This window comes from Triticum urartu, chromosome 3 (genome assembly GCF_003073215.2).
Source record: "Triticum urartu cultivar G1812 chromosome 3, Tu2.1, whole genome shotgun sequence".
Lineage (NCBI taxonomy): Eukaryota > Viridiplantae > Streptophyta > Magnoliopsida > Poales > Poaceae > Triticum > Triticum urartu.
In genome coordinates, this window is record NC_053024.1 from 302,584,349 (window position 1) to 302,656,437 (window position 72,089).

Consider the following 72,089-nt stretch of genomic DNA (forward strand, 5'->3'; position numbering starts at 1 on the left):
CGCCACCAATTGTGCTTCCGAGTCAGGAACAGCGAGATCCTCCTCCGTAGGTAATTTGACCGAAGGGTGGAGTAAAACATCCAAGAACGTGTTAGGTGGCACTGGCTTACGCTGTGACCCTAGCCGGCTTAAATTGTCAGCCGCTTCATTCTTCCTTCGGTCAATATGCTCAACTTGATAACCCTTGAAGTGACCTGCAATGGCATCAACCTCGTGTCGATAAGCCGCCATGAGCGGATCCTTAGAAACCCAAGTACCAGAAACTTGCTAAGCTACCAGATCTGAATCGCCAAAACACCTCACTCGGCTCAGATTCATATCTTTAGCCATCCGAAGACCATGAAGCAAGGCCTCATACTCAGCCGCGTTGTTAGTACAAGGGAACATCAGCCACAGAACATAAGAAAATTTATCACATCGTGGGGAAGTCAAGACAACTCCAGCCCCCGAGCACTCTAACTGTCTGGACCCATCAAAACGAATAGTCCAATATGTGTTATCCGGCTTTTCCTCAGGCGCCTGTAATTCTGTCCAATCGTTGATGAAATCCATAAGTGCTTGAGACTTGATGGTTGTACGTGGTACATACTTTAAACCGTGAGGACCAAGCTCAATGGCCCATTTAGCAACTCGGCATGTGGCTTCCCTGTTTTGGATGATATCTCCTAAAGGAGCAGAACTAACCACAGTGATGGGATGAGCCTGAAAATATTGCTTAAGCTTCCAGCTTGCCATGAAAACCCCATACACAAGCTTCTGCCAGTGTGGGTACCTCTGTTTGGACTCGATAAGCACCTCACTGATGTAATAAACCGGCCGTTGGACTGGGTACTCCTTGTCTGCCTCCTTTCTTTCCACCATGATGGCTACACTCACAGCCCGGCTATTAGCAGCCACATATAACAACAGAGGCTCTTTATCAATAGGGGCAGCAAGCACGGGCGGCTCAGCCAGCTGTTTCTTCAGATCCTCAAACACTTGATTAGCATCATCACTCCAAACAAAGCGATCTGTCTTCTTCATCATCTGATAAAGAGGAATAGCCTTCTCACCCGACCGGCTTATGAATCAGCTCAGAGCCACAATACGACCCGCCAGATGCTGAACATCATTAATACACGCCGGCTTAGCCAATGAAGTAATGGCTTTGATCTTCTCTGGGTTAGCTTCAATGCCTCTGTTAGAAACCAGGAAACCCAAGAGCTTGCCTGCTGGTACACCAAAGACACACTTAGCCGGGTTGAGCATCATCTTGTAGACCCGGAGATTGTCAGACGTTTCCTTCAAATCATCAATCAGGGTCTCCTTCTCTCTTGACTTCACCATGGTGTCATCTACATAAGCATGAACATTGCGCCCAATCTGATTGTAAAGGAAATTTTGAACACACCGCTGATAAGTCGCCTGGGCACTCTTGAGCCCAAAAGGCATAGACACATAGTAGAAGGCTCCAAATGGAGTAATGAAGGTTGTCTTCTCCTGGTCCTTAACTGCCATCTTGATCTGATGATAACCAGAGTAAGCATCCAAAAAACTCAAACGCTCACAACCCGTCGTAGCATCAATGATTTGATCAATATGAGGGAGAGCAAATGGATCAGCCGGACTGGCCTTGTTCAAGTCCGTGTAATCCACACACATTCGCCAAGTGCCATTCTTCTTGAGTACTAGCACCGGGTTAGCCAACCACTTAGGATGAAAAACTTCAACGATAAACCCGGCCGCCAAGAGCCGGGCCACTTCCTCACCGATGGCCTTCCGCCTCTCCTCATTAAATCGATAAGGAAATTGCTTGACCGGCTTAAATTTTGGGTCAATATTAAGAGTGTGCTCAGCGAGTTCCCTCGGTACACCCGGCATGTCTGAAAGCTTCCATGCAAAGATGTCCCGGTTCTCACGGATGAACTCGATGAGCGCAATTCCTATTTTGGATCCAGATTAGCACTGCTGAACTGCTTAGATGAGTCAGCAGGGACGAAGTCAACCAATTTAGTATCATCTACCGATTTAAACTTTAACGAGGGATCATGCTGTGTAGTTGGCTTTTTCAAGGACGTCATGTCTACCGGGTCAACATTGTCCTTGTAAAATTTCAGCTCCTCCGTTGCACAAACTGATTCAGCATAAGCCGCATCACCTTCCTCACATTCCAAGGCCGCCTTGCGGCTCCCATACAATGTGATGGTGCCCTTATAACCCGGCATTTTAAGATGCAAGTAAACATAACAGGGCCTTGCCATGAACTTACCATAAGTCGGCCTCCCAAACAGAGCATGATAAGGGCTTTTGATCTTGACCACTTCGAAGGTTAACGTCTCAGACCTGGAATCGTGCTCATCTCCAAAGGTAACTTCTAACGATATCTTACCCATCAGGTAGGCTGACTTACCCGACACGACACCATGGAAGACAGTGTTTGACAGCTTAAGATTCTTATCTGTCAGTCCCATGCGGCGGAAGGTCTCATAATAAAGTATGTTAATGCTGCTACCTCCATCCATGAGCACCTTAGTAAACTTATAACCCCCAACTTGAGGTGCCACTACCAGAGCCAGGTGACCCGGATTATCAACCCGGGGCGGATGATCCTCACGACTCCACACAATAGGCTACTCTGACCACCGCAAATAACGTGGCACCGCCGGCTCAATCGCATTCACGGCCCTCTTATGAAGCTTCTGGTCCCGCTTACATAAGCTAATGGTGAAGACATGATATTGCCCGCTATTCAAGTGCTTCGGGTTGGTTTGAACCAGACTGCTGCTGATGTTGACTCTCCTGATTACTTTGCTGATTGTAACCACCCTGGTTACCATGACCTTGAAACCCGGAGCTTGAGCCGCCGCCTCCATGACCCAGACCATGAGAACCGTACCCTGATCCGCCATCTGGGACATGGTGGCGCTGGATGGACTCCCGAAAGCTTCTCATTATGCTGCAATCCTTCCATGAATGGGTAGCCGGCTTCCGATCTGTCCCGTGTTTCGGACACGGCTGATTTAACGTTGCCTCAAGGTCGAACCCTGTCCTTGGAGTCGGTTGTCCCTTACGATGCTGGTTATAATTGCGCGCATCGGTGTTAGCCACAAAGTCATCAGCTTTGCGCTTACCGTTGCCACCCTGATTGGTAGAATTGTACTGTTGTCCTTTCATGCCGCTACTCTTCTTTCCCTTTCCCAATCTTTCATCCTCAGAGTAGGGGTCCTTGGTACCATCAGAGTCGGCATACTTAACAAGAGCCGCCATTAGCTCCCCCACGTCATTGCAATGACGCTTGAGCCGCCCAAGCTTCTGCTTGAGTGGAATGAACCGGCAATTTTTCTCCAACATCAGAATCGCTGAGCCGACGTTGATATTGTATGACGAATGTATGATGGTCGAGACCCGACGCACCCAGCTGGTCGTTGACTCGCCCTCGGCCTGCACACACGAAACCAGATCCACAATTGACATAGGCTGCTTGCACGTATCTTTAAAATTCTGGATAAATCGGGTCTTCAGCTCCGCCCATGACCCAATGGAATTAGCCAGCAACCCCTTCAACCAGGTACGAGCCGTCCCCTCCAACATCATGGTGAAATACTTAGCGTATGCAGCCTCGCTAACATCCAGCATCTCCATGGCCATCTCGTAACTCTCCACCCACGCCTCAGGGGGTTGACTGGCTGTATAATTAGGCACCTTACAAGGGCCTTTGAAGTCCTTGGGCAGACGCTCATTTCGTATAGCTGTCGTTAGACACGGCACACCGAAAGCCTTGTAAGTCACACCTGCCTCAATTGAAGCTGTCGGATAAACCGGCGCGTGCTGATGAGCCGCTAGTTGAGCTGCCAACTCGGCCTCCCGACGCGCTCTGTCCTGGTGCCCCGAATCTGGTGCACCGGCCCCATTGTGCGCCGGGTCATGTCCATGAGCTTGGTTATGGCGCTTCTCCGTACTCGAGACTGTTGGTGAATCAATATGCCTGTTGTAGCTCCGGCTTAGATGAGGGGTCGCATGAATGTGATCATGACTATAAGAGTAAGCCTGCTGCTGCACCAAAGCTGTTTGAAGAAGCTCCCTGGCCCTTCGAGTTTCAGCCGCCGCTGGAGTTCCACCCTCGACGGGCAGAGCCGCCAATTGTGTAGCTGCAGCAATCATGTTGTCCAGAGGGGTGGAGTAATGACCCGGTGGTGTCACCACACGCAAAGGCGGAGTGTTGTTCATATGCGGCTGGCCAGGCGGTTCAACCATCTGATTCACCACTGGCGGGTTACTGGCCCCTGCTCCAGGGGTATTGAGAAGGTCCCTCGACTCATAAACCAAGGGCAAACGACTCTGATGCTTTCTCCTCAAGACCTCGTGTGAAGCGTTCTGATCTACCTTGAGCCGATATGAATCTGCTTGAATCCGCTGTGCTTGGGCGTCCAAAACGGCCCTCTCTGCAACCATCCTGGTGTTTTCTGCCGCTAAGTCCGCCTTAGCCTACGCTATCTCATCACGCAACTTAGCTATATCTACTTTGTGCTACTCCTGGTTGTCTGGGGTTACCTTAACCTCCATCAGAGTTGCTAGAGCATCCAATAGATCTGCTAAAACTTGAGCCATCGAGCGGGCTGACCCGCCAGCACCTATAGTTGTCATTGCTGCCGCACCAGATGTTATGGCCGTGGCGGCTATCGAGCTGAGAACCGGCTAGGTGCCCGCCATGAAGATCGCCACCCTGTTTGATGGCTAGTGGGGGTCTGGAATACTGTCGCCATCGAAACAGCCCCCAAGCCGTCCATCTTGCAGTTGAGACATTGAATTGGTCTCGCCTGTGGACTCATCCTCAGAGCAGATTTCTGTCTCACCGCCAGAGACAGAACCTTCCAACTCAGCCCCATGGGTGAACCCAACGAAGACATGTCTTACAACGGATTGAGCCCGGGCGGGTCGTGCACGCTGAGCCATCTCAATGATGTCGGTGCAGATGTCCGGCTCAGGACCCGGCTCGCCAATCTTGCCGATGAAGATGTGGATTCCGCCGAAGGGGACCCGGTACCCGTACTCAATTGAGCCGGCCTCGGGGCCCCAGCCCGCATCGTCGACGTAAAGCTTGCCGCAACGACTCTTGGTCATCATGCCCACAGCGTATCCTTTGAGCCCTTCGAAGCTGCCCTTTAAGAAGTCGAAACCATCATGCGCTGGCCCCACGGTGGGTGCCAACTATCGTGGAAGTGTCACGGCAGATTTCCTCATAGGACTTAGTTGTGGAGCCATTACGACGAGGTTAGCTTAAAGGGGTTAAAATGGGACAAAGGACACGAGGAGTTTATACTGGTTCGGCCCCTTGCGGTGCAGGTAAAGGTCTACTCCGGTTTGAGGTGGTATTGCTAGGGTTTTGATTACCAGGGAGCAAACACGCTTTGCCTGGCTTTCGATTTGATGTTTCTTGCCCTAAGCCACTGTCGGGTCATCCCCTTATATACATGGGTTGACACCCTGCGGCCTACAGAGTCCCGGTCGGCTCATACAACATGTCCGGCTCAGTGACGTATCTTACATGCCTTACATTAAAAGTCTACACGTACATGGCGGTTTACACTTTATGGGCCGTAAGCCGCCCCCTGGTTAGGCCTTGTACTAAGCCTATATACGAACCATCATTGTTAATATCCTCTTGGGCTTTATCCAGATGACCCGCCATAGGGATGACCCGGCCCCTCCTGGGCGGGTCATACCCGATAGTCATATCCCCAACAGTATTGTTGATCCACCGTCGACCTCCTCTAGCCTCCACCTACGATTGTTCATCCACGGGCTCATGTTCATCCAGCCTCCACCGGCTACTGTTCAACCAGTCCTCCCTTTGCTGATAGAGTCCTGGTAGAATCGGACTGGTATCCCACGGTCCAGGAGGTGGTTACACGTTGCGATTAATTGATGTCCTTGGCCGCTAGGCTTACTTTAACTAATGTGTGGGGTTCGGCTATTCCTACCTTTGTGACGGGCCTCTTTCTTTTAGGAGAAGGGGTCCATGGGAAATTCGACAAAGTGCGCGCCATATTCTTTTGGGAGGCCGATGCAAAAAAACAGAAATATCATATGATTAGGTGGGCTGATTTGTGCCGTCCCAAGAACCAGGGTGGTCTAGATATTTGTAATACTCGGAAAATGAACCTGGCGCTCATAGCTAAATGGATTTGGATACTAGCCCAGAGAGATGTTAAAAAAACTAGCCTAGGGAGATGATGGACTCTAGTCCAGAATCCTCAAGGCTAAATATTTTCATTCCCCTTCCTTCTTTTCATCAAACATAAAGGGGTCTCAAATCTAGTCTAGGATCTATAAATGCAAGGAAATATTCCTCTTAGGGGCGAAATTTGACACTGGAAACGGATCTGACACAAAATTTTGGCCGTCGGGCTTGAATTCTTTTGGTCAAAATTTTGACCGTTCTATGCCACCTTCCCTAACTTGTACACAATTGCGACATCGCCGCACGTCCTAGTCAGTGAGGTATTTTTGTCAGGAATCGAGGTAAAAAATGTTAAAGATGGGATTGTGTTGTCACAAGGGAAATATGTGCAAGAAATACTTCAGAAAGTAGGCATGAAGGGTTGCAAGCCTTCATCTACGCCTTTGTCTACTTCTGAAAAATTGTCTCTGTATGATGGAGAGGCACTTGGCGCAGAGGATGTAACCAGGTATAGGAGCATTGTAGGAGCACTCCAGTACTTGACCTTGACTAGGCCGGATATTTCTTATCCAGTAAACAAAGTTTATCAGTTGTTACATGCCCCTAGTACTGTGCATTGGACAGCAGTTAAGAGGATACTTCAATATCTACAGGGAACCAAGAGTCATGGCCTCAGACTTGGTAAGTCAGATTCAATTCTAGTAAGTGTCTTTTCAGATGCAAACTGGGTAGACTGTCCTGATGACAGAAGATCAACAGGAGGCGTTGCAGTATTTCTTGGAGGTAACTTGATATCTTGGTGTGCTCACAAGCAACCCACTATTTCTAGGTCAAGCACAGAGGCTGAGTATAAGGCTTTAGCCAATGCCACTGCAGAAATTATTTGGGTTCAGAATCTGCTGACAAAATTGGGTGTTTATCATCCAAAGGCTGCATCACTTTGGTGTGATAATCTTGGTGCCAAATATTTGCCTGCTAATCCCATCTTTCATGCCAGGACCAAACATATTGAAATAAACTATCACTTTGTTCGCGAAAGGGTGGGAGATAAATTGTTGAATATTAGGTTTATACCTACTGGAGATCAAGTTGCAGATGGATTCACTAAGCCTCTTACTCTTAAGCAGCTTGAGGCCTTTAGACACAACCTCAACTTGGATAGTTGTGATTGAGGGGAGTGTTAAACATTGTAAACATACACGGTAGAATATAAACCGTATATGTGTTGTATTTGTCAGGGTGTGTAGGCGTGCGTGTTGTGTATTCGGTTAGGTCTCTGTGATATGATCTTATCTAGTTGTTAGCTAACTTGGAGATCAATCCGAGGCCTAACTAACTCTGTATCTATCCTGGCTTCGGCCCTTATATCAACATGCACGCGTCCCTGCATCGACTGCATACGCTTAACCCTATTCTTCAAGTTTCATATTGCTTTTTGTCCAAGAGGCTGTAATAAGGTAGCTGACTCTCTAGCTGCTCACGAAGCGAGTATGGGCCATGCATCTTCACCCTTTTTTTGCCGGATGGGGCGCCGGATTTTGTACACGCTTTGATTACAAGCGACATGGCTGGTCGTTCTGGTTAATGAAATGAAGGGCATCCAGACTCAAAAAAGAAATAAAGAAAAACACGGTGGATTGGGCCTTCCTGATGGAAGTCCTCCAAGATCTAGGATTTGGGCTCAAGTAGATTGCGTGGATGGCTGGATTGCTTGCATGCATCTTTCATCCACTAGGGTTCTTGTTAACCGAGTTTCGGGAGAGCTTATCTACAACAAGAGTGGGTCCCTTTCCCCGCTCCAGCAGCAGCATTGGGGAAGACCCCATTGGCTACCCAACCATGACTCCGAGCTTGTCAAGTGGTAGGCCAAGAAATTTGAGACACTTTGGACAGGTGTGACACCGGTGGCTTGGAAACTTTGGAAACATCGAAACAGGGTGGTGTTCAACGATGCTTCACCTTCGGCTAGTGTTGTGTGCTCAGCAGGTACAACTAGAGGGACGAAACTGGAGGACAGCGTGTTGCATTCTAGGGTACAAGGGTTGTCTGACAGCGAGTTGTCAGCGTGTGAAGACGTGGGCTCTAGGAGCCGTGGGTGTAATGTAGAACCTTTCTGGAGCCATCTAGGCGTTGCTTATCTATGATCTTCTTTTTTTGCGAGGGATTGATTATCTATGATCATCCTTGAAAAAACTCCATTCAACAACACTAACATTGTACAGGAATACCCAAGCTCTCTTCAAGTTTTGCTGCTGAGAAAGTAGTGTAGCTCAAAATAAGTCATGAACCCAACTAACCAACTTCATACAGGATGCATGTCCTCTGCTGGTCAAGCATCACATGCCATTCTGGTTCTAAGCAACTTGATCCAAAACCGATGGTGGGGATTCTGACGACAAGAAAACACCAAGACTTTCGGGCGTGTCCAGTTACACAACTGAAAGAAGAACGAGGCCACACCATGATATACTACTAGTATCTACCTTCTCTAGTAATCTGCACAAGCCACCACTTGCCCATCCTCCCTCAGCTTCTCTGCAGCAGAAAGCAGCAAATCCACCGCTGCAAAATTCCTACTTTCCAGCCTCGCATCATCATCCTTGTGATGCTGCTTCAGCATCTTCTTCTCATACCGTCTCATCCCCGCCTTTGCCCTCTCCACGCTACAATGCGAGCAATACCACTTCCCCTTGGGTATCCAAGTACGCCGAGGTGTTATGCAGTACAGATGATAAGCCTCGTCGCAGCCGTCACACAGAATGGTCAGGTCGTCATCTCTGTCAGATAGACAAACCCGACAAAGGCATGATGGACAGTACCAGCACGGTTTGTCCCGCTGCATAACGCTAGCAATCTGTTTAGACTTCAGACAGCAAATGTGGTAGTACTTGTATGGACAGTGGCTGTGACCACATACGAGGAATCTCTTGGCATCCTCTTCAGGAGTTCCACATATCTTGCATGAACCACCGGGGTCAATGTTCGACAGTTCCCGACCCTCAGTACTGGAAAGCACAGTTGCTCTTGACTTACCAACAGGTGTCTGTTCTTTGCATTCTGGGGGCCTGCACACCTCAAGTCTTTTGCATAGGACACAATTTCCATGCACGCAATTCGGTTCATAACCTCCTTGAGCTAATTCATTGCAGGTGGTACTGCTGCAGCCTTTGCAATACCAGCTTCCCGTCGACGTGGATGGTATCGGAGGATCAATGCATGACATGTGACACACTAACTTGCATACATTACATATGACGGTGCTGACACCTCTCGTCTCTTTGCCACATTGGTCACAGGCACTGCCCTTTTGAACATCAGAAACATCTGTTCGGTCTGGATAGTCCAATGGTTGGCATCCCTGTGAGTTCGAGGGTACTGATGTAGCTGATTCGACCAGTTTCTTGGGTTCAGAGCTGCCCAACACAGCTCCCTGTAATAGTGGTAGCATACTGTTGAGCAAAGCGAATAAATCCATCATGGAAACATCCAAGCTAGCAACAGAATAGTCACCTTGAGTTCCTCCTCACAACCACATGATCCTCTTTGTCTTCCAACCTAAAGAATGCAATACCAAATTCCAATGCAAAGGTGCTTATCAGTATCAAGTAAATGTATGAAAAAATATTCCTTTCTAACTGAAACATAGAGAAGTATAAAGCATTCAAAATATTAAAACTAAGAGAATATAATTAAAACCCAGCGACCAAAAACTTGCCTGATTTGTGTAGGAGGCTTCTGTGAGGCTTGAAAGATTATTTGCTAGGTCAATGATATCTTGGCCAGCCATTTTAAGATTTTCCCACAACTACACAAATATTTCAACTGTTAATTACCATTCACCACCCCAATTTTTTTTTAAATACATGCCATACAAAATAAATTTATAGTCAGTTTAGAAAGCAGTGAGTAGCAGATAACGCTTAGGGAGACCGAAAGGAACTGACGGCATAGCCTGAAGAGCTTGGATTTAGAGAAAGAACTGGGTATTGAACTCGTAAGAACCCAAAACTGGCAGGTAGTATGGTAGCTAGTCAGTTCAAGTCAGTGCGAACACCGAACTGGATAGAGCGCCGGTGGCACAGCCATTACGTTATTTCCTTTGAGGGATACACAACTTATGATTTGCAAATTTGCATTACTCTCATGATCATCTAATTGTTATAATTTTGAGTGATGACCATTGAAAACAAACATTATACAATTTGTTATTCCATGGTAGTGCACACAGAGAATACAGTGAACAATGGTAGACATGTACTCCTTCCATATATGGAGTATATATTAGATCTGTAACTATTCCATTGTATATAGTTTTCCTGCATATATACCATAATGCATACAAGTGCTATTCATAACAGGGGATCAGAACAAACTAGAATATCTCTCTAGAACCTCATAATATATGCTAACGGGATTTTACATATTTGCACATTGTCAAAGTTAGCTGTGAAACACAATACTAAAAGAAATATTGAAAGCTGAAAAGTTGCAAGATTATTACCAGTTTTAAATCATCTTTGAATATTTCAGGTGCACACCCATACTCTCCATTTTTCATTCTAGAGTCAATCACACCAAAATCGAAATACTTAGTCCTTTCCTCATCTTGATGCACAGTTTTGCGAAGAACATTGCATAACAAGGCAAAATCCTCTGATCTCAAAATGTCCACAAGAACGTTCTTGCACTCAGCAATACCCGTATTCCTTGACACTGTTCTGTCAGAATCCATTTCCACTTTGTCCCTGAGCTGATATAGTAGAGAAAAATATTGTGGGCATTTGATAAGACAATGCAATACAACTGGTCCCTAAATAAGAGTGTAATAAGTGTATAACAACAAAATACAACTGCAATTTTCTAGTAATAATTAGTCTTATCACTTACAGATTCAAATTCAGAGCAACTGTGGAGGACATCACGGATGCAACTCTGGATGCCAGCACCCTCCTGTACACCATGCAAATGCATCAGGCCATTCAAAACATATCTCCAGTGACTCCAACAGTCACTTCTTCTAGATAGCATCTCAGATTTGTTTGTGTTACTATATAATATTCCATGAGGCCTCTCCATGAGTGGCTGCATGATAAACCGTTCAAATTAGTACTTAAGAGATTAAGCCAGAGAAAATAATGATACAAGAGATAACTGTAATGTTACTCCTACAATTGAAATAAGCCTGTCAATTAAAAGATAATGACAAGTCTGTCAGTAATAAATCACTAGGTTAAGCAATCTTGACTATCGACTCTCCATTAGTATCCAAATTTCTACCCTAATGCTCTATAAGAAAATGGCCCAGCTAAAATTGATAATAAGTTCCAGGACAGTGAGTCCCTGCTGCACCCATGAAGCTGCTACAATTCGTTACTTGTGAGGAGATTGTACATTTATTCTAGCCCTAGACTTCTTGTAGAGGGGTCAAAATGCATTGCCTCCACCCAAAGACATACATGTCAGTAAAACACTGAATGTAGTCCACTAATCTATTCTCATAATTGATATCCCGATTCCAACACAGTGCAGGAAAAGAATAGAAGCAAACAAGGACTCACCTGAGAACCGGATATAGTATTTGATAACGCGTTGCGTGTATTTGATATACTGTTAGCTTCATCAAAAGCTTGGGAAGAACTACTATTCTGCACAGCTATAGTGAAATGCTCTTCATCAAATTGTGAACTCATAGAAGAGCAAAGAATGTCACCACTGTCAATACCGGCATGTGGACCTGATCTTCTCACTTTCTTCTTTTCCCTTGATATCATTTGGTCTCTAACCCTCTTAGCGGCATCTTCCGGAATTTTACAGCATCGAGGATGATTTTGCCAGCCAACAAGATGCCACTTTAATCTAGTTACACCATGATAGCCCTCTAAGCTGCACCACTTGCACTTCCAGTGTCCTTTTTCTCTGTCAAAAAACAGTGAATGTTCCCATGCATTGTCCCTTAACCTTGTCGGGTAACTGGAACGCACCTACAAATTCACACGGGGCATCTCGTAAATACAAAATAAATCATGACATGCATGTGCATAGTGAAATCATGCCATATGATATGAGAACTGCAAACAGAACACACCACTCATATAGTGCTATGATGAATGAGCTGTGCAAAAACTGACAATTCAACAGTACAACAAGATAGCACATCAACAAAGAATATAAATGAAACTGAGGAAGTTGGACACAGAACACTTAAAATAAACTAGGTTTGACTTTGGAGTGGTTCTTAGTAAAGTTAAATTTGCAAGGAATCAAGGAACAAGGACGCTTCTTTGTGGAACAGGGGTATATGTTAAAACGGATGAGCAATTGAGCATACTGCCCAAAAGGAAAAAGGATCAGAGTTAAACTGCAACTGATTACTTCAAACTTATATTTTCCAGCTCTGCGAGATACAGCAATAGAATATATTCATTCAATCCAAAAGAGGATGTGCAAGCACCAAAAGCAAATATAAAGTTTCCAACAGTATGCTCACTGAGACAGAAAGGTGTGTTCCCAATTTGAGTTGTGATATAAATACATGACAATAGCAATTAGCATCTTGGGTCTTAATTGATATTGAAGTTTACACTTTTCCCTAATGTCATGATAGATGTTTAGCAAATGGCAGGGTTGGTGAAGTCTGTTCAGTAGAACTGTGTCTATTCTGGAGAGAAGACCAGCAACCTGAGGGAGCGTCTTTAACTGTTAAAGTATCAGATGTTCAACAGTCAACACTGCAGGCCATTTCTTAACAAAATACCAGAGCAAGATCTTTTCAGTTTTGAGGTTGTACAAAAAAAGTGTGGCATAAAGAGAGATTAAGATTACATGGTTCCTGCTAAGAGAAGCCAATAAATATGCATTTTCCAAAAATCTCGCATGTCATACTTTGATTGTCCCGTGTAATGAGTCATGATTGTATTATTAGTAATTACCAATATACTTAATGGATTATATAAATAACCACAACTGGCACAAAACTGACAGAGCTAGCAGAAACTATAAATCATAGCCTGAACACTCTTCAACCCATTCCAGTTTCAACCAAACTGACATATAAAATAGCATGTCTTAAATTAATGGGCTGATTAATATAGCCACAGGGAATAATATAAATGAGAATACAGTTATAAAGTTCACCTCGCTCGACAAATCATTTATTGGCAATTGTGGAAGATTGCTAAATGCTGGATCATTGTTCTCCAGTATTACACTGGATTGTGCAAGAATTTGTGGCTCTGGAGGAGCTTGCTGCCCAGTCTTTCTCATCCCGGGCCTTCTCTTTATTAGAATATGGTGTTTTGCCTTTGCAAAAACTTCTTTAGGGACACTTGTGCACTTAGGATGACGAAAGACGCCAGCAAGATGATAATGGAGCCTAGATGTTTTGCCATGTCCATCCATACCACAGTACCTACACCTCCAATGCCTTGCAATTTCATCAATGATAACAATATGTTTCCGTAAGTTAAACCTGGTCTTCCGAGGATGTTTCAATATCTACAAATAAGTGTAGAATCAGAGAAGAAAACATTAAAAAAATAGCAACATAGAAACATATATTAAATACCGATTTTATTTAGTAGAAATTTGAAAAATAAGTAAGTGTCGAAATACAGTAGGAAAACAAAGTAGAATACCCCTTATTTTTCCTGTTAGTTTTGTTTATCATTCGCCTACCTTTTTTGGATTTTAATTTCTGGATAACTCTTACAAAACAAAGCATATGATTACACCATTGTTGCGTCTGAGAAGAGTAGGGAAGGACCCCATATCAAAGTTTAGTAAATTCCTATTACACTCAACACCTATCAGAAGAATAGAAAAAGCAAAACAAATATGGGAGTGACTATTTGTAAGAGCATCTCTAGCAGAACCCTTAAAAGCTCGTCACCCCATTAAATTCCGGCCGATATACAGGATGCGGAAAAAAAAACAGCCCGATCAGATACTGTAAAAACGGCCCGGCCCGTAAGAAATTTACGAGTAGCTTATAAAACTCTGCCGAATTCGCTATATATACCAGAAACCAGCCAGTTTAGGGTTTGCATCCAGCAAATCCCTTTTCCCCTCCGCCGTAATCTAGCACCCTCTGGTGACAAATCAAGATCCCTCCGGCCATCGTTTGCCGCGCGCACAGCCTCAAAAAACTGGCACCAATGTCTAGCGGAGGATGCAGGCGTGGTGGTCTAGGGGGCTGAGGCGCCTTGCTGCTGCAGAAGCGGGGCCGTCAAGACGACGAGGCCGGGAGCTCCGCCATCCGCCCGCCGGTGCAGGAATTGAGCTGCATGAGGGCGCAGGAGCGCGGCGCCCTCTCCCGCAGCGGCGTGAACGGACGTGAAGGAACTTGAACCGCCTGCACGAGCTCCTTTGGCCGACGACTAAGCGCCTCCAGGCGGCGGAGCGCAAGTTCTTCGAAGCGAAGGAGGCGGCCGCCGCCGGAGAAGAAGGGGCCGCCATGTGGCTCGAGGTGGTCACGGAAGAGTACGTCTCCGCGCAAGCCCTCTCCAGCTCCGTCATGGAGTATCATCTCCATGTCAAGAAGGATGATGATGAGTAGATCAGGTTTTTAATCTAGTATGTTTTCAAGTTTGTCGTATGAACTATGTTTAAATCTAGGGAAGTATGTGGCGGGAACTAGCATGTTTAAATTATTTATTTATTTTTAGAAAAGGAGGATGACCCCCGGCCTATGCATCTCGGCGATGCATACAGCCACTTTATTAATTATTATCACAAGACCTTACAAAGCCATACAACAGCAAGACTAAAGCCACCGTCTAAGCAACAACTATCGCTACACCTATCCAATTGATGAAAGGGCGCAGATAGTCTGGGCCTAATACCAAACAGACATCGCAACCAAACATAAACATCTAAGACCTGAGATCCCAACCAGGACGCCTGCCGGGTATGTGGCACCTACCAGTCTGGCGCACTCCTCAACCAGGACCCTGCCGGGTATGAGGCCGCCGCAGCCACCTGCCACCAATCCATCTTCAGAGCTGTACTGTTGCAAGTACCGTGCCAGGTCTCTCTGCCATCGACGCCACCACGACGCCCGACAACGTCGTCCTCCTGCGTGAGTCCATCCTCCCACAGCGAACTCCGAATCTGCACTGCGCCACGCCGTCAAGATCCGTCGCCATCAGTGTGTAGGATGAAACACAGCTCCACCAAAGAATCCGTCCTCTGGTCCCTCGATCACGTGTGTACCTCCAAGAATGACGCCCCCAAGGGAGGAACGACACCAGAGCGCCACCGTCATCCGATCATCCGATTTAGGGTTTCCCCTGGAGGTAGCTGAGAGTGGCCTTGAACTTCTCCACGGCGATGCCTTCAAGAAGGGAACGACGCAGATAGCGCCGCCACCGCCGGCCTTAGCAGAAGCCAAAGGCAAGTTTTCACCCAGAACAGTTCGAAGGGATCCAACTCTCGTGCACAGGCCGCCGTCATCACCAGCACCACCAGGCAGACCCTGGAGTACCGGCAAATCAGCGAGCCGCCGGCACCACCGCATCCAGATCGCCGGCCACGCCGGGCCGCCGCCATCCCCCGCGCCGTCCGGGTCAGAGACAGAGCCGCCGACCGCGCACAGGGACCGCCGCCGCCTGCACAAGCCGGAGCGTCGTCGAGAGCCCAGCGCCCGCCACCGCTTGCCGAAGCCAACCGCCGCCCGAGCACTGGCGCCACCGTGAAGCCATCAGATCGGGGAGGAAGACGTCGCGTGATGACCACCCTCGCGGACCCCGCCGCACGCCCGAGTGTCGGCGCCACCGCGGCGCCATCAGATCGGGAGGAGGAGGAGCCCGCGCCTCGCCGCCCCGCACAGACCACGCCGCCGCCATCGCCGCAGTGCCACCAAAGGGGAGCCCCGCAGATCCGCCGGCAGCCCAACCTGCCGCCGAGCCGAGCGCCGCCGCGAGGGCCGGCCGTCCCGCGCCGCCCAGGAGCCTCACGAGGAGGGAGGGAGCCCCGCCGCCGCCGACGCACGCGCGGGCTTTGCCCGGCGGCGAGGGAGAAGGAGGACGAGAAAGGAGAGCGGCGCGGCGATCTAGGGTTCTGCCCGGGCCGCTCGCAGGAGCGGCATGGGGGACGGCCTTCTTGTGGTCTTTTTTCTAGAACTGGCCAGCATGTTTAAATTATGCGGTATGTGTTGAAGGATCTGATCTTTCGTGCCGTCCGCTGTACCACAAATTCGGTTTACAGTATCCCATAAACGAAATTTGCGGTACCGCAGTTTACAGGATCTGCTAAAGATGCTCTAAGTCACCTGAAAACTAAATTTGCGTAAGTCGATTTTTTGGGCCATCGGACCGAAATCGGACGTCCTGCCTTCTTTCTTCAACCTCCCGTCTGTTCCTTCCTCTGGCCACCCGATCTAGTGCCAGCCGGGCGGCCTGCCACCGCTACCCGCGGCGCTCCCGTGCACGCCTCACCCTCCCCTGCCCCCCTCCCACCGTCGTGTTACCGCTGCCCCAGGCCATCCCTCTAAACCTCCCCGGCGTTAGATTTCTCCGGTGAGCCCGCACCTCCCCACCCAAACCAGTCAACCCTCGGACTCATCGCGGCGCCGTACTCAGCCTCGAGGCTGTGCATGTCTTCTCTCCATAATCGACTTACGCGAATTCAAAATTCAGGTGACTTGCAAATAGGTTGTGCGAAGAAATATATGGCAGATATCTTAGTAGCTAATAAAAGATATGCAAACAATTGTCGAAACAGATGACAAGCCAACCACTTGAAACTACCACATTGAGGGAAGCACCCTTTAATCTATAAGTTACAATCTAAAACAGTAGTCCTCGATCTAAATTTATTAGGAGGGACTACCTAAGTTTGAAGTCAAATATGACAAATCCAGAAGTGACCGATTCTTTCATGGATGGTGTTTCATAGCTCCATGGAGCTACGGCAGGAATGTTACATCATAATTAGTTTGCATGTAGATATGAGCATAGTTTACAATAAATTATTGATAGGCGTATGACCAGTTATCCTGGCTACACGTGAACCAAGGGTGCACGATATACTGCTGCGTTGTAAATGGCCAAAAACCCAATTACATTTTATTTGAAAATAAATGAACTTCATGCTGGACATACAACCATTTTTTAATGGGTTGTGCACGCCTCACCCTCCCCTGCCCCCCCCCCTCCCACCGTCGTGTTACCGCTGCCCCAGGCCAACCATCGTGGGTCGTCATCGACTGGAGGTGGCCGTGGATACGCATGGCAAAGTGATGGATCCGAGGAGCGTCCGTTTTATGCGCCACCGGGAAACTTCGTGGAGGGGGCTTCTAGTCCGGATTATCGGTCCCGAGGAGGCTACCGGGGCTTTCGTGGTGGTAGGGGCGGGGCTAGGCGTCCGTCCCACTACCGGCAGCATCCCCCTCCTCCACCACCGCAGGCTACGGCCGTCACGGCCGACACTGAGGCCTTTGATACGGGCAAGTCGTCGGAAACGGCGGAGATGCAGCCAGCAGATTTATCGGGAGAGGCCATGGCGGTGGTCACTGCGATGGCTTCTACCAAGGTCCCGGTACCCTTGCAGGATGGGGTCAAGGGTCGTGAGCATAGTTCTGACAAGCTTTCTGACAAGCCGGATGGTCAGAGGGCCGCTAAGTGGGGGCGCAAGAAAGAGAAGATGATTTGCTACCGTTGCGGTGAGCAAGGACATTCACGCCAAGTCCAAACTTCATGACCACAAGAGAAGACCGCGAGACAAGCACCACCAAGACGGAACTACGGCTACACCAACCACTCTGGCATCTTCGCCAAGCGACTTCAAGGCATCTTCGCCTTCGGATATATGGCATCTTCGCCAATAAGCACCTCAAGACTACGCTCAAGAGAAGCTCCCCAAGCTCAAGTCCACGACTTCCACGAGCTACTACGACCTCGACATCGACCACGTGATTCCTTTCTATGGGACTCAAGAACCCGAGGAGTATCTCGAGTGGGAGCGTTTGATGGACGACTACCTCAAGCTACATCAAGTCCCTCCCGAAGATCAAGTGAAGTGCGCCACAAAGAACTTCCACGACTACGCGTCCACATGGTGGCTTCACATACCTTCAGAGAGCTACGACATGAGTTGGCCCAAGACAAAGAGAGCTTTGCGGCGAGAGTTTGTGCCTCCAACCTACACGGAACAACTTCAACGCCAATTGGAGAACACCATCCAAGGATCCAAGTCCATCGACGAGTACTTCAAGGAGATGAAGATTGCCTTGCGACGAGCCGGCGTGGACGACCCCATTTCGATGAAGTTCCACTTCATGATGGGATTGCACAACGACATCTCCAAGACGATCTTCCTCGAGAACTACAAGTCCCTCGACGACAACTACATTGGTGCTCTCAAGGCGGAACAAGGACTCATGAAGGCCAAAGTTTCTCCACCCCAAGCTCACTTCGCGACGACTAAGCTCCCTGAGAACGAGCATGAGGCTAGTACCACCACGATGTCCAGGCCCGACGAGCTCCAAGACGATACTCCCAAGTTCGACGCCATCCCTCTTTGTGGCATTGACGATGCCGAGTCCTCCATGACTCTTTTTCAAGACGGTACGGCGACGAGTACGACTACGGAGACCCTCAAGGACCAAGCTTTGGAGGCGAGTGACAAGGTGGCGAGCAAGGATGATGCTTCCATCTTAGGAGGCGAGAGTGATGATGTGCCATCTTCGGCTTTCATACACGGTGACGACAACGAGATGGTTGAGCATGGGATTTTCCCTTCGACCACGGCGACGTATGATGACTTGAGTGACTTGTGCCACCATATTGAGAGTGAGAGTGACTTCACCACTAGCCCCATATATGTGTTGCCACAATTCCCATGTGAGGAGAGCCACAACCCCCACCACTTGAGTGAGATGAGTGACTCCACCATATGTGAGTTTGAGTGCACCTATTTTGAGGGAGTGAGTGAACCACCACATAGAGAGAGTGAGATAGTTGATAGGTCATGTGAGGCCACTTTTAACACTAACGACTTGACCACTACCTCTATTGTGTCTTCTCATTTGGTGCTAGGTCCCTTATATGATGATGCGCCGATTCTCGACGACTTCGTCCTACCTTTGGACAAGACGATGGCCATGATGGAATATGATGCACCCCCCACATGGTTCCATCACAATGATGATCTTGACCACCATTCGGTCTTTCCCACCTCACCTACACCACATGAGTGGAATGACAATGGTAACATAGGTGAAGGTGATGCTTTAGTCCCACTAGTGGACATTCTTGACATTGATTGCTTGCATGACGTTGATCCACCTATTTCCATGATTCATGCTAGTGCGACTTCCTCATGTGATGATTGGTTGCCCATTTACGATGAGTATGATGATTCTCATGTGAAGTCTATTAGTTGTGATGCCATGTTGCATAGGATTTCTTATGCTAATTCTCTCGGTCACATCATGTTTGCCAATCCGCTTGACTTGTCATATGCTATGCATGAGATCGACCACATGTCATATTTGCAATCTCTTCATAGTGACTATGCATATGCCATTAAGATTAACCCAATTTACACTTATGGCATAGATGACAAGCCTATGGTTATTGGCATTTGTTTCTCTTGTGATGATATTGACATGCTACCTTTGCATCATTTATCTCATATACCATGCCATAACCACCTAGCTTCGGATATGCATTGCTTTGGATGTTGTCCATTTTCTTCATATGATGTTTCCAATATTGCTCATGAGGAGACCCCCATAGTTTCCTCATACATTTTAGGAGATTTTGATCACTCCCATCCATTGCATGATCCTCATACTTATGTGCACAATATGCTCCCCATGAATAAACATGATATTGATGTGCCATATATTTGTATGCTCAATTTGCATCCCCATCGTGTTATACACAATAACTATTCTTTCATGATGGATGACATGTTCTTATACCATGCATCAAATTTCTTTGAGCAACGCTTATCTTGTGCTAACTTTCACGTGCACATACACATCATGATGGATGATGTGTACATTTACCACACACACAATTTCTTCCGTTTGTGTCTCTTTTGTGTAGGTACCCATGAATTCTTGTCAACCTCGCAATCTCATGAGTTGACAAAACGAGCTCTAGAGAGCAATGATGACTTGGGATCCCATGGAGTGTCTTTCCCACCGCTCTCTTCGCGCAAATACTTCGCGCATTTCTTCTACATGGCCCTCACTTGGCTATGGGTTGTTGTCCATTATATATCCTTTGCCCATCTTGCCATGTTCACTTTGCATGATATGCTCATTCATATGCTTTTGCCATGCATTTGTGACCCATGCTTTGCATTACACATGATGATTGATTCTCATACTTGTATGTGTATTTGTAAGCTTGGTGGAGATATTGCTTGTTATTGCGATGTTTGCTTTGTACCCCATGCCTATGATGATACTTTCATCTTGCTTTGTGTTTGTGCTTGCGATATGTCATGTGCATTGCCTATGCCTATTATTTGCTCTCATGACACGATTGCCATGATTTACTCTAGTATGTTGCATCTTCGCACTACTAGCTTGCACGACTTGATTACTATGCTTGACTTGATTGCCTCACACATGATGAACAATTGCTCTTTCTATTGTGTTGAGTGCCACACTATATTCACTACACCCCATGCACATTATGCTTGGATTGTCTTGCACTTGACCCATGTGTTTAGACACTTCATTTTACTTGGTGTTGTGAATGATTCATATGCCTACCATCGACCTTACATTGAGCAATTTGTGAATGCTTGCTATGAACTTGAGGTAGATGCTTCTTCTCTTGTCACACATATTTGCATCACTACCTCACATTCACATGCTTGTTTCCATGATGTCCTTCTTTGTGCTCAATTTATGTGCTTACATGCCATGTCACAATCCTTTGTCACACCATATGCTATGCTTGATGACAACACTTGTTGGGTGAATCACCTCTTGAATGCTTGGTTTTGCACTAACGCTAACCGCATTTGTTTTTCCAAGTGTTTGTTCTCCTTGCTCCTTCTGAAGGACTCACGAGACGGTGCGACATTGAAGAGTGCCCATTTCAAGCTTCAAGATGACGAGAACTTGGTGATCGACCACTACAACACGGCGATGCCATCTCTTTCCCATGGTGATTTGGATTTCGATCCGAGGTCGGATCTTTCCTAAGGGGGAGGGGATGATGCGGAGCATCCTATGGACATCACCATGTCAAGAGTTCATTCAGCAAGTGACACGTGCGACATCTACTTCACATACATAAAGGTGAATCCTCTCCTTTACACGTGCTCACTTGACCCCTTCGAGGACGGTATACTACTTGACCCTCCATCGTGCATGCATAGGTATTGTCGGAGCTTCACGGATGACGAGGAGGAGTGCAAGCGCCAAGGATCACCTACACCATCCGCGAGGGAAGCCTGGAAGAGAAGACGCAAGAAGAAGAGCTGTTGAAGAAGCTCCAGCCACCGGACGACCGGTCGGGTCCGGACGTCCGGCGCCTGAAGATCCACCGGACGACCGGTCTAGACCGGACGACCGGTGTCCCTGCACCCGAGCCAAACGAGCGGACGTCCGACGCCACCGGACGACCGGTCCAGACCGGAAATCCGCTACACCAACATCCGAGCCAGATCGAGCGGACGACCGGCCTCTACCGGACAACCGGCCGCCCACGAGCCACCGGACGTCCGGTACCTGGCTGTGTCCAGTTGCGGGCTGAGGCCCATGTACCCCTTCACTTCCCCCCATTTGCACTAAGACTATAAATAGACCTCTCCCTCCTCCTTTCTAGGGTTAGCGTTGTGATAGCTCATTTGAGAGATAGAGCTACGCTCATCCATTACAGATCTACTCCACGAGAGAGACCGCGGCCCCTCTACGGAGAAGATCCCCTTGGATTCAAGACCCCCTCTTGGGTGGCCCCATCAAGACCTCCTCACGGAGAAGAACCCGGTTACCGTTTGTATCGTCCGTTGTTGACTTTGGATCTTGTATCTCTCTTTGTGTTTCGAGGATCTAGCACATGTGTGATCTATTTCTTGTTGGTTGAGTGTTTCTCTTGTGTTTTCCCTCGTTTTCCCCCTCGTGTTCTTCGTGTTCCTCGTAGGGATCCGCTCCTTTCGTGAAAGATCGGCCATCTAGGGTTCCACCCTACATCAGGTTCTCTCGGGCCCGGCTGTGGCTGCCTGTCAAGCGTGGTGGCGGCGAGTCTCGCGGCCTCTAGGCACCGTGGAGGTGTCAGCGGCGGCGTGTGCTCGGTCTGGTGGTGCTGATGATGGCAGCGGCCCGTGCATGAGAGTTGGATTTCTTTGAACAGATCTGGGTGAAAACTTGCTTTCGGCTACTGCCAAGGCCGGCGGTGGCGGCGCTATATGTGTCGTTCCCTTCTTGAAGGCATCGCCGTGGAGAAGTTCAAGGCCACTCTCTGCTACCTCCGGGGGAAACCCTAGATTGGATGATCGGATGACGGCGGCGCTCTGGTGTCGTTCCCCCCTTGGGGGCGTCATTCTTGGAGGTACACACGGGATCGAGGGACCAGTGGACGGCTTCTTTGGTGGAGCGGTGCTTCATCTCACACATTGATGGCGCGGCGGATCTCGGCGGCATGGCGCTTTGGAGACTCGGCGTCCGATGCGCGGAGATGGACTCGCGTAGGAAGAGGGTGTTGTCTGGCGTCATGGTGGCGTCGATGGCAGAGAGGCCTGGCAAAGTCGATGCATTAGTTTCTGCTCTGAAGACGGATGGAAGATGGCGGCGACGACACAGAGAGTGCGTCGGACCAGCTTGTGCCCCAAACCTAGTATGTGGCTTGGTTGGGGCCTCTGGCTTTAGATGTTAGGCATTTGTGCGATGCCTGTTTGATATTAGGCTCGGACTATCGGCATCCCTTCATCAGGTGGATAGGAGTAGCGACAGTTGTTGCTAAGATGGTGGCTTCAGACTACCTGATGTACTACTTTGTAAGGTCTATGTGAATAATAATCAATAAAATGGCTGCATGCATCGCCCAGATGCAGAGGCCGGGGGTAATCCTCCTTTTCTAAAAAAATATATAATTATAAATACGTCACTTAGTAATGATATCTATTTAGTTAGGAAAGAGATCAGTTTAGTTAGCAAGATAAAGTATATGGTTTTTAAGGAAGGTCGAGATTCTATTCTTGGGTATCAAGTTGAGTCTTCCGTACAAAAGGGACTCCATGTACCTGTATGGACTATCTAATGAATGAGAATAAATTAGAAAAGATATAATCCCTGTCCTCAACTTCTCCCCCTTTCATCCCCGGCACCATGGACGGACAATCCTCGGAGCTGTGCCCCAAACATTGTCACATATACAAGTCTTAGGACCTGTACCAATCATAGCACTTGACAGGCTGCTGGGATTTTAGCGATAGAACCATTGCCGAAAGTAGATGCGGAGAAGATGTTCAATGACGAAGTTCTGCGATGCCTACCACTCCAGGAACCCTTGCTCGGGTGCTCCTCACAGTGTACTATATAGACATAATACAACCGGCAAGAAACCAACGAGTCTTTGATAACATCTCTGACCACCCACCACAGCCATTCTAGATACCTAGACATCAGTACCAATGGTGTCTAGACCGTCCTTCTCGTGATCCTGTGTCTATGCCTCTGCCTAGTGTAATTCGGTTGCCACAGCCTTTATATATTAGGTCCACGTTGAAGTGTTTGAATCCAAAAGCAAACTCTCCACAAATACCAAGCCCAACTGTAGCACTACAGAAATATTCGACACAAACTCCAACAAACGTTAAAACTAGTGAGGTCAAAGCTCAAAACCAACCAATAAATCAATGGCACAAACACAAGCAACTCTTTTCTCCAGGACAGACTGAACACTAAATATTATTTCTTACACCAGGTTTGGAAGGAGAATTACCTGTTTGTTTTGTGAATTCTCAGTGTTCTTGTCCACAATCTGGTGCTCATTATTTAGTACATGATGCTTTTCATGCTCCATTGGTAACTGCTCCTCGGGCCAATCACTGCATATCTTTGACTGTTCATAATTCTCAACTGGTTGTCCACAATGATGTTTACCGCATTGGTTGCTTCGAGCTGCCAACTTCTAAGAGAAAAAAAAATAGGTGGGTAAGTTCAGATGCTATAATGGCAACTTGGAAGAGCTAAGATGGGTTACTAAGACAAAAAAAGATGATGTATCTGATGTAAGTTTCTTGTCCAGGTTTAAGAAAAACCCAGGAAAAATTAATATCATGCAATAGCAGGTTTCACTGCTTTGGCACTATTTCTTTTGCAGATCATCAAGATACTTGACTATTTGAGTAAGCATGTGATAATCAGTGATCTTGGATAGCATTGATTTACACAAGAATCATGCTTAAAATCTTACCACTTAATGTTCTTTAAAGAATAAATCAATTTCTGTACCGTGTCTTTTTGTTTCCTCTTCTTTTCTTTTCATGAAACTGCACAAAGTACGAATGGCATGATACGCAAGTTTGTACTGTCTCCATCCTATTTTACATCAAGGCAGTCCCCATTCTCCAATACACAACTTTGTCCGCTAGTGTTTTCTATTATACGTTAAAAATATAAACATAATGATGGAAATAACTTTGATAACAAATCCAATGATGCAATTCCTGAGTGAGAAATCTTATCCGTGACCAAAATTTCAATAACAATGGCTTCAGACAGTAGAAATGATATTTGAAAACGAGGAAGTAAGGAGTAAAAAAAGTAAATGGATCAGCAACAATGTTTAACTTCCAAATACCATTATTTGAAAACGAGGAAGTAAGGAATAACAAAAAGTAAATGGATCAGCAACGCTGTTTAACTTCCAAATACCATTATTTGAAGGTTGCTGATCATTTTTACATGGTAAATGATATTAGGTTAACTTTGTATACCTCATCAATAGCGCACTTCTCCGATGTTTGCATATGCATACCATTATTTGAAGGTTGCTGATCATTCTTACATGGTACAGTCCCTTCCTCTTTTGATCCTAAGCAAAAAAACATTTAACACAATCAATTTTTTCGCTATTCAAAAGATGAAGTGCTGCTCTTTTCTCTTCAACGAAGTTCAATACTTTCTTTGACATTGCAATTGGAATTTTCAGGCAGCTCTTTTTTTTCGAGAAAACGCAAAAGCTTTGAGTTTCATTGTATTGAAAAGGAGTTTGGTACAATCCTCCTAGGAGGCTGGTTAGAAGGCAAGTACAGGCACATTAGTGAACATCCCAGGTTTTCAGGCAGCTCTTACCAGTAAGATGAGCCTTCAATGTAGTTACGGCACCTTGTATTGAGTTATCACACTCTAAGTTCAACTTCTGCAAGAAATTTAGAAGTCTATTAACGTCTTACTCATTATAAGAAATCTATAAGTAGTATCACCAAAAGTCTGTTAGGATTTTAGCGATTGAATCATTGCAGAAAGTATGGCGAGGTGATGTTTGATAATGGGGTTCGGTGATGCCTACACTCTGGCAGCCCTTACTCGGGTTTCTCCTCCATGTGTACTAAATCGACATAGGCTACCCGGTGCCTTTATATATTAGGCACAGGTTATAAGTGTTCGACTCCAACACAAAACCCTCCACTAATACCAGTCCAAATGTAGCCCTATACACCATTCGACACAAATTCCGACAAACTTCAAAATCCCTATTATTGTGTTGGTTTTTTGAAGGAAACTACCTCTCTGTTTTGTGGATTCCCATTGTTCTTGTCAACAATGTGGTGCTCATTATTTAGTAAATGGTGCTTGCCATTCTCGATTGGCAACTGCTCCTCTGCCCAATAACTGCCTTTCTTTGACTGTTCATAATCCTCAACTGGTTGGCCACTATGTTCTGTACCACACTGGTTGCTTCGAGCTGCCAACTTCTCAAAGAAAACAAACCAAAATAGGTCAGTAAGTTCAAAAGAACTAACATAAGTTATAAAAAAACAAAAAGATGGCGTATCTGGTGTAAACCCCCTTTTCTATTTTAAAAAGGACCCATGTGAACTTTGTATGCATGTTTTTTGAAAGTAGATTTCATTGTTTTGGCACTCCTTTTTCTGCTTGTCAATTTTACAACTTTCAGATGTAAAGTTCACACGAGTCGAAAGTTAACACTGAAAGACATAGTGAGCGGTTAGATAGTCCACATGCCAAATTTTAAATTGCAACATGCTAACTTATAGGTGCCTGACGGAGTAGAACCCAGCAGACCCCTCGATGGAGTGTTGTGACTAGCCGGAAAGAGCAGAGGGGAAACAGGAGACCGGATTACCTAGGTTCAGACCCTCACGGTGGAGGTAAAGCCCCTACTCCTGCTCATGTTAGATTGGTATACATGGGTGTACAGGGTACAATGGTGAATCAAGGGTGATGGTAGGTATGAGATTGGATACCCTATCGACTAGCCCTGCCCCGACTTATAAAAGATACCTGGGGCCTAGGGTTACAAGAATCCTAGCCGATCTAAGGAGGTGGAGGAAACCTCCTAGGACCCGGCTTCCTTGTCTTGCACTCCAAGTACTCAGGGTCCTTCCTTCTAAAGGGCCCACGGCCCGGGATGATGGCCCAAACCCGGCTCCCGGTGGCGCGAGGCACCCCTGAGCTAACACCATCAATGCCCTCAGAAGTAATTCACAGTTTCACACTCATGGATCTTGGACCTTGACTCAGGACAACCCGCACTGACTCAAGATACTTGCCTACTTGGGTAAATATGATGTGGAGCATCCTATGGACATCACCATGTCAAGAGTTCATTCGGCAAGTGACACGTGCGACATCTACTTCACATACATAAAGGTGAATCCTCTCCTTTACACGTGCTCACTTGACCCCTTCGAGGATGGTATACTACTTGACCCTCCATCGTGCATGCATAGGTATTGTCAGAGCTTCACGGATGACGAGGAGGAGTGCAAGCGTCAAGGATCACCTACACCATCCGCGAGGGAAGCGTGGAAGAGAAGGAAGAAGAAGCCTGGACAAGCTTCTGGAAAGCCCGGAACTTCCGGCCGCTGCCCGGAACTTCCGGCCACCGGAACCTCCGGCCATCCCGGAGCTTCCGGCCCTGCTGCACCGAAGCCGTCCGAGACTGTGCCAACTCTCTGGATAGCCCAGACCCTGCCCGGACCTTCGCCCGGAACCTCCGGCGCCCGGACCTTCCGGCCGTCCCCAGAACTTCCGGCCCTGCCTGCGCGCAGACACTCGGGCCGAAGCCCATGTACCCTTTCGCCCCTCACTTACCCCTTCGTGGACCTAGACTAATATATACTCCTCCACCTCCTCCTTTCTAGGGTTAGCGTTGTGATAGCTCATTTGATAGATAGAGCTACGCTCATCCATATCGGATCTCCTCCGTGCGAGAGACTGCGGCCTCTTCGGAGAAGATCCCTTTGGATTCAAGCCCCTTTCTAAGGGAAGATCCCCCTGTGGATTCAAGACCTCCTCACGGAGAAGACCGGCTACCCTTGTATCGTCCTTAGTTGTCCGTGGATCGTGTATCTTCTCTTATGTATTCGAGGATCTAGCACATGTGTGACTTATTCTTGTTGGTCTAGTGTTTCTCTTGTGTTCCCCTTGTGTTTTCCCTCTCTTTCCACCTCGTGTTCTTCGCGGGATTCCGCTCCTATTGTGAAAGATCGGGCCACTAGGGTTCTACCCTACATCATCTTGGTATCATGAGCAAGGTTGATCACGATTTCGGAGCCCCCCTCTTTGTTTTCTAGCCTTCTTTTGCTTGATTTCGTCCTAAATCCGAAAATCCCCACCAAAAATAGCCCCAAATTTTTTTTTGATTTGTTGGTTTGGATGATGTTTTGTTGATTTTGATCCATGGATTTGCTTGGTTTCAAGTGGATCTAGCATCTCCCCAAGTTTCACCACTTTCCATCCACGAAATCGTCTCAATTTTGCCCCGGGAAATCGAGTTTTTCCGCCCCCGTTCTCAGATCTGGAATTTAGGGTTCGTCCCGGAAGAAATTCCACGACCCCCGGAAATTCCGGACACCCCCGGAACTTCCGTCCCAGCCCCGAAACTTCCGGGCTAAACAGAAAGTTTACCCCAAAAATTCCCAGACTCCCAGCAGTTTTTGCACAACCCCCGGAACTTCCGGCCACCCCCCTGAACTTCCGGAGCCCGGAACTTCCGGCCCTCGGCCCGGAACTTCCGGCCTAACCAGAAACTTTCCCCGAAATTTCAGCATCACCCTCCTTCACCGTTTTCATCACAACTTTTCGCTCCGAACTCCGATTTGAGTGTTCTTTGGCTCGTTTTGAAGCTATTGACGTGGCCGAGGACCTCACCTTGGTTTCACCACCTTTTGACCCCATCAAATTTTGTGAATTTTGGCATCTTTGCCTAGGGCTTCCACCACATCATCCGCTACACCACCACCGACTTCCGCAACCTAACCAATTTTGTTCCCCATAGCATTAGCGATTGTTTGAGTTGTGACTTGAGTCTCCTAAGGTGTTTCGGCTACTTAGGGACGGTTGCTTCCTCATCAACCACCACCACCACTTCCGCATAGGCTTACCCACCATACACTTCCGCCACCCCAACCTAACCCAATTTTGTTTGTGTTGTGAGTTGTGTCTCCTAAGGTGTTTCGGCTACTTAGGGACCGTGCTTCCAACTCCGACTCACATAACCCAATAACCCTCCACTTCCGCATTGCCTACTCGCATAACCCATCATTGCATTGCCGCAATCCCATTGAGCTTCCACAACACCACCACCGCATCCCGCTACCACCATTTTGACATTTGAGATTTTGAGTTCGCGGTTTTTCCGTTTCCTAAGGTGTTTCGGCTACTTAGGGACGAGTCTCCATCATCTTGGTATCTCCATCAAGATCACCGCCACTCATCATCGCCAAGGACGGTAACCTCCATATCATCTTGGTATCGTGGTATCCCCCCATTGTATATTCCCTTGCCATTGCATTGATAACCCCTAGCCAATTTTGTGTCACTTGCCTATCGAGACTAGCCATTTGAGTATTGCCGGCAACGTTACTTGTGCACATTAGTGATCTACACCATACATACCATACCATATTGGTATCATATCATCTCGTGTGCCTCAAGTTTGTTCCCGCATATACACAATAGCTATCTTGGTTTGTGCATTTCGCAAAATGGCCATACAAAGAAGAAAAAAAAGAATAAGCTTTTAAGCAAAAGAGAAAGAGCAAAGAAGCTTGTAAGCAATAGCCATAGCATCATACCACATTGCATATAAGATCATCTTGGATCACCTTGTGAGAAACACCGGGAACCATACATACATAGCATACTTGGGATAGAAAGTTATCCATTTTGCATCTTATAGGTTGTGCACAAGTGTCGTATCCGCCTATTGAGCAATCGTGCTAGCGTCTCTCTTGAGTTGTGCAACACGAGCGTTTTCCGTGGATTCCACATTTTGTGCTCATCCTTGGTTGCACGACCCCATTTATCTATCCGTGTGTGTGTTTCCGTGTGCCACATATTGCTATTGGTCTACTTGTTTCACTTGCGAATTTATGAATCTCTTTCAACATTATTGACTCTTGCTAACATTTTGCACCAAATTTTTGTGCCACTATCCTCACAGAGCTCCACCATAAGCCTTATTTGTGTAGGTGTGAGAAACCGACAAGAATTGGTACCAATTGTGCTATTTCCTTGTCCACATTGGAGTGATCATTGATCCACTTTCAACTTCGGTCAAGGTACATTTGGTATTCGTTCTTCTCTTTCTACCACTCACATTTTTCTCTTGGAGTGATGGATAGACAAGGCATTTCATCTTCGGTCTACAACAACAACGACGAGTTCGATGCCACGAACAACTCCATCGACGCCAAGATGCAAGCTCAAATGGAGGAGATCAAGGCCCTCATCAAGTCCTACAAGCGGTCTTCCTCATCTTCGAGAAGACGCTCAAGAGCACATGCCTCCGAGCTACCATCTCCGGCAAGATCACATCGGCATCGACACCATCACCAACAAGGACGTGAAGGTCAAGAGCTCAACGACTTCACCATCCCCCTTGGCATCTTCGCCAAGCGACTTCAAGGCATCTTCGCCCACAAGCACCTCAAGAGAAGCTCCCCAAGCTCAAGTCCACGACTTCCACGAGCTACTACGACCTCGACATCGACCACGCGATTCCTTTCTATGGGACTCAAGAACCCGAGGAGTATCTCGAGTGGGAGCATTTGATGGACGACTACCTCAAGCTACATCAAGTTCCTCCCGAAGATCAAGTGAAGTGCGCCATAAGGAACTTCCACGACTTCGCGTCCACATGGTGGCTTCACGCACCTTCGGAGACCTACGACATGAGTTGGCCCAAGACGAAGAGAGCTTTGCGGCGAGAGTTCGTGCCTCCAACCTACATGGAACAACTTCAACGCCAATTGGAGTACACCATCCAAGGATCCAAGTCCATCGACGAGTACTTCAAGGAGATGAAGATTGCCTTGCGACGAGCCGGTCTGGACGACCCCATTTCGATGAAGTTCCACTTCATGATGGGATTGCACAACGACATCTCCAAGACGATCTTCCTCGCGAACTACAAGTCCCTCGACGACAACTACATTGGTGCTCTCAAGGCGGAACAAGGACTCGTGAAGGCCAATGCTTCTCCACCCCAAGCTCACTTCATGACGACCAAGCTCCATGAGAACGAGCATGAGGCTAGTACCACCACGATGTCCAAGCCCGACGAGCTCCAAGACGATGCTCCCAAGTTCGACTTCACCGCCATCCCTCTTTGTGGCATTGATGGTGCCGAGTCTACTTCGACTCTTTGTCAAGACGGTGCGGCGACGACTACGACTACGGAGCCATTTGAGGACCAAGCTTTGAAGGCGAGCGACATGGTGACGAGCAAGGATGATGCTTCCATCTTAGGAGGCGAGAGTGATGATGTGCCATCTTCGGCCTTCATCCACGGCGACGACAACGAGACGGTTGAGCATGGTATTTTCCCTTCGACCACGGCGACATGTGATAATTTGAGTGACTTTAGCCACCATATTGAGAGTGAGAGTGACTTCACCACTAGCCCCATATGTGATGTGTTGCCACTATTCCCATGTGAGGAGAGCCACAACCCCCACCACTTGGGTGAGATGAGTGACTCCACCATACGTGAGATTGAGTGCACCTATTTTGTGGGAGTGAGTGAACCACCACATAGAGAGTGAGATAGTTAATAGGTCATGTTAGGCCACTTTCAACACTAACGACTTGACCTCTACCTCTATTGTGTCTTCTCATTTGGTGCTAGGTCCCATCTATGATGACGCGCCGACTCGCGATGACTTCGTCCTCCCTTTGGACAAGACGATGGCCAAGGTGGAATATGATGCACCCCCCCACATGGTTCCATCAAGATGAAGATGACCACCATTTGGTCTTTCCCACCTCACCTACACCACTTGAGTGGAATGAACAAGGTAACATAGGTGAAGGTGATGCTCTAGTCCCACTAGTGGACATTCTTGACATTGATGGCTTGCATGATGTTGATCCCCCTATTGGCATGCTTCATGCTAGTATGATTTCCCCATGCGATGATTTACCCATTTATGATGAGTTTGATGATTGTCATGTGGAGTCTATTAGTTGTGATGCCATGTTGCATAGGATTTCTTGTATGATATATATGCCTTGTGTGTTGCATCCAATTCTTGGATTACTTGTTCCTCTCACATGTTTGGTTGCAACAATGTCATCACTTCACATATGCCATGTCCCATTGATTGCTACATGCTTGTCTTGATTGCCTCACACATAATGAACAATTGCTCTTTCTATTGTGTTAAGTGCCATACTATCTTCACTACACCCTATGCACGTTATGCTTGGATTGTCTTGCACTTGACCCATGTCTTTAGACACTTCATTTTACTTGGTGTTGTGAATGATTCCTATGCCTACCATCGACCATTTGTCGAGCGCTTTATGCATGATCGCTATGACCGTGAGGTTGATGCTTCTTCTCTTATTACACATATTTGCATCACTACCTCACATTTACATGCTTGTTTCCATGATGTCCTTCTTTGTGCTCAATTTATGTGCTTACGTGTCATGTCACAATCCTTTGTCACACCATATGCTATGCTTGATGACAACACTTGTTGGGTGAATCACCTCTTGAATGCTTGGTTTTGCACTAACGCTAACCGCATTTGTTTTTCCAAGTGTTTGTTCTCCTTGCTCCTTTTGAAGGAATCACGAGACGGTGCGACATTGGAGAGTGCCCATTTCAAGCTTCAAGATGACGAGAACTTGGTGATCGACCACTACTACACGGCGACGCCATCTCTTTCTCATGGTGATTTGGATTTCGATCCGAGGTCGGATCTTTCCCAAGGGGGAGGGGAAGATGTGGAGCATCCTATGGACATCACCATGTCAAGAGTTCATTCGGCAAGTGACACGTGCGACATCTACTTCACATACATAAAGGTGAATCCTCTCCTTTACACGTGCTCACTTGACCCCTTCGAGGATGGTATACTACTTGACCCTCCATCGTGCATGCATAGGTATTGTCGGAGCTTCACGGATGACGAGGAGGAGTGCAAGCGTCAAGGATCACCTACACCATCCGCGAGGGAAGCGTGGAAGAGAAGGAAGAAGAAGCCTGGACAAGCTTCTGGAAAGCCCGAAACTTCCGGCCCTGCTGCACCGAAGCCGTCCGAGAGTGTGCCAACTCTCTGGATAGCCCGGACCCTGCCCGGACCTTCGCCCGGAACTTCCGGCCCTGCCTACGCGCAGACACTCGGGCCGAAGCCCATGTACCCTTTCGCCCCTCACTTACCCCTTTGTGGACCTAGACTATATATACTCCTCCACCTCCTCCTTTCTAGGGTTAGCGTTGTGATAGCTTATTTGAGAGATAGAGCTATGCTCATCCATATCGGATCTCCTCCGTGCGAGAGACTGCGGCCTCTTCGGAGAAGATCCCTTTGGATTCAAGCCCCTTTCTAAGGGAAGATCCCCCCGTGGATTCAAGACCTCCTCACGGAGAAGACCGGCTACCCTTGTATCGTCCTTAGTTGTCCGTGGATCGTGTTTCTCTTATGTATTTGAGGATCTAGCAGATGTGTGACTTATTCTTGTTGGTCTAGTGTTTCTCTTGTGTTCCCCTTGTGTTTTCCCTCTCTTTCCACCTCATGTTCTTCACGGGATTCCGCTCCTATCGTGAAAGATCGGGCCACTAGGGTTCTACCCTACATCAAAACATGAAATGACATTGATTTGCAAAGGAATCTTACTACTTAATGTCATTTATCAAAATGAATCAATTTCTAGACCGTGTCTTGTTATGTTCCCTTTTCTTTTATTTCCTTTTCATGAAAAGGTCACTGTGCAAAGTACCAGTTGCATAACTTGATAAGCTTTTACTGTCTCCATCCTCTTTACTTGTTTCCGAGTTCACACACAAAGACAGTCTACATTCTCCAATACACAACTTTGTCCACTAGTTTTTCTAAATATATATTAGCAAAATTATAAACACATAATTATGAATGTAATTTCTAACAAATATGATGATGGCATTCAAGGTGAGAAAGACTTATTAATGACCAAAGTTTAAAAGGTACACCCGACATTCAAAGTAATAACGATTTGAGAACAGAGGGAGCAAGGTGTAACATAAATTAAATGAATCAGCAGGAATTAAATTATTGGGTTCGTATACCTCGTCAATAGTGCAATTCCCTGATGTTTGCATATGCATACCATTATTTGAAGGTTGCTGACCATTCCTATATGATCCAGTCCCCTCCTCTTTCCCTTCTGAGCAAAAAAGACTAACCCCATCAATTTTCTTGTAAGGGGGCCATGGGTCCCTATTAAAAAGTTGCCGTGCTGCTCTTTTCTCTTCAACGAAGTGCAACACTTGCTTTGACATTTCCATTGGAATTTTCGGGCAGCTGTTGTCAGTAAGATGAGCCTTCAATGTAGTTACCCCACCACTTCGACATAAATCACACCACTTGCACTGCCACCGTTTTTTATTTCCATCAAGATCCACCGCATGCTCCCACCCAATATCCCTTACCCCTCGTAGCAACAAGGGAGGCTGCAAAACAATGTAAAACATGGATCAGTACAAGGTTACTGGTAGTGCTCAGCAGATGCACACAAAAATTGATGAGATGTAAATACAAATAATCAGGACAAGGATTTTGTGCTCATGGTTGGGTTTGTACTTATTTTGATTTGTGCATTTCAAATGAGCTTGGGAATATCATAGATGTAAAGAGATGCTATAGCATGTGCACAAGCAAAACAATGTACAAACATATGACAGTTTGTGCACTGTTCTTAAAAGATGAAAGAGGGAGAATGTTCTCGCCGAACATATTTTCACAAACTTGTCTGTTTTGACAGTGCATGGGTGATTTTTTATTTCAAATCACACTCAGCAGTGAGCGCTAGTCTTCAAGGGTACTAAATCCAGAAATTTCACAATCTCACAGTGATAGTTTGACATTTTTATGTTTACGGATGGCTTTATGGTGTCTTGTTAAGTTTAATTGCCTTTGGTTAATTCTAGATTTTCTGAGGTACCACTGCAGATTTGAGCTGAAATCAGTTAGGTGTTATAACATACCCATTCCAGGTCCACAGGTGCATGAACCTAAAGTAAGCATCCCAGCGAATCAACTATCCAATAATGTGATTCTTTATAACTCCAGATGAAACATTTGTTCATCATGAACAGAACCATTCTATTACTCCTTTATGCTAAATTAGCTAAACAAATAGTAGGTGTCACTCTGAACAGAAAATAAATTAAGGGGAAGGTACACTTATCCCTTTGTATACCCTAAAAATGGTAGGCTCCTGATGATCCGCATTTGTCAAGTTAGTGCCTTCTTCAAGAATGTAAGTGTCTATTCGAGTTGGCACCTCTAAGTCAACAGGTAAAGGATCCTTCTCAGCCTTGGTATCATCAGCAGAGCTCCTGGTCACACTGTTGACACCATTCTGTGCAGCTCGCGTCTTTCGTCTCTCTCTTTTCTTCTGCAAATGTTCCCTAATATTTTCAGCAACATCTGCTGGAACCTTTGGGCACATTTTGACATCCAAATCACCAGCAAGATGCCGTTTGAGTCTAGACACACCACCACCATACCTAGTCAGGTGACAGTACATACACTTCCAGTGTTGTCTGTTTTCATCAATCATTATGCCGTGCTTCCATCCAATATCCCTACTTTTCCAGAAAGTATCAGTAACCTGCAAAAAGTTATGATCTCTTGAACAATGATACAGAAGTAGTAAGATCAACTTTGCATTATATATGCAAATATAAGTAGCTCATTCAAGTCAGAATAAATGAAGGCCCTGAAATAGAGTTTAATAGGTCAGCAAGAATGTCACTTACTGAAGAAAAAGATAGAAACAAAATTAAAAGCTGGCAAAGTAAAAGGTATAGTTTTAATCTATGCAACACCAACACGGATATGTGACGAATTGGACAAGGGGATACTTACATTTTTATAAATGCTAATACACAGTGGTGGATTGACGCTGGTGATTTGTATTAGTTTAATATTAACTCTCCCGATACTTGGTGGACATGTATCCAGCATGTATCCATATAACATAGGGTATCCGACAAGATACGCCAGGTTTTGCATGTTCTGTTATTCCATTTTCACAGGTTTCAATACTAGCTGGAGAAAGGAAAAGTTCCTCCATGCTACTCTGTTTGACCGACAAAACAGATTGGCAAAGATACTACTCAATGTTTTTCTTTTCTTTTTTCCAAGAAATAACCACTCAAGCTTTTGACACGGCAAACTCAAATGTGACACTCTTTTACCATTAGCAAAGTAATTTCCAGATTGCAAAAAGCAAAAGCTAAATGTTGCCCCCAGCAAATTGCTTGGCGAGCATAAGATACTCTGTAACCAGAAATTTGCAGTCATGGAGACCAAAAGCATATAATAGACCACTGATAAACAAGCTCTTATACTTACTCAATTCTTCACCCATTTGATTACCAAGGTCAAGTGGTAATCCTGGAAAATTCATAAGGCTTTGGCAATATGCACCCTATCACTGCTGCCCTCCCGCAGTCATGCAACTACCAAGTTGATGCCACTAATCCATTCTAACAGGCCAAAATAAAATCTTTGGCTAGCGTAAAGCCCTAACTATGGCACATTACAACTGAAGTCTCTTTCTAACTCAGCACCATGTAATACACAGATTTCAGTTGAAGATTACACCTGCTGCTCCGGCACATCCACGGGCTTGGGCTCAGGCTCTGGCTGACGGCGTCTCTTGTATGTGCGCAGAGCCTCCTGGGACGACCAATCCCTCAAATGCATCTTGTCATTCCCTTTGTCCTTGTTGGCATCCATCTTCCACCGCCAGGGTTTCGGTCAAGAAACCAAATATTCCTGCATGCATGCCAACCAACATCCTCAGAACAGAAAAAAAAAGTTACTGAGAAAAGAAGCTGCACTTGCAATTAATTCCCAATCCAAAAGACCGATCAGAAAGATTCGAGCTCTCCCCCCCCCCCCCCCCCCCAAAAAAAAAAAGAAGCTAGCACCAAGAAAGTTCAAATTTTGGGGGAAATAACACGGTCAAAGCCGCGGAAAAACATGGCTCCGATCCCCGAGCAGTACCTGAAGAAGGCGACGCCGACGCCGTGGGGGGAGCTGGATTCAGGTCGGAATTCAGGAGGGTTCGGAGGTAGAGGGGGATGCGAAAAAGAAACTGCTGGTGCTACAAGCGAGGCGAAGAGACGAGAGGAGGAAAGCTGTGCTTGTAATGTTGGGTATAGACAAGCGTGAGGAAGAGAGGAGACTGACAAAAATCCGGCACCACTTGGTGGGAGTGTTTACTGCTGCTGCGGCCTCCCCTTCCCTTTGCTCCCTTTCCAAACCATCTGTAATTAGAGCATTTCAATAAATGATGTAGATGCAAAAAGAATCAATTTTTTACATTTTCGAGACCCAAAAACCCTCCTCTAACAGATGACATAGATGAAAAACATTATATCTTTACCTCCTGAAGATGTAAAATACAATACCCTGCCATGCAAATTTGCATCTCCACCCACTAAAAATATAAAAACGCAATCGCGCGCCAATTGCCATTTCTTTTTCCTTCCTTCCCTTCTTCCTCCCACCTCCTGCCGCACCGCCGCCGCAGCCGCCCACCACGCCCCGCTTCAGTCGCCTAGATCCTGCACCATCGCTGCCCCCGTTGTCGGCTCCGACGTTCCTCCGCCGTCGGTCGCCACCTGACGCGCTAATTTCCACCACCCACCGCCGCCCGATTCGGCCCCACCGCCGCTCCTCTGTCGGCCGGCCCCTGGTCGTCGCCATCCCTCCGCCAGCCCCCGGTCGTCGCACCTGTAACGCCCTTGATGCGGCTATATCTCCCACGTGTCGAAGCACGACTTAGAGGCATAACCGCATTGAAAGCAATGTCGCAAGTGAGGTAATCTTCACACAACTCATGTAGTACATAAGGGAAAAAGATACATAGTTGGCTTACAATCGCCACTTCACACAATAACATGAATAAAGCATTACATCAATCAGATACAAATAAGGTCCGACTACGGAACCAAAATACAAGAAGAACCCCAAATGCGACAAAGGACCCCGATCGAACCCAACTGGGCTCCACTACTGATCGACTAGAACGAAAAACAACATAAAGGACAAGATCTTCATCGAGCTCCTCCTGAGCTTGGTTGCGTCATCTGCACAGTCTCGTCGGCACCTGCAAGCTGGTTTTGGAAGTATCTGTGAGCCACAGGGACTCAGCAATCTCGCACCCTCGCGATCAAGACTATTTAAGCTTATGGATAAGGTAAAAGTATGAGGTGGAGCTGCAGCAAGCGACTAGCATATGTGGTGGCTAACCTGTTCGCAAAAGAGAGCGAGAAGAGAAGGCAAAGCACGGTCGAGAAAGTATGATCAAGAAGTGATCCTAAACAACCTACGTCAAACATAACTCCAACAACCGTGTTCACTTCCCGGACCCCGCCGGAAAGAGACCATCACGGTTACACACGCTGTTGATTCATTTTAATTTAAGGTCAACTTCAGGTTTCCTACAACCGGACGTCAACAAATTCCCATCTGCCCATAACCGCGGGCACGGCTTTCGAAAGTTCAAATCTCTGCAGGGGTGTCCCAACTTAGCCCATCACAAGCTCTCACGGTCAACGAAGGAATAGACCTCCTCCCGAAACATTCCGATCAGACTCGGTATCCCGGTACAACAAGACATTTCGACAGGGTAAAACTAAACCAGCAACACCGCCCGAATGTGCCGACAAATCCCGATAGGAGCTGCACATATCTCTTTCTCAGGGCTCACTCAGATTGTCTTAGGTACGGGTAAGACAGCCCAGAGTTGCCCCTGGTGGCCACCGGCAGCTGACAGGTGGACCAACACTCAGAGGAGCACTGGCCCAGGGGGGGTAAAATAATGATGACCCTTGGGCGCGCGACCCCCAAGGGAAAAGAAAAGGCTAGGCGGCGAATGGTAAAACCAATGTTGGGCATTGCTGGAGGAGCTTTACTTAAGGCAAACTGTCAAGGGGTTCCCATTATAGCCCAACCGCGTGAGGAACGCAAAATCCGGGAACATAACACCGATATGACGGAAACTAGGGCGGCAAGAGTGGAACAAAACACCAGGCATAAGGCCGAGCCTTCCACCCTTTACCAAGTATATAGATGCATTAATTAAATAAGATATATTGTGATATCCCAACAAGTAAACATGTTCCAACAAGTAACGACATCACCATGTTCCAATAAGGAACAAACTTCAATCTTCACCTGCAACTAACAACGCTATAAGAGGGGCTGAGCAAAGCGGTAACATAGCCAATCAACGGTTTGCTAGGACATGGTGGGTTAGAGGCTTGGTTTAACAATATGGGAGGCATGATAAGCAATTGGTAGGTATCGCGGCATAGGCATAGCAAAAGAGCGAGCAAACTAGCATAGCAAAGATAGTAGTGATTTCGAGGGTATTATCATCTTGCCTGAAATCCCGCAAGGAAGAAGAACGAGTCCATGAAGAAGCCAAACGGAACGTAGACGAACGGGTCCTCACAAACACGATGTTACCGGAACCAACCCGAAGAGCAAACACCGGAAAAGAAGCACACAACATAGTAAACAACCAACACAAGAACATGGTATGATATGCGGGATGCGGTATGCGATGCATATGCATGATTTGACAAGGAATGCATGAGCCAGGCCTCAACTTGGAAAACCAAGTGTTCCACTGGAAAGATGAGATGAAATCGCTTGAAAACGATATAAAGAACTCCGGAATCGGAGTTACGGTTTGGAAATGGCAAGCGATTCAAATATGGCACCGGTCTGCGATTTACAGCAAGTAGCCCTCTAAATGCAATGAGATGAACATGCTACAACACCCAAACATGACAGCAAAATACATGGCAGGGATGCATTCAAGATGCTTAACAAAAGTCTAGCACTGAGCTACGGCCAATTTGTAACGCCCTCGATGCGGCTATATCTCCCACGTGTCGAAGCACGACTTAGAGGCATAACCGCATTGAAAGCAATGTCGCAAGTGAGGTAATCTTCACACAACCCATGTAATACATAAGGGAAAGAGATACATAGTTGGCTTACAATCGCCACTTCACACAAATACATAAATAAAGCATTACATCAACCAGTTACAAACAAGGCCCGACTACGCAGCCAAAATAAAAGAAGAACCCCAAATGCGACACGGTCCCCGATCGACCCCAACTGGGCTCCACTACTGATCAACTGGAAAACGGAACAACATAAAGAACATGATCTTCATCGAGCTCCTCCTGAGCTTGGTAGCGTCGTCTGCACGGACTCATCGGCACCTGCAAGCTGGTTTTGGAAGTATCTGTGAGCCACGGGGACTCAGCAATCTCGCACCCTCACGATCAAGACTATTTAAGCTTATGGGTAAGGTAAAAGGTATGAGGTGGAGCTGCAGCAAGCGACTAGCATAAATGGTGGCTAACATACGTAAATGAGAGCGAGAAGAGAAGGCAAAGCACGGTCGATAAAAGTATGATCAAGAAGTGATCCTAAAACAACCTACGTCAAGTATAACTCCAACAACCGTGTTCACTTCCCGGACTCCGCCGGAAAGAGACCATCACGGTTACACACGCGGTGATGCATTTTAATTAAGTTAAGGTTCAAGTTATCTACAACCGGACATTAACAAATTCCCATCTGCCCATAACCGCGGGCATGGCTTTCAAAAGTTCAAATCCCTGCAGGGGTGTCCCAACTTAGCCCATCACAAGCTCTCACGGTCAATGAAGGAATAGACCTCCTCCCGAGACATTCCGATCAGACTCGGTATCCCGGTACAACAAGACATTTCGACAGGGTAAAACTAAACCAGCAACACCGCCCGAATGTGCCGACAAATCCCGATAGGAGCTGCACATATCTCTTTCTCAGGGCACACTCAGATGAGACATCCTACGAATAAAACCAACCCTCAAGTTGCCCCGATGTGGCCCCGCAATCTACTCGGTCGGACCAACACTCAAAGGAGCACTGGCCCGGGGGGGTTAGAATAAAGATGACCCTTGAGTCTGCAGAACCCAAGGGAAGGTGGTAGGTTGTTAGTGCAAATGGTAAAACCAATGTTGGGCATTGCTGGAAGAACTTTACTTAAGGCGAACTGTCAAGGGGTTCCCATTATAGCCCAACCGTGTAAGGAACGCAAAATCCAGGAACATAACACCGATATGACGGAAACTAGGGCGGCAAGAGTGGAACAAAACACCAGGCATAAGGCCGAGCCTTCCACCCTTTACCAAGTATATAGATGCATTAATTAAATAAGATATATAATGTGATATCCCAACAAGTAAACATGTTCCAAGCAAGGAACAACATCTCCATGTTCCAATAAGGAACAAACTTCAATCTTCACCTGCAACTAACAACGCTATAAGAGGGGCTGAGCAAAGCGGTAACATAGCCAAACAACGGTTTGCTAGGACAAGGTGGGTTAGAGGCTTGGTTCAACAATATGGGAGGCATGATAAGCAAGTGGTAGGTATCGCAGCATAGGCATAGCAAAAGAGCGAGCATCTAGCAAGCAAAGATAGAAGTGATTTCAAGGGTATGGTCATCTTGCCTGAGATCCCGCAAGGAAGAAGAACGAGTCCATGAAGAGACAAACGGACGTAGACGAACGGTTCCTCACAAACGCGACGTTATCGGAACCAACCCGAAGAAGCACACCGGAAAGAAGCAGATAACATAGTAAACAACCACCACATAGACATGGCATGATGCACAAACAATTATGATGCATGTCCGGTTTAAAGAAGCATGGCATGGCAAAGTGCACAAACAAACTACAAGTTAAGTGGAGCTCAATATGCACGGGTTGCATATTGACGGAACACCACATCAATTATTAAGTTCTCTCTCGTTTATGTACCCAACAGATTAAATGTTGTTAGTAAGGCAAGAGGTGAAACATAATTAAACTACCTAACTAGGCAAGTTTAAATGAGGCCAAAACAACAAACAACAAGTCCGGAAACTCCTCATATGCCTTAGTAATTTATTGCAACAACAATTTAAACATTTCAATTGTTGTTATCATGATGCGGATGACATGGACAAGTTTATGCAATTTTATGAAAATGTTGACATGAGCATGTTATGAAGCATTTGTCGCCGTGGTGGAAGAAAGGGGTGCCACGGCAACGAATCCGAAAATGATGCCACGACAACATATCGGTTCCGGTAGCTCATGGAGATACCGGTGCAAAAGGAAGCGTGCGGATGTGCGGAACATGCTAGAGATGGTGGGGTGCTCCCGACTACCGGGTTCCCACGGGTTAGTGGCATGGAAACGAGTGACAATTCGGACACGGTGCAAACACAAGCATCTCATACATCACACAACATTCGATTCACGGGCGTCGTCTCGGTGGTTATACCTTCCAAGGGAGCATTCTCGAGCGGTTCGAGTTCGTAGAGGAAGTAGTTGTACTCGCGACGGCGGTAGTGGAAGTAGACGTTCTCGCACGCTCTAGGGTCGACGGTAGAGGTTCTCGCGATCTCGGCGACGGTAGTGGAACATGACGATCCGGATAGGGTACTTGGCAACATGCATGTCGTCGGTAGCTGTGCACAATCGTTGTCGGACTTGATGGTTTCGAGGTCTTCGGACATAGTGGTACATGTTCATTTTTCGGAGAGGTACATGGCGTTCTTCAGTACTTGACGTTTTGCTATCCGGGTCTTCGATGACGGTCGATGTACACATGACGTTGGGGTACTTGTCGGTCCATGAAGTCGATCTCCGAGGTCTTGCCGGATCCACAGCGACGGTTGTTGTTCACTCGACGGCCCTCGGCGGCGGTAGTCGTACACGGTTCGTAGAGGTACTTGATGTATCCAAAAGGGTATTTGGTCTTCGGTCATAGGTACTTGACGGTCGTCAATGTTGCATGTGTGTACATCGGATCAGGGACTTAGCGAAGAAACAAAAACCCGAAGGCGCTGCTTGTTGGACTGGTGACAGAGGTCAACGAGGAGGTCGGGCAGGAACTCACCAGGCAGCACGGGAGGCCCGGGCAGCGCATGGGCTGCCGTTGCTGCTCCGGCAAGCAGACGACGGGTCGAGGCGCTCAGGACCCAGCGTCCAGATCGGGCGATGAGTAGAAAGGTGCGACGAGGCAGAGCAAGGGCCGGCGACGAGGCGGGGCACTTAAGGACGCGGCGTGGTGCAGGGCTACGGCGGTAGGAGCAGGGAACTTGGTGCGGTGACGGCAGAGGCGCGGCGCTCCAGTTGAGGGACTTGGCGCGCAGCGGCGTCGGGCGAAGCAGGACGCTGTAGTGGGGCGACGCACGGATGGCGTAAGGCAGTGGCTCGGCGGCCATGGAGGTGGGTCGGCACGGAGGAGGTCTTGCGGGCGTTCATGGCGGGGCAAGGCAGCACGGGAGGTAGGAGAGGGCAGAGCATGAGGAGGACGCGGGGGACCGAGCGGGACTCCTCCCTGGTGGCGGGTCGAGGAGGGGGTAGTAGACCAGCGGTGGTGGAGGAAGGCCATGGCGGAGGATCTTGGTGCGCGCTAGGTGGAAGGAGGGGAGGGGAGATCGAGCGAGGCAGCATCGCCCGCTGTCTCCTGGCGGCGCGAGGGAGATCGCTGGGAGAGAGGAGATGGAATCGGGCAAGCTAGGGTTAACCAGTGGGGCTGGCTGGGCCTTGGCCTTGGGCCGGCGCGAGAGGGAGAAAACCCAGGTTGCTGGGCTTGAACAGAGAGGCCCAAGGGCACTGCTGCTATCTCTCTCTCTCTCTCTCTCTCTCTCTCTCTGAAATAGCTTATTTTCTTTTATCATTTCTTTCCTGTTTATTTAGATAAACAATTACAATAAAAGAAAAAGGCCAGGGGCTAGACGAGGAGTTTTTTTAGATATAAAAATATCCTCAAACTCCTGAGACTATACTCTACTTGATAAAATTGTCTTGGATATTTTAGAGGTAGAAAAATAAAACAAGTTTAAATATGATTCAAACTTGAGGCATTTTTGAACCTAACCAAAACAACTCCAAAGGATTTGAAATTTGACAGAGAGGTTAAAGTAAAGGTGTATGGTTAAAAGGAAAAGAACGAACATTTAAGGACGACAGAAAATGGCACTAGCAAAAAAAATGAAAGGAATAAGAAGGAAGAAGGCGGTGATGACACATGGGTAGATTTTTGAGAGATGGAAAGGGGTTGATACAAATGACAAGAATCGAGCAAGACAACATCATGACGAATGCAATGCACATGGTGATAAAGATGAAATGCAAAATGGCAAGAGGCACGATGCAAAGCAAACAATGATGACATGATGCAATGCACATGATGCAAAGATGAATGCAACAGACGAAACAAAACACACAACGCATCTCGGAAACCCTGGAAGGCATCTGAAGCTCCGGTCTTGGGGCGTCACACAATTCATCCATTAACAGGTTCAAACAAGCATGGCAAAAATGCATATGGTAAACAGATCTCAGACTTAGTGAAATTAACACTTGTCTGGAATTTCAGACCAAGTAGCTCTCTTCGGAGCAACAAAACTACATGCTACAGGACCTGAACATGGCAAAGTAAAACATGGCATGGAGCTACTTAAATAGCTTAACAAAAGTCCCTTAGTGACCTTGAGCCAAAAGGGATCAGAAAATATACTAACAAGCACGCGAACATAGCAAAAACATAATCAGTTTTCAGACTTAGTGAAAACTGGCACATGCTGAAACATAACTCAAGTAGGCATGTTTACGAGCTCGATGCACTCACTACGGAGGAAGTCATGGCAAGACAAGCATACCTCCACTAAGAAGGCACAAAATTCAAGCTATACATGGCAAGAACAATGGCATAGCATGCACGGATCAACTACAACATCATCGGCAAAATCGCAAACAAGTTGACGATCTGCCCAGATTCACAACGAAGCAAAAGTAGAGCTCGATTGACTCAAGCTAGGGTGCTCCATAATTGCAAACAAAGACATGGATGGATAGAGCACTACAATATTAACAAAACTCCTTTACTGATCATCCTCAAAAGAGGCACGGATCACTAGGAAACAACACGAACATATGGCATTATGAGATAAACGATCCCAGGACTTAGTGAAATTACTAAGTCCCTGAAAACAGAGTTACCAAGTGCCTCACTTTGCAAGCTTGCACTAGGCACCACACACATCACAAAAATACATGGGTTGCACCTCTGGAAAGATGACAAAACCCTTAACAAAACATATGTAAAGCTCATGGGCATATCATGCACACAATAATCATGGCAAAAATGACAAAAGTCTAAGATGAAGTAGCAGATCTGACAATTAACTCAAGTAGCCTCCTTCTAACAGCATTTCAGGCATCAAGATGAACTCTAATGAAAATGATGCAATGGAATGAAATGATGTACTCTCTGAGACGAACATTTTGATATGCTATATGCATGAATCGGAGCTACGGACGCAAAGTTACGGCATGTTGAACATAGGCATGTGAATCTGGGAATTTCGGGGACTTAGTGGAGTTATACCTCCGCGAAAGTCAACGCGGGACGGAGCGGTTCCGGGACGGGGTGGATCTGGGACGAGGGCACGCGTTTGGATCGAGGACCGGTGGATCTGGTCCCGATCCGGATCCGGTGACGTAGGGAATCTCCGGCGAGGCGGGCGGTGACTCCGGCGAAGGCCGGCGCAAGCTCCTTGCGGGCATGGCGCGGGGCGGCGCCGGTGAAGAGGGGGCGGTGCGTGGCGCGGTCGCCGGCGATGGTCGGCGGCGGGGATGGATGGCGCGTGGCGGGGCGCTCGGGATGGAGGCGGCGGCGAGATGGAGAGGCGCGGGCGGCGCTCCGGTGAAGTCCGGCGATGTGGCGGCGGGGTCGCGGCCTTCGGCGAGGTCCGGGTGGCCGGCGGGAGGCGCTGTGGCGGCGGCGAGGCTGCGGGTCTCCTCGGGCCCGGCGCGGCCCGGGGCGGGCCGGTGATGGGCCTAACGGGCCTGCGCGGCGATGTGGGCGCCCCCTGATGACGTGGCGGCGCGGGACTGGTTGCACACGGCGGCGGCGATGATGTGGCGGCCTCCCATTGGACGGAGCGACATGGAGGGGCGCGGTGGACATGTCCGGTGCGGTGAGGACGCGTCCGGCGGCGCGGGGAGGTGGTAGACTAGGGTTTCATCCGCGAAAATTTCGGGGATGGCCACATATTTAAAGGTAGAGGGAGCTAGGAGAGTCCAAATGAGGTGCGGTTTTTGGCCACGCGATCGTGATCAAACGACCAAGAGGATGGAAGGGGTTTAGGTGGGTTTTGGGCCAAAATGGAGGGGTGTTGGGCTGCAACACACACGAGGCCTTTTCGGTCCCTCGGTTAACCGTTGGAGTATCAAACGAAGTCCAAATGGTACGAAACTTGACAGGCGGCCTACCGGTAGTAAACCAAGGCCGCATGACAAGTCTCGGTCCAATCCGGAAATGTTTAATCCCCACACACGAGAAGAAGGTAGAAATGACCACCGGAGGAGAACGGAACGCCGGAATGCTAAGCGGACAACGGGAAAAATGCTCGAATGCATGAGACGAACATGTATGCAAATGAAATGCACATGGTGACATGATATGCAATGCATGACACGCAAGCAATGACAAGGCAACAACAGCGAATAACTGCACGACACCTGGCACATCGGTCTCGGGGCGTTACAGCACCTCCGCTTGTCGCCGTCGCCCGAGTCACCCCGCCCCCTCCATCCTGCCGCCCGATGTCGCCGCTCCTCCGCATACCTCCACACGCCATCGATTCGACACCGTCCGACCCCGCCGCCGGCCGACCTCGTCATTCCCGCGCCATCCACCCTGTCGCCGCCGCTGCCGCACATCATGCCACCGAAGAAGCTCATGAAGGGCAAGACGGATTCTTCGGCGTGCGGGCGAAGCCATCCGGCCACTTCAGCGTGAAGTTCTCTGACGTCGGTCACCGCTTCTGGCTTGGCACCTACCCTGATGAAGCTATGTACCTAGGGTAGGTTCATGCATCTGTCCAAGATACCCTCCCCAAGGACATCTCTAAAGGAGCCAGAAGCACTCGAAGAAAAATCATCATCCACTCGACCATGAAGCTATGTTCCACTCGACAATCTCGAAGACACTCGACCGTATGGATAATCACTCGACTACCAGGAGATCTAGAGCCACTCCACTCTGCAACGGTCGGGAATTAAGTCATAGCTTTAATGGTCATTATGTATCTTTATTGCAGGCGTTACCAGTAACGTCCCCATCTTTATGTACCTTAAACCCTTTGTAACTGAGGGTGGGAGGAGTTTGGTGAACTCTATATAAGCTACCCCCCTCCTCAGGGACAGGGGTTCGCACCCTCTGTAACACACACGCATATAATCCAGTCGACCGCCTCCGGGCTCCGAGACGTAGGGTTGTTACTTCCTCCGAGAAGGGCCTGAACTCGTAAAACTCGCGTGTACAACTCCTCCATAGTTAGGATCTTGCCTCTACATTCCTACCCCCCCCATTCTACTATCAGACTTAGAACCACGACAGTTGGCGCCCACCTTGGGGCAGGTGTCTTAGCGACTTGTTGGAGAAGTTGTGATTTTTCTGATCCCCATCAACATGGTTTCAGGCGGAGGTTTGGCCAAGGGCCACGAGATCCATCTCGGTGCACTCGTATTCATCGCCGACGACTCCGCTTGGCTCCAGGAAGCGCCACTCGACGTCGAGGTGCTCCCCGTCCACGGGGCAACGCACTTTCGCGCGTGCGTCTGTGGCGTCCTCCTACGGCAGCCGTCGACTCAGTATCGGTCGGCTCCCGTGCCGACCTCCCTCCCTGCAGCCCGCCGGGGCAAACGTTCCGGTCGGTCGAGGCTTCAGCGGTGGGTGAGGCATGCGGTGGCTCGCCAATCGGCCACCCCCCAGGTCGCGGCAATAGAGCCCGACGAAACTCTCTACGGCCTGTTCGACCTGTCAACTAGCTCCGTAGAGACTGCATCCGAGTGCGACAGCAGCGACCCCGCGGCGGAAGTTTTGATGGTCAATGGACCACGTAGTCCTCCTGGCTTCACCCACAAGGACGGAGGCGATGGTGGCGGTGATCCGTCGCGTGTCCGCGAAGAGTACCGACCCGAACCCCTCTCTTCGCAGAGGAGGGAGGAACTTCGTCGCCAGAACATGGATGCACTTCACACTCCCATCGTTGGAGAAACCCATGAGGCCCAGGCCTTGGAGGAGGCGCGCCTGGCCAACTTGGTTGAGTGCACTCGACTGGATAACCTCCAGCGCGCACTCGACGAGCGTGCTCGGCAGCGTGCTCCCGAATCGAGTCGACTCAACTTTTTCCACCTCCGACTCAGGTATACCGAACTCCAATCCAGAATCTCGCAGTTGCGGCCCGAATAGCGGAGTCAATTCAACCTTCCCAGTCAGAAGCTGGTCGAGGTTTGGTGCAGATCCGGACCTTGCTCCGAGCCGCGGGAGAGCAGAATACAGTAGTATCTCAGTCACGGAATATGATTCACAGCAGATCCATGGTTGCAGACACAGTACATTTGGCTCATAGCCCAAAATCGCCCCCGAGGCGTGAGGGACGTGGAGACCGACGAGATCGGTACAGAAACCGTGAGCAGTATGATCACCGACTCGATCACGATGATCATCGTCGAGTGCCCACGCCTCCCCCAAGGAGTGGATCATACGTGCCTCGGCATCAGGATGATAGACGCCCTCACAGTGGTGGGCGAAGGATTCCAGTCGACCCCAGGGAATTGGGCTTTGATGCGAGATCTATTCTCGTTCAAGGTCTGGTCAACAGAAACAGAGCTCACAGAGAAGGCCCCGACAGAGATTTTCCAACCAGCAGCAGAGTGCATGTCTCAGGCCCAGAGTGCTTTAGTAGAGCCATCAGGGCTGCAGTGATTCTTCCCAACTTCAGGTTGGCGACTAGAGTCAATAAGTTCACTGGTGAGTCCAAGCCTGACACTTGGCTTGAGGATTACCGAGTGGCTGTACAAATCGGTGGCGGCAATGATGAAGTGGCCATGAAGCACCTTCCTTTGATGCTAGAGGGCTCGGCCAGGGCGTGGCTGAATCAGTTAGCTCCTGGTAGTATTTATACTTGGGAAGATCTTGCTCGAGTATTTGTCAGAACATTTGAAGGTTACTTGCAAGCGGCCAGCAGGGTTGACAGAACTACAGTGTTGCGTTCAGAAACCGAATGAAACTTGGAGAGATTATATCCAGAGATGGATCACGTTGCACCACACAGTGGAGAATGTGTCAGATCATCAAGCAGTTTGTGCCTTCAAAGAAGGCGTTAAGTATCGGGAGTTGAATCTGAAATTCGGTCGAACAGGAGATATGACTCTGACTCGGATGATGGAGATTGCCACCAAGTACGCCAATGCTGAAGAAGAAGACCGACTCCGGAGTGGCAAGCACAAAACAGTCGCCCACGAAACCGGAGGGGGGAACTCCAGTCGGAAGCAAAAGCGCAAAGCCGAGCCAGCTGCTCCTGGAGAAGCCTTGGCCGTAACTCAAGGGAAGTTCAAGGGGAAACCTAAAGGACCGTGGAACCCCAAGAAAGTAAAGGATCAAGATGGAAATGATGTGCTGGATTTACCATGCCACATTCACACCAAGAAAGATGAAGAGGGTAATTTCATTTACCCAAAGCATACCACTCGACAGTGTCGACTCCTAATCCAGCAATTTTGAGAGAAACAACCCAAGGAAAAGGAGAAGGAAGCAGACAAAGTTGAGGATGAGGAGGAGGACGATGATGGTACCCCCATGTCAATTCCACTCTAATGATTTTCGCTGACGTTGAGAGTAAGAGTCGACTGAAAGTCATCAACAGAGAAGTGAACATGGTCGCTCCGGTGACACCCAGTTATTTGAAGTGGTCTCAGACTGCCATTACATTCGAACAGTCCGATCACCCAGCGCACATAGCCACCCCTAGGAGGCAAGCGCTGGTGGTAGACCCAGTAGTCGAAGGCACTCGATTGACTAAGGTTCTGATGGATGGTGGCAGTGGTCTGAATATACTATATGCAGAGACGTTGAAAGGAATGGGCATTCCGATGTCCAGACTCAGCGAAAGTAATATGAGTTTCCATGGAGTCATTCCTGGCAAGAAGTCTGCATCACTCGGCCAGATCGCTCTCAATGTAGTGTTCGGTGATTTCAAGAATTTCCGCAAAGAAAAGTTGACATTTGAAGTTATGGATTTCCAGAGTGCTTATCACGCTATTCTAGGTAGGCCAGCTTATGCACGTTTTATGGCTCGACCATGTTACGTGTACCTAAAATTGAAGATGCCTGGTCCTAAAGGGGTGATCACTATCACTGGCAGTCGAAAGAAGGCAGAAGAGTGCTTCCAGAAGGGCTCAAAGATCGCCGATGCACAGATGGCAGTAGTGGAGTTGCAGGAGTATCAAAAAAATGCAGATCCGTGTGATTTGTTGTGAGCTAAGAAGCCTGCCACTGATTCAGCATTCCAGTCGACTGGTGAAACGAAGCCGATTCATATTCATCCAACGGATCCCAATGCTGCTCCGACTCACATTTCAACAACACTCGACTCTAAATAGGAAGAAGCGCTCATCCAGTTCCTCCGTGAGAACTAGGACATCTTTGCATGGAAACCTTCTGACATGCCAGGTGTTCCCAGGGGGTGGCTAAGCATCATTTGTGAGTTGACCCAAAGGTGAAACCGGTCAAAGAACATCTTCGACGGTCCGCCGTACAGAAGAGGAAGGCAATCGGTGAAGAAGTGGTTCGACTTCTAGCAGCTGAGTTTATCCGAGAGATTTACCACTCCGAGTGATTAGCTAATGTTGTCATGGTCTCAAAGAAGGACGACTCACTTCGCATGTGCATCGAATTCAAACATATCAATCGAGCCTGCCCGAAAGATCACTTTCCTCTCCCTCGCATCGACCAAATAGTCGACTCGACTGCGGGGTGTGAGCGTTTGTCCTTTTTGGACGCTTATTCCGGGTATCATCAGATCCGTCTGTACGGACCGGATGAGATAAAAACAGCTTTCATCACCCCATTTGGGTTCTTCTGTTATGTCACTATGCCATTCAGTTTGAAGAATGCCGGAGCCACATTCATGAGGATGATCCAGAAGTGTCTGGTCACTCAAATCAGTCGAAATGTGGAAGCATACATGGACGACATTATGGTCAAGTCATGAAAAGGTTCCGACCTACTGGCTGACCTTGCTGAAACCTTTGCCACCCTCAGAAGGTATGATATCAAGCTTAATCCATCAAAGTGCACGTTTGGAGTCCCAGGCGGAAAATTACTCGATTTTCTCGTTTCCGAACGGGGGATCGACGCTAACCCAGAGAAAGTGGGTGCCATACTCAGGATGAAACGCCCTGTGCGTGTGCATGATGTCCAGAAGCTTACTGGTTGTTTGGCCACCCTAAGTTGATTCATTTCTCGCCTCGGTGAAAAGGCATTGCCTCTTTACCAACTGATGAAGAAGTCAGATAAGTTCGAGTGGACTCCTGAAGCTGACGCAGCATTTGCAGAGCTCAAAGCCCTGCTTTCCACCCAGCCGGTGCTTGCTGCTCCAATCAGCAAAGAGCCTTTACTGCTTTACATTGCAGCCACTGGACAAGTCGTCAGTACAGTACTTACGGTCGAGCGGGAAGAAGAAGGAAAAGCTTACAAAGTTCAGCGCCCAGTATACTATGTCTCTGAAGTTTTGACTCCATCAAAGCAAAGATATCCACATTATCAGAAGCTTGTTTATGGGATTTATATGACCACGAAGAAGGTTGCACATTACTTCTCTGATCACTCCATTACAGTCGTCAGCGACGCTCCATTATCAGAGATTCTGAACAATAGAGATGCAACTGGTCAAGTGGCAAAGTGGGCGATTGAACTCCTTCCCTTAGATATCAAGTTCGAGGTAAAGAAAGCTATCAAGTCCCAATCAATAGCAGATTTCCTCGCCGAGTGGATTGAACAACAACTGCCGACTCAAGTTCACTTGGAGCATTGGACCATGTTCTTTGATGGTTCCAAGATGCTGAATGGTTCTGGTGCTGGGGTGGTACTGGTATCCCCCCAAGGAGACAAGCTCAGATATGTCCTCCAGATTCACTTTGATTCCTCCAATAACGAAGCAGAATATGAAGCACTCTTGTATGGGTTGCATATGGCCATTTCACTCGGCGTCCGTCGCCTCATGGTCTATGGCAACTCAGATTTGGTAGTCAATCAAGTGATGAAGGAGTGGGACGTCAGAAGCCCAGCCATGACTGGTTACTGCAACGCGGTGAGGAAGTTGGAAAAGAAGTTTGAGGGGTTAGAGCTCCATCATGTACCCCGACTGAAAAATCAAGCAACTGATGGTTTAGCAAAGATAGGCTCCAAGAGAGAAGCTATTCCCAGCAACGTGTTCCTGGAGCACATTCATGCACCTTTAGTTCAAGAAGATCCCTTCGCTGAAGAGCCCCCGCAGCCTAGGAGTGCCACCGATCCGACTGAAGTCGAGGTCCCAGCCGTGGTCGACTTAATCATGGAGGTGTTGGTCATCACTCCTGACTGGACAGTGCCATACATTGCATATATCCTTAGGAAAGAGCTCCCAGAGGATGAAGAAGAGGCTCGACAGATCGTCCGTCGATCCAAGGCCTATACTATAATAAGAGGTCAACTGTTCAGAGAAAGTGCAACTGGGGTCAGCCAGAAATGCATGACACCAGAAGAAGGCCGAGTGATCCTCCACGACATCCATTCGGGGACCTGTGGTCACCATGCATCCTCTCAGACCATTGTGGCTAAAGCATACCGAGCTGGATTTTATTGGCCACGAGCAAATGAAATGGCGAAAGATATAGTCGACGGATGTGAAGGCTGCCAGTTCTACTCCAATATATCGCACAAACCTGCATCAGCCCTGAAGACCATCCCACTCGTCTGGCCCTTTACTGTTTGGGGATTGGACATGGTTGGTCCACTGAGGACTGGTAGGAGCGGCTTCACTCATGTGCTTGTAGCAATCGACAAGTTTACCAAATGGATCGAAGCCAAGCCTATTAAGAATCTTGAAGCTAGTACTGCTGTCAGCTTCATCAGAGAGTTGATTTTCAGATATGGGGTTCCGCACAGCATCATCACTGACAACAGATCGAACTTTGATTCTGATGAGTTCAGAACCTTCTGCGCCTCACAAGGCGCACGAGTCGACTATGCTTCAGTCGCCCATCCCCAGTCGAATGGACAAGCAGAAAGAGCAAATGGCCTGATTCTCAAAGGGCTGAAACCCCGACAGATGCAAGATCTCAAGCACGCAGCAGGCGCCTGGGTTGATGAACTTCCATCAGTTCTCTGGGGATTGAGGACAACTCCTAATCGGTAGACTGGACGAACTCCATTCTTCTTGGTCTATGGAGCTGAAGCTGTTCTACCGAGTGACTTGCTTCATAATGCACCACGAGTTGAGATCTTCTCTGAAGATGAAGCAGAACAAGCTCGGCAAGACGCAGTAGACCTCCTAGAGGAGGAAAGAGAGATGGCCTTGATCCGGTCGACCATTTATCAACAAGACTTGCGTATATTCCATGCTAGACACGTGAAGGGTCGAGCCTTTCAAGAGGGAGACTTGGTTCTTCGAGTGGAGCAACAGAAACCACACAAGCTCGCACCAGCTTGGGAAGGTCCCTTCATTGTCACCAGAGTGCTCCACAATGGAGCATACCACCTTTACAGTGTCAAGCATAAGAAGGACGAGCCACGGGCTTGGAACGCGGAGCTGCTCCGCCCCTTTTATACTTAAGTACTCGTTCGAATAAAATGTAATAAGAAATACCTTTGTAATTTGTTTATCAAAGACAAGAGCTTTATAGTCCTCTGGCATGGTTGTTGTTGCTTTTGTTTACGTCTGAAAACCCCGAGTGGGTGACTTAGCTGCGAATCTGTTTCGCCTAAGTTCGAAAGAAAATCCTACCGAGTGGTGAGCAAGCCTCTCACTCAGAGGCTTAGCTGCGAACCCGTTTCGCCTAAGTTTTCAAAATCCTACCGAGCGGTGAGCCAGCCTCCCACTCGGAGGCTTAGCTGTAGTCCAGTACTCGCCTAAGTTTGTAAAATCCTACCGAGTGGTGAGCCAGTCTCCCACTCGGGGGCTTAGCTGCAGTCCAGTTGTAATGCCCCGAGACCGATGGGCCAGGTGTCGTTCAGTTATTCGCTGTTGTTTGCCTTGTCATTGCTTGCGTGTCATGCATTGCATATCATGTCATCATGTGCCTTGCATTTGCATACGTGTTCATCTCATGCATTCGAGCATTTTCCCCGTTGTCCGTTTTGCATTCCGGCGCTTCGTTCTCCTCCGGTGGTCAATTCTACCTTTCTTTCGTGTGTGGGGATTAAAAATTTCCGGATTGGACCGAGTCTTGCCAAGCGGCCTTGGTTTACTACCGGTAGACCGCCTATCAAGTTTCGTACCATTTGGACTTCGTTTGATACTCCAACGGTTAACCGAGGGACCGAAAAGGCCTCGTGTGTGTTGCAGCCCAACACCCTTCCAATTTGGCCCAAAACCCACCTAACTCTGCTCCATCATCTCGGTCGTTCGATCACGATCGCGTGGCCGAAAACCGCACCTCATTTGGACTCTCCTAGCTCCCTCTACCTATAAAAGAGCACCCCTCCCCGAAATTTCGGATCATTTCGCAGTCTAAACCCTAGATCCACTCCTCCCCGCGCCACCGGACGCGTCCGCGCTGCACCAGACATGTCCGCCCCCGCGCGCCACCTCACTCTGACCAATGGGAGCGCGACACGTCACCAGATTCAGCCGCCCCAGCCACTCCAGACGCGCCATGTGTCCCGCGCCTCGTCTCCACCACGCACGGGCCTGAGGCGCCCATCCTGTAGCACCGCCCATTCTATCGCCTCTCTGCTCGCGTCACGTGGCTCCCGAGCAGCGGTTCCCGCGCCGAGCATCGCCGCTGCCTCGCCAGAACCCCGCCACGCCGTTTCCTCGCCACCGGTGAGTAGCGCGCCACCGCGCCCCTTCTTTTTCTCCTCTCTCTCGCAGGCCTCACATCTCTCTCTCCTTCCCCCCTGCAGAGCCGCCATGGCCATGGAAACCACGCTGCCGCCGTCGAGCTTGCCATCGATCCCCTTGCCCGCGCCGTCCGCTGCCGGATCCGGATGGACCGGATCCATTCCCTCATGCCTCGCCGTTCCTGGTCTTCACATGCCTCGCTGGATGCCGTTGCCGTGCCGCCGTGCTCCTGGTTCGAGCAGAGAGCTCCGGCACCCGTTGACCCAGCCTCGCTCGGCCTTCCGTGCCAGATCGCAAGGCCCAGCAGGCCTTCTCACCCAGCCTGCCTGCCCGGCCTCCTCCCACCGAACTGGGCCTGGCCCAGCTAGGTGAGCAGCCAGGCGCCTTGTGGGAATTTTTAGATTCGGCCTGATGTGGTTTTTTTTCCTGCTGCAAATTTGTCTATTATCCAGAGATTGCCAGTTTTACAGATTAGACCCTCATGTTCATGCATTTAATAACTCACTAACCGTGCATCGGATTAAAATGATTTATATATGAAACTTGTTCAGAATTTTGTGTAGATTAATAATATCCAACTTTCATCCATGTTTAAAATATTTAAAATGTTGTTTGCATTAATTTGCTCCTATGCCATGTTAAAATGATTTAATTCATAACTAAATAACCGTAGCTCCGAATTTAATAAACTTTATATGTAAATGGGGTAGAAAAATGCCTAGTTTAACATGATGGCATCTCTTTGCATGTTTAACAACTCTAAAATGTTGTTTAGGGCAGAACAGTACCAAACCTTAAATTATGCGTATGAGGATTTCCGGAATTGTTGTTCGTTGCTTCCGGCCTCATTTAAACTTGCCTAGATAGGTAGTTTTGTTGTGCTTCACCTCTTGCCATGCTAAGCAACATTTAATATTGTTGGGGTACATAAACGAGAGAGAACTAAATAATTGATGTGGTGTTTTGTCAATATGCATCCCATTGCATATTGAGCTCCACTTAATTTGTAGGATTGCTTGTGCACTTTGCCATGCCATGCATACTTTAAACCGGACATGCATCATACTTGTTGTTGCATCTGCCATGTTTATGTGGTGGTTGTTTACTATGTTGTGTGCTTCTTTTCCGGTGTTGCTTCTTCGGGTTGGTTCCGGTAACGTCGTGTTGTGAGGAACCATTCGGCTACATCCGTTTGTCTTCATCATGGACTCGTTCTTCTTCCTTGCGGGATTTCAGGCAAGATGATCATACCCTCAAAATCACTACTATCTTTGCTATGCTAGATGCTCGCTCTTTTGCTATGCCAATGCTACGATGCCTACCTTTTTCTTGTCAGCCTCCCAATTGCCATGTCAAACCTCTAACCCACCATGTCCTAGCAAACCGTTGATTGGCTATGTTACCGCTTTGCTCAGCCCCTCTTATAGCGTTGTTAGTTGCAGGTGAAGATTGAAGTTTGTTCCTTGTTGGAACATGGAGATATCGTTCCTTGTTGGGACATGTTTACGTGTTGGGATTTCACTATATATCTTATTTAATTAATGCATCTATATACTTGGTAAAGGGTGGAAGGCTCGGCATTATGCCTGGTGTTTTGTTCCACTCTTGCCGCCCTAGTTTCCGTCATATCGGTGTTATGTTCCCGGATTTTGCGTCCCTTACGCGGTTGGGCTATAATGGGAACCCCTTGACAGTTCTCCTTAAGTAAAGCTTTTCCAGCAATGCCCAACATTGGTTTTACCATTTGCCACCTAGCCTTTTCTTTTCCCTTGGGGGTCGCGCGCCCAAGGGTCATCATTATTTTAAACCCCCCACGGGCCAGTGCTCCTCTGAGTGTTGGTCCGAACTAAGCTGCCTGCGGGGCCACCTCGGGGAAACTTAAGGGTTGGTTTTACTCGTAGCTAGTCTCATCTGAGTGTGCCCTGAGAAAGAGATATGTGCAGCTCCTATCGGGATTTGCCGGCACGTTCGGGCGGTGTTGCTGGACTTGTTTTAACCTGTCGAATCGTCTTATTGTACCGGGATACCGAGTCTGATCGGTGTGTCTTGGGTGGAGGTCTATTCCTTCGTTGACTGTGAGAGCTTGTCATGGGCTAAGTTGGGACTCCCCTGCAGGGATTTGAACTTTCAAAAGTCGTGCCCGCGGTTATGGGCAGATGGGAATTTGTTAACGTCCGGTTGTAGAAAACCTAAACTTGACCTTAATTAAAATGAATCAACCGTGTGTGTAACCATGATGGTCTCTTTCCGGCGGAGTCCGGGAAGTGAACACGGTTGTTGGAGTTATGCTTGACGTAGGTTGTTTTAGGATCACTTCTTGATCATACTTTTACCGACCGTGCTTTGCCTTCCCTTCTCGCTCTTATTTGCGTATGTTAGCCACCATATATGCTAGTCGCTTGCTGCAGCTCCACCTCACACCTTTACCTTACCCATAAGCTTAAATAGTCTTGATCGCGAGGGTGCAAGATTGCTGAGTCCCTGTGGCTCACAGATACTTCCAAAACCAGCTTGCAGGTGCCGATGAGTCCATGCAGATGACACAACCCAGCTCTGGAGGAGCTCGATGAAGATCTTGTCCTTTGTGTTGTTTCGTTCTTGTCGATCAGTAATGGTGCCCAGTTGGGGTCGACCGGGGACCTTTGTCGCATTTGGGGTTCTTCTTTATTTTGGTTCCGTAGTCGGACCATGAGTGTATCTGATTGATGTTTATTCATGTAATTGTGTGAAGTGGCGATTGTAAGCCAACTATGTATCTCTTTCCCCTATTGTATTACATGGGTTGTGTGAAGATTACCTCACTTGCGACATATGCCTTCAATGCGATTATGCCTCTAAGTCGTGCCTCGACACATGGGAGATATAGTCGCATCGAGGGTGTTACAAGTTGGTAATCAGAGCCTTCCCCGACCTTAGGAGCCCCATTGCTTGATCGTTTTTAGCAGCCGAGTTGTGTCTAGAAAAATGTTTTGAGTCATTTAGGAATTATATATCAGAGAGCTTAGGAATTCTGTTTACTTCCTAGTCTCCTCATCGCTCTGGTAAGGCATCCTGACGTAGAGTTTTGACTCTTCTCTTGTCAAATTTCACAAAAAAAAAATTAGGATCACGCGAGTATCTTGGAATCGTTCCGATGGCTTATGATGAGAATACTGTCTTGGTGCCTCCTGTTAGGGGTTTAGTGGAAGTGTCCCGGGGAGTTGAGCTCTAAGGTGTTGTCATCATAATTTTATCGTTGCAATTCTGAAATACTTGAGATATGTTCGCCGACATCGAAAATCTCTTTTATGCAGTTCGTTGGTGAGATAACCTCGACGCCACCCAGTACTGGGGCGGGAGTTCGGGAGTATCGCCATAACTTGTATAACGGATGCTTTTCGAAGGTTGAGGTAGATGGTTTCCGAAGGTTTCTTGGTTATTTGTTGAAGGATGGATACAGTTGGATGTAGGTATTGCTAGTTTGGGTGAGATATTATGCTTCCCCTGTATCCCCAACACCTGATTGCATAGCCGGAAAATTTCGGGAGTTTCATAGGTGGGAATTCAAGTAGCTCTTTGGATATCTTTCCAACGGATGTATGATATGAAATTGGGGTTCGACGTCTAGTGGTCCGCCTATTCACGGTCGGTTTTACAGTGGCCTCATTGTGTCTTAAAGAGTCCTTGGCTATGCTGACTCGGGGACGCTTCGTATGTCATGTGCACTGCCTTGTACATGATGGTGCTGTACAATCGAGCCCGTGTAGGCCCCACCACGAAAACTTCGGACGAAATCTCAATCATATGTTTGTTCCGGCTTATTTTGCAAGCCAATCCTTTGTTTTGTTTTGAGATGTGGTATTCGAGTTGCTTTGAAGTCAAATGTTGATTCCATACCTTCCCCAAATGGTGTTCTCATATTCCTATGCGAATACTTATCCTTCATGATAATCGAGATTGTGTTGTCAATCCTTTTCAACCGGCGTGTTTTCTCTCAAAGTGGATCCGATCATTTCAACATTGGCAAGATCATTTATCAATTCTTCTCAACGGTGTTTGTTTCATCCGTCTCCAAGTTGCCTTTGTTTTTCCCGCCCTCCCTCCCTTGTTTTTCTTTAAGGACTCAGATTTCTTAATCAAGTATCCTTTTATTCATATGAAGCCTCTCCATTCTTTTTCTTCATGTTCTTATCCGGTGATTCTCATGAAGATTTTTAACGGAGCTTCTAGTTCATCATTATCCATTCTTTTTCTTCTCCGGTGGTTTCAAGTCAAGCTTTGTTGATCATACCCTTCCTCATTTCAATGCTTTCTCATGCCGGTGCACCTCTTAATCATCCACTCCTCGCTATCCATTTGTTTCGGAGTGCTGAAGATATCTCGAGGTTGTTATCTCATTCAAGTCATTTAATTCAACCGGTGCAACCTCTCTTTTAAATCTTTTCAACGGTGTTTCTTTTGAGTGGGCCCTAACCCACAGGTCTTTTCCCAGGATCTTACCCAACTCTTCTAATTTCTACCGGAGTTATTCTCAAATCCATTTCGAAGTTTGACGTAAGAATGAATTATCATCAGTTAAATGTCTTTCTCCAAGATCTTTCATTTCTTTTCATCATTGGTTCAACTTTTCTATTCTTCTTTATTCCGGAGTGTCTCAATAATTCAAGGTGGTGTTTCTCGTCGTCTTTCTCATCATTTGAAGACCGAAGAAGATTTTTACCCCCATATCTTGCTCCATTCTCTTCAAGATCCGTGATTCTAGCTTGTTGCCATCCTCTCATAATTATTTGTGATTGTGAGATATTCTTTTCACCCATCCGGAGTAATTCAGAGTATTTTTAGTTTGATTCTCCGGAGCCCATCATCTCATAATTATTCATTCCCAGCTTTCAGTTATCGTTCTCCTAATCTTACCGGTGCATCGATCAATTATCCTCTAATCAGTTCTTGATCTCTTCGTTCTCATGTAACTAAATCCCCTCAAGCTTCTTCGTTCATTTGCTAATTCTTCCCGGTGTTTCTTTATCTTTTCTTCGTTCATTTTCAATTCTTACGGTGGTTCGTTCAAGAGCTCTCGTCATTCGTTTTCATATCAATTATTCGTTGTTTTCAATCCTTCCGGTGGTTCGTTGAAGACCTTCTCAAGTTTGCGCTATATCTATCTTAATCCTTTCAACGAGAATAAGTAGTATGCCAAATCCATTGATTGTCATCAATTTAATTGGTGAAGCATAAACATAATGTAATTCTTATTCTTGTTTCATCGAGTGTATTCAATTCCTGTTTTCCGGAGTGGCTCGTCATACTTATTCGTGGTTTCAAGTGCTCATCTTTCTTTCCCGGAGTTCCAAGCTCTAATTATCACAGAGATCCATCTAAATCATTGCAAGGATTCACCTTGTATTTTCAACTTCTCTCTCTTTTCGTTTGGTCATCCTTTTGTTACCGGAGTTCTTCATGAAGGTTCTACATGATGGTTCATAAAGGATGTTATTTCTTCTCCAAGTTTTTCATCGAGATTTTTTCTAAGAAATTCAAGCTTTCTTCATATTGCTATCCGGAGTGCAAATCTTTCTACCGTATCATTGGAGGTGGTATTATGTCATTCTTGATAATTTGAGTTCATGTTTCACATGTTATTAAGAATGAGGTATTTTAAATCCATCAACCTATTCATTGGAATTAGCTTGGGTTATATTTCACCTAAAGCCTTCCCTATGGCTTGTTGCTATCTATGTTGTTTATAAATGACCCAAGTTATTCATCTATCCTTCCGGTGATAAGTTTCTCGTCTCCTTGTTCATATCAATCCAATTCTGCTGCCCGTGAGTGGCAGGATGTCACCTCATAATTTGAGATGTATTCCATAAGACCATATCAAGCTTATTCTTTTCGTTGTTGGTTTTCAACAACTCCGTTCTAGCATTTGTTGTAACCGTGCTCTATCAAGAGATTGTTTCCCTTCGTTCCGGAGGCATTGTGATGTGGCTATCTTCAACCTTTCTTTTGTTTTTGTCAGGACCTTGTTTCTTTCGTGCTTATCCTTCTAACCGGAGTGTTGTGTCCCCTTTTGCTCAAGCTCTTTCATTTTACCAAGGTTTTCATCTCTTTTAAATCGGAGTGCTGCCTGAATTTTGGTTTTCCTTGATCCCCTTCCTTAACCGGAGTGTTTTTCTATATATATCTTCCTTTCAACCTCAAGGTTTCGCAATGCTCTTTGTTCCCCTTTTCTAACGGAGTGCTTTCGACTTTGTTCTCCTTCTTGTATTCTTTTGTCGAATTTGGTCAACCTCTCAAGATTCGTGGTTTCACTCGTTTGTCAAAGAAGCAACTTAATTTTACCTCTTCTCTTTCTCTTCCGTTTGTCCCTCCGGTGCCATTCTAGATCTCGGGACGAGATCCTCTCGTAGTGGTGGAGTGTTGTAACGCCCCGAGACCGATGTGCCAGGTCTTGTTCAGTTATTCGCTGTTGTTTGCCTTGTCATTGCTTGCATGTCATGCATTGCATATCATGTCATCATGTGCATTGCATTTGCATACGTGTTCATCTCATGCATTCGAGCATTTTCCCCGTTGTCCGTTTTGCATTCCGGCGCTTCGTTCTCCTCCGGTGGTCAATTCTACCTTTCTTTCGTGTGTGGGGATTAAACATTTCCGGATTGGACCGAGTCTTGCCAAGCGGCCTTGGTTTACTACCGGTAGACCGCCTGTCAAGTTTCGTACCATTTGGACTTCGTTTGATACTCCAACGGTTAACCGAGGGACCGAAAAGGCCTCGTGTGTGTTGCAGCCCAACACCCTTCCATTTTGGCCCAAAACCCACCTAACTCTGCTCCATCATCTCGGTCGTTCGATCACGATCGCGTGGCCGAAAACCACACCTCATTTGGACTCTCCTAGCTCCCTCTACCTATAAAAGAGCACCCCTCCCCGAAATTTCGGCTCATTTCGCAATCTAAACCCTAGATCCACTCCTCCCCGCGCCACCGGACGCGTCCGCGCTACACCAGACATGTCCGCCCCCGCGCGCCACCTCACTCCGACCAATGGGAGCGCGACACGTCACCAGATTCAGCCGCCCCAGCCACTCCAGACGCGCCATGTGTCCCGCGCCTCGTCTCCACCGCGCACGGGCCTGAGGCGCCCATCCTGCAGCGCCGCCCATTCTATCGCCTCCCTGCTCGCGTCACGTGGCTCCCGAGCAGCGGTTGCCGCGCCGAGCATCGCCGCTGCCTCGCCAGAACCCGGCCACGCCGTTTCCTCGCCACTGGTGAGTAGCGCGCCACCGCGCCCCTTCTTTTTCTCCTCTCTCTCGCAGGCCTCACATCTCTCTCTCCTTCCCCCCTGCAGAGCCGCCATGGCCATGGAAACCACGCCGCCGCCATCGAGCTTGCCATCGGTCCCCTTGCCCGCGCCGTCCGCTGCCGGATCCGGATGGACCGGATCCATTCCCTCATGCCTCGCCGTTCCTGGTCTTCACATGCCTCGCTGGATGCCGTTGCCGCGCCGCCGTGCTCCTGGTTCGAGCAGAGAGCTCCGGCACCCGTTGACCCAGCCTCGCTCGGCCTTCCGTGCCAGATCACAAGGCCCAGCAGGCCTTCTCACCCAGCCTGCCTGCCCGGCCTCCTCCCACCGAACTGGGCCTGGCCCAGCTAGGTGAGCAGCCAAGCGCCCAGTGGGAATTTTTAGATTCGGCCTGATGTGGTTTTTTTCCCCTGCTGCGAATTTGTCTATTATCCAGAGATTGCCAGTTTTACAGATTAGACCCTCATGTTCATGCATTTAATAACTCACTAACCGTGCATCGGATTAAAATGATTTATATATGAAACTTGTTCAGAATTTTGTGTAGATTAATAATATCCAACTTTCATCCATGTTTAAAATATTTAAAATGTTGTTTGCATTAATTTGCTCCTAATTTAACCGTAGCTCTGAATTTAATAAACTTTATATGTAAATGGGGTAGAAAAATGCCTAGTTTAACATGATGGCATCTCTTTGCATGTTTAACAACTCTAAAATGTTGTTTAGGGCAGAACAGTACCAAACCTTAAATTATGCGTATGAGGATTTCCGGAATTGTTGTTCGTTGCTTCCGGCCTCATTTAAACTTGCCTAGATAGGTAGTTTTGTTGTGCTTCACCTCTTGCCATGCTAAGCAACATTTAATATTGTTGGGGTACATAAACGAGAGAGAACTAAATAATTGATGTGGTGTTTTGTCAATATGCATCCCGTTGCATATTGAGCTCCACTTAATTTGTAGGATTGCTTGTGCACTTTGCCATGCCATGCATACTTTAAACCGGACATGCATCATACTTGTTGTTGCATCGTGCCATGTTTATGTGGTGGTTGTTTACTATGTTGTGTGCTTCTTTTCCGGTGTTGCTTCTTCAGGTTGGTTCCGGTAACGTCGTGTTGTGAGGAACCGTTCGGCTACGTCCGTTTGTCTTCATCATGGACTCGTTCTTCTTCCTTGCGGGATTTCAGGCAAGATGATCATACCCTCGAAATCACTACTATCTTTGCTATGCTAGATGCTCGCTCTTTTGCTATGCCAATGCTACGATGCCTACCTTTTGCTTGTCAGCCTCCCAATTGCCATGTCAAACCTCTAACCCACCATGTCCTAGCAAACCTTTGATTGGCTATGTTACCGCTTTGCTCAGCCCCTCTTATAGCGTTGTTAGTTGAAGGTGAAGATTGAAGTTTGTTCCTTGTTGGAACATGGAGATGTCGTTCCTTGTTGGGACATGTTTACTTGTTGGGATATCACTATATATCTTATTTAATTAATGCATCTATATACTTGGTAAAGGGTGGAAGGCTCGACCTTATGCCTGGTGTTTTGTTCCACTCTTGCCACCCTAGTTTCCGTCATATCGGTGTTATGTTCCCGGATTTTGCGTCCCTTACGCGGTTGGGCTATAATGGGAACCCCTTGACAGTTCGCCTTAAGTAAAGCTTTTCCAGCAATGCCCAACATTGGTTTTACCATTTGCCACCTAGCCTTTTCTTTTCCCTTGGGGGTCGCGCGCCCAAGGGTCATCATTATTTTAAACCCCCCACGGGCCAGTGCTCCTCTGAGTGTTGGTCCGAACTGAGCTGCCTGCGGGGCCACCTCGGGGAAACTTGAGGGTTGGTTTTACTCGTAGCTAGTCTCATCTGAGTGTGCCCTGAGAAAGAGATATGTGCAGCTCCTATCGGGATTTGTCGGCACGTTCGGGCGGTGTTGCTGGACTTGTTTTAACCTGTCGAATCGTCTTGTTGTACCGGGATACCGAGTCTGATCGGTGTGTCTTGGGTGGAGGTCTATTCCTTCGTTGACCGTGAGAGCTTGTCATGGGCTAAGTTGGGACTCTCCTGCAGGGATTTGAACTTTCGAAAGCCGTGCCCGCGGTTATGGGCAGATGGGAATTGTTTAACGTCCGGTTGTAGAAAACCTAAACTTGACCTTAATTAAAATGAATCAACCGTGTGTGTAACCGTGATGGTCTCTTTCCGGCGGAGTCCGGGAAGTGAACACGGTTGTTGGAGTTATGCTTGACGTAGGTTGTTTTAGGATCACTTCTTGATCATACTTTTACCAACCGTGCTTTGCCTTCCCTTCTCGCTCTCATTTGCGTATGTCAGCCACCATATATGCTAGTCGCTTGCTGCAGCTCCACCTCACACCTTTACCTTACCCATAAGCTTAAATAGTCTTGATCGCGAGGGTGCGAGATTGCTGAGTCCCTGTGGCTCACAGATACTTCCAAAACCAGCTTGCAGGTGCCAATGAGTCCGTGCAGATGACGCAACCCAGCTCAGGAGGAGCTCGATGAAGATCTTGTCCTTTGTGTTGTTTCGTTCTAGTCGATCAGTAGTGGTGCCCAGTTGGGGTCGATCGGGGACCTTTGTCGCATTTGGGGTTCTTCTTTATTTTGGTTCCGTAGTCGGACCATGAGTGTATCTGATTGATGTTTATTCATGTAATTGTGTGAAGTGGCGATTGTAAGACAACTATGTATCTCTTTCCCCTATTGTATTACATGGGTTGTGTGAAGATTACCTCACTTGCGACATATGCCTTCAATGCGATTATGCCTCTAAGTCGTGCCTCGACACGTGGGAGATATAGTCGCATCGAGGGTGTTATACCAGTACTCGCCTAAGTTTAAAAAATCCTACCGAGTGGTGAGCAATCCTCCCACTCGGGGGCTTAGCTGCAGTCCAGTACTCACCTATGTTTAAAAAATCCTACCGAGTGGTGAGCAATCCTCCCACTCGGGGGCCTAGCTGTAGTCCAGTACTCGCCTAAGTTTGTAAAATCCTACCGAGTGGTGAGCAATCCTCCCACTCGGAGGCTTAGCTGCAGTCCAGTACTTGCCTAAGTTCAAAAAATCCTACCGAGTGGTGAGCAACCCTCTCACTCGTGGGCTTAGCTGCAGTCCAGTACTTGCCTAAGTTTAAAAAATCCTACTGAGTGGTGAGCAATCCTCCCACTCAGGGGCTTAGCTGCAGTCCAGTACTCGCCTAAGTTCAAAAAATCCTACCGAGTGGTGAGCAACCCTCTCACTCGTAGGCTTAGTTGCAGTCCAGTGCTCGCCTAAGTTTAAAAAATCCTACCGAGTGGTGAGCAACCCTCCCACTCGGGGGCTTAGCTGCAATCCAGTACTCACCTAAGTTTAAAAACTCCTACCGAGTGGTGAGCGATCCTCCCACTCGGGGGCTTAGCTGCAGTCCAGTACTCGCCTAAGTTTGTAAAATCCTACCGAGTGGTGAGCAACCCTCCCACTCAGCGGCTTAGCTGCAGTCCAGTGCTCGCCTAAGTTTGTAAATTCTACCGAGTGGTGAGCACTCCCACTCGGAGGCTCAGCTGCAGTCCAGTACTCGCCTAAGGTTTAAAATCTGCCCTCATCTGCAAGGACGACGAAGTGTAGGTCGACTACAATCCTTTCCCTAGGAGTTGCACCTCAAGTACAACATACACTCCATCCCTACCTGCAAGGGCGACGAGGTGCAGGTCGACCGTGACCCTCTTCTCTGAGCTACGCCACAAATACAACGTGCGCTCCATTCTTGTCCGCAAGGACGACGAGGCGCAGGTCGACTGCAACCTTCTTCTTCGAGCTACGCCACAAATACAACGTACGCTCCATCCTTGTCTGCAAGGATGACGAGGCGCATGTCGACTACAACCTTCTCCTTCGAGCTACGCCATAGATACAACATGTGCTCCATCCTTGTCCGCAAAGACGACAAAGCGCAGTTCGGTTGAAGTCTCCATTTCAAGGTTACATCTCAAATACGAAGGTCATTCCAAATAGGGAGCATATTCCAAAAGCAATCGCAAGCATACTCAAAAGCAGTTCAGATAAATCCTAAAGTTCCAACCGACAAATCAAAAGTATTCGAGCATCAAACCCGAAGGAGTTTAATGGTTACAACAACTGCTCGACATTCCGAGGCAAATTTAAGACAGGTTTAAATCTCATAGTTTGTTCACTCGGCAGGAGGAGGGCTGGCGGGTTCGGCGATTTCATCCAAGTCGATTCCATCTGCGATCCGAGTGGCAGCAGTGATGAAAGTCTCCATAAAGGACTGGAAGTCGTGCCTTTTGGTGTTGGCGACCTTGATCGCCGCCAGCTTGTCTTCTCGAGCTTCATTGCAGTGGACCCTTACCAAGGACAATGCCACATCGGCACCACACCGGGCAGAGGACTTCTTCCACTCTAGCACTCAACCAGGAATCTCATTGAGCCGAGTCATCAGAGATTCGAGGTCATTTTGAAGTGCTGCCCTTGGCCAGAGTGATGAGTCGATCCGTGAAACTGCCACCTTCAGACAAGCGAGGTAACTTGTGATGCTGGCGACACGGGATTCCAGTCGAAGCACATTCATGGCATCCTCGTCGCCGACCGGAGAAACGATAGGGTCTAAACCCATCTCGATCCGTCCAGTTTCCTCGTCAAAGTTTTGGCAGAATTCTGTAGTCAAAGAGTTAGTGAGTCGACTGGACAGGATTAACTTGCAAGCAGTAAAGCAGTCGGATTAAAAGGAGTACTGTCGGTGTCAAAACCGGCGGATCTCGGGTAGGGGGTCCCGAACTGTGCGTCTAGGCTGGATGGTAACAGGAGGCAAGGGACACGAAGTTTTACCCAGGTTCGGGCCCTCTCGATGGAGGTAAAACCCTACGTCCTGCTTGATTAATATTGATGATATGGGTAGTACAAGAGTAGATCTACCACGAGATCGGAGAGGCTAAACCCTAGAAGCTAGCCTATGGTATGATTGTTGTTGTGTATGTTGTCCTACGGACTAAAACCCTCCGGTTTATATAGACACCGGAGAGGGTTAGGGTTACACAAAGTCGGTTACAATGGTAGGAGATCTGCATATCCGTATCGCCAAGCTTGCCTTCCACGCCAAGGAAAGTCCCTTCCGGACACGGGACGAAGTCTTCAATCTTGTATCTTCATAGTCCAAGAGTCCGGCTGAAGGTATAGTCCGGCTATCCGAACACCCCCTTATCCAGGACTCCCTCAGTAGCCCCCGAACCAGGCTTCAATGGCAATGAGTCCGGCGCGCAGATTGTTTTCGGCATTGCAAGGCGGGTTCTCCCCCAAATTCCGTGTACCTGTTGAATAAAGTCCGGTTTCTTGTAGATGTTGCGCTCCTTGGCTTCTACGCCCAATAATGGCCGCTTCCCACGTGTCAAACGAATATGAAAAGTCTGAGTGTTTTTACATCCACACCCCTAGCCGCGTAAATGAGCTGCCCTATTTAAGGGGATGAGGATTTAGATCCAAACCACACCTTCTCCCCTTCGCGAGTGTTCATCAGAGCGCATCCGACAAAGGTCCACTCCACCATGGCCAGCCATCGCAACTCCAGACCAAGGGATTTCTCCCCCCGGCCTATATGGTCCCGGTTCGAGCCGGTCTTGCCGTCTATAACGGCGGAGAGCAAGCAGAGAGTGCCCCTAATCCCTCCAAAGGAGAGCGGGTGTGCCTCGTCCCTTATTCAATAAGGGGCTCGGATTTCCAATCCATCCATTTCTCCGGGGGCTGCTGGAGTTCTACGGCCTCCAACTACATAATCTCACGCCTGCCTCTGTATTGCATATCGCGGGCTTTGTAGCCCTCTACGAGCTGTTCTTGGGTGTTGAGGCTCATTTCGGGCTATGGAAAGAGCTATTCTGCCTCGTGCCCCGTTCCAAGAAGGGGTCAATGTATCAAGTGGGCGGAGCCAAAGTGTGGCGCATCGCCGGGACCGGATATCTGTCCGGAACCCCAAAGAAGGCGTCCGAAGACTGGCCCTCGGAATGGTTTTATATAGAAGACGTCCCGCTGCCGGATCCTGTCCGAAATGGCCTCCTTGAATTCGACAGTGCTTCCTTAAAGAAACGCCTAAGCTGGCATCCACGGAGCCCTCAGAGGGAAAGTGACAGGGACGTTATTTACCTGATGGGCCGGATAAGATTGTTAGCTCATTCCGGACTGACCATGATCGGGGTCATGGCCGCATGCATCATGCGAGGGGTGCAGCCACTACAGTATAGAGGCCACCCCATGTGGGACTTCAACGGGGAGGACGACACCACCCGCTACGGCCGTAAGGGGCCGGATTCGGCTGCGGCTCTAATAAAGACCTCGTCCGCTTTGTACAAGGGAGAAGAGGAGGATTTTCTCCGCGTCGACCCAAAGGGTGGATTTTCCATGTACAATCCTCCAAGCTGGGTGAGTGGTCACATCTTGCCCATCCGTTTTATATCCCCATTGTTAAATATTCAATCTAGTGATTTCAACGCAGGAACTGCGCCAGGCTGTTAAAGAAATAAGCAGCCCTCCTCCACAACCCGAGGACCCAGGACGGTCCCTCAACCCGGACTCTTAAGAGGATCCGGACTTTTCGGTGGAGCTGATTGATGGAGTGTTCCATCAATTGAGCAAGGACAACGTCTTGGTGGCCATTATGGCTGATTACCCAGGGCTAATCCCGGCCTCCCAGAAACGGGAGGCCGATCTTGCGGCGACAAGCCAACGAGGGGCTGCAGGGCCCCGTGGGCAGAAGAGAGGTGCAGTCCGGACCGAGACATCAGCATGAAGGTATGGCGCGCCCCCTTATCCTAGGTGTTACACCTTCAAGGCACATTAACACTCGTGCTCTCTTCAGGACAAAGAGACCTTGCCGGACTAGATTCGGAGAGGCTGCCAATCGCGCCTCCACCAGCCAGGCTCCAAAGCCTGGTCCGGAGGTGGAGGCGAACACAAGGCGCTCACCGAGCGCTTCTCCGACGGAGGATGTGGACAGGTTGTCTGCCACCAACTCTGAGGTGGAGAGTGCCATGAACCACAGGCGTCGCCGGACAATTCTTCGCGACGCTTGTTTCTCCCAAGAGGCGTTAGATGCCTTCAAATCGGGAGATGCGTACCTCCGTGCCGCTCAAAATGGTCTGGCCAGAGCCATGGAGAAATATGTAAAAGACATACGGGTAAGAAAATTTTGGTAATTATATATAGATACCAGTAGCCCCCGAGACTTGAAATAGTTAGAATAACTGATTTAAGGATCATTTGTTATGCAGGTTCTTACGGAAAAGAATTCCCTACTGTCCAAGGAGCTGGAAGAGTGCAAAGCCCGACTTGAGGCCGCACTAGCCGCGGCAGGGGAGCCCAAGGAGACCCCCTCTGGTAATATATACTTCGAAAGATAAGTATTCTGTGAAGCACGACATGGGTGCGAATCTGACAAATGAATTTGCAGATGGCGCCGGATTGAATCCGTAAAGGCAACACCTCCTACGCCAGCTAAAGGCTGGTGAGAAGGTGCTGGCAAAGGTGAGGCGGGAGAAGAATGATCTCCAAGATGCCAACACCAAGCTGGGCGTCGAGCTGAAAGATGTTCGTGCCCAGCTGTCAGACTCCGTTAAGGAGAATCAGCGGCTTCAGCGCGACATATTTAGTAAGTGCTTGAACGAACCTTTGAAAGAAAGTTCGGCGGGGAAGTCGACTAACAGAGCAATGGCTGTAGGTGTGCTAACAGGTCGTCCTACAGAGGAGATGCCCGGTTCTATGGGTGACCTTCTTCCCGAGCTCTTGCAACTGCTCGATCGAGTTCGGCAGGCGATGCAAGGCATCGCCCAGGCCCTGTGGCCATCCGTCTCCATGCCTGAAGGTCTTGGAGAGCTTGCGGAGAAGCTGAAGGGAGCACGGCAGCGCTTCCGATTGTGGAAGATATCGGCCTGCCGTCAAGGCGCTAGGGAGGCCCGGGCCATGGTGAAGACGCGGTACGCAAAGGCTGACCCCAACCACATGGCCGAGGTCGGTCCTGTAGGGCCCGATGGGAAGGAGATCCCTGTAAGCTTAGTATACGGCCAAGTAGAGTTGGCCGCAAAGTATTCCCAGTAGGACTGTAAATTAGACAGCCTGTTAGATGGTATTGAAGAGGAATACAATCAGTCAAAATGACTATGTAATTTAATTGACATTTATGATGCCTTCTAGCCGGATTGTAGATCATTTGTCATGGCCGACCTTTTCGCTTCAGCCTCGGGACCTGACGGTCCGGAGTGTGTCCGAATTCCCATGCGGTTATATAGGAACCGGGGAATGCATGGAGACCAGGCGTAGGGGTCATTAGTGCTTTAACAGACAAGTGCCCGACTAGTTATGTTCTATTAAATGGTTAGTAAGAAACATCTTCCAGGGAGAATAGTTCCGTTAGGGGTTCCTTTCCCTGGGAGGCATGCCCTAAGGTGCATGTCCATGTTGCGAAAAGAAACGCAGAAAAAACATCTGGGGGCGTATAGATAAAAATAAAAAAGATCATCTTTAGTTCACCGACCGAATATTCCCTTAAGAACGCTAGCTTTCGGCTTCACCCAGTCTGAGGTACACGTCCGGTTGACCCGGCAGTAACAATCGCAGAGGTGCTCCCTTTACCACCTAGCCAAAAAATCGAGAACGTAGGGGTAAGCACAGGAGCCAGGCAACCCAGCTTGGCCAAAACTTAAGTCATATCGATGCATACAATGGTGAATAAAAGGTACATGCGGAAGTGTGACACATGTGTTGGGCATGAAGCCCGTATGAATAAGCTTCTGTTTAAAGAAGCCCCCAGGTTTAACGAGCGCGGATAGCGCGTCACTTTATGAGCCTTTAAAGGCTATAAGAGAGAAAGAGAGAGAGGAAGAGAAATGTAAGACAGAAAATATATAAAAAATGGACAGAGGAAGGAGACGAACACAGAGTCCGGCGCTAGGCATAGAATCTTCGGAGACGGGCTGCGTTCCATGGGTTTGGCTCGAGTTGGTTATCCGATGCATCTCGCAGGCGGTACGCTCCACCAGTCAGTACTTGGTCAATTATGAAGGGACCTTCCCACTTGGGCTTGAGTTTGTCCTTTTTCTTGTCCGGTAGTCGTAGAACTAATTCGCCAACGTTGTAATTTTTGGCCCGTACTTCTCTGCTTTGGTATCTTCGAGCCTACTGTTGATAGAATGCGGAATGGGCTTTTGCCACGTCACGCTCCTCCTCCAATGCGTCCAAGATGTCCTGCTGATCGAGATCGGCTTCTCTTTCTTCGTACATGCGCACTCGAGGTGAGTCATGAATTATGTCGCAAGGCAAAACTGCCTCTGCGCCGTACACCATAAAGAATGGTGTGTATCCGGTGGTGCGATTCGGCGTGGTCCGCAGCCCCCAGAGTATGAGTTCGAGCTCCTCTACCCAGTGCGTGTTAGATTCCTTGAGGGACCACACTAATATGGGTTTGATGCCGCTCATGATAAGACCATTTGCACGTTCGACCTGGCCGTTAGTTTGTGGGTGATAGACGGAAGCATAATCGAGCTTGATGCCCATGTTTTTGCACCAGAGTTTTACCTCGTCGGCCGTGAAGTTCGTGTCGTTATTAGTGATGATGCTGTGGGGGACGCCGTAACGGTGTACAACCCCGGATATAAAGTCTATCACCGGTCCGGATTCGGCCATCTTAACAGGCTTGGCTTCTATCCATTTGGTGAACTTATCCACCATGACCAGTAAGTATTTTTGCTTGTGGGTTCCACCTTTAAGGGGTCCAACCATGTCAAGCCCCCAGACCGCGAAGGGCCAAGTAATGGGGATAGTTTGGAGGGCGGTGGGTGGCATATGGCTTTGGTTTGCAAAGAGCTGGCAACCGGTGCATCATTGGACTAAGTCCTGAGCGTCTGCCCGGGCTGTCGGCCAATAGAAGCCCGTACAGAAGGCCTTGCTTACAAGGGACCGAGCTGTAGCATGATGACCGCCGAGTCCGGCATGAATTTCAGCCAGGAGGTTCCGCCCCTCCTCTT

General features: G+C 48.0%; 1 protein-coding gene across 5 annotated transcripts; it reads right to left on the bottom strand.

Moving 5' to 3' along the window:
- Nucleotides 1-8,328: 8,328 nt before the first annotated feature.
- LOC125543874 lies at nt 8,329-37,044 on the bottom strand. 5 transcript variants are annotated; one of them, XM_048707366.1, is made up of 15 exons: nt 36,824-37,042; nt 36,419-36,592; nt 35,091-35,420; nt 33,874-34,257; nt 25,856-26,041; nt 25,422-25,488; nt 25,064-25,161; nt 24,067-24,255; nt 13,295-13,654; nt 11,719-12,141; nt 11,048-11,242; nt 10,662-10,970; nt 9,876-9,965; nt 9,671-9,715; nt 8,329-9,590 (listed from the first exon to the last, which is right to left on the bottom strand). In XM_048707366.1, exons 2-15 carry the CDS (start codon nt 36,551-36,553, stop codon nt 8,649-8,651), a joined length of 3,753 nt encoding a protein of 1,250 aa, XP_048563323.1. In that variant the 5' UTR covers nt 36,554-36,592; nt 36,824-37,042; the 3' UTR covers nt 8,329-8,648. The 5 variants fall into 5 exon arrangements, with proteins under 5 accessions (XP_048563323.1, XP_048563321.1, XP_048563320.1 ...); XM_048707364.1 differs by having other exon boundaries at nt 24,067-24,252; nt 35,007-35,420; XM_048707363.1 differs by having other exon boundaries at nt 35,007-35,420.
- Between the last annotated feature and the right edge of the window lie 35,045 nt (nt 37,045-72,089).

Excerpts from the sequence above, each read along its gene's own strand:
- LOC125543874 (XM_048707363.1), bottom strand. The coding sequence starts at position 36,553 with ATGGATGCCAACAAGGACAAAGGGAATGACAAGATGCATTTGAGGGAT. Across the intron at positions 25,489-25,855 it reads GGAATCCACAAAACAGAGAG|AAGTTGAACTTAGAGTGTGA; the intron begins GTAGTTTCCTTC and ends AATTTCTTGCAG. Across the intron at positions 24,256-25,063 it reads AGAAGTGCGCTATTGATGAG|AAGTTGGCAGCTCGAAGCAA; the intron begins GTATACAAAGTT and ends TTTTTCTCTTAG.